Below are 71,982 nucleotides of genomic sequence, written 5' to 3'. Positions count from 1 at the left end.
GTTCTATGATACTTGCTGTAAAAGGTGGTTAAAGGGTGGTTAAAGGTAATACTCTCTGAGTAACAGAAAAACTAACCGAAATAGTCTGGCATTCAAAGAGCTGTCTGAAAAAGGCTCCATCTTGGCTATTTTAATGAGATGTTTGAAGCTGCTTTCACTTGTATTAGCGTATCTGAGCTTGAGTGAATATGTAATCCTAGTAGTACTATTTCTGTGGGACAGTACTTCAGGAAGTGTTTTTTTACAGAAAGACATTGCTATTTGCTTTTTTTAGTCCATCTTCACTCAGACTTACTGTTTTATTAAATATAGAAACAAACAGAAATATCTGCCATAGTGACTAGATAATAATAATAAATGGGCTATTAATAATAATAAATGGGCTATTGCAGTTCAGTTTAGGAATTGACATTTACCTGAATAAAACAGCACAACATACATGCATAGGAAATAATTCTGGCTAATTTCTGTTGAAAAGGTGACAGAAGTATTTACAAGGGATTAAGAGATCATGGAGTTTAATCCGTTTATAATCACAGAGTATGCTGTCGATTAGAAATGTCAGTTGATAGGTTTTTAAGCACTGCTAATTAAAGAAGGGTAAATTAAGTGCAGCTGTTGATGAACCAGCTTCCAATTCTTGGAAGTTATTACTTTTGCTACATCTTAATGCTACCGCAACAAATGCAAAAGCTGTTTCATCTCTTCTTTTTTATCATTTATCATTTCTTTGCATTAATAGTTATACTGAGACAGGACTACAAGTAAAATTTTATGCTACAGCTATATGTAAATATTCTAAATCTTGTTCTCATTGAAATCAATCACACTATTAGATTCACAAATCTGATTCTAGGTATGCATATTTGTTTGCCTAATGCAAAAGCTTGTATACATACAGATCACCTTTTCTTTCTAAAAGAAGACAGTATATCAAAAGCACCCTAAAAATAAATTTTCTAGAATGTTTCAAGTCATATTTCTTTTTATTATTAGTGAATATAACATCAGTATAAACCATTTAAGAACCTTCTAACAAATAAAAATCCATAAAGAAAACATCTTAAGCGTAGTCATGTAAATTAATAAGTTCTAATTCCTCTGTAAAATAGAAGACAAGAGCATATTCCTAAAATCTGAAGGTGGTATTAGTAATTCTTTTTCTTTCCAAAATACATGCACTGATGATTCCACAAAGACTTTTGTAGGAGGGTAGAATTTCTTCTATAGTTTAAGGTACTCAAGAGAGCTGTGTATAGTCCACTTTAAAAATAAATAAATAAATAAAGTGTTTTTTATATGATTGGGTACTTAGAGTATTTTTAAATAAAATAATTATCTTGACAAACTATATTAAAACAACGTTAAGGTTGCACAGACAGGAATTCACAATGCAGACAATGTCAGCTTAAATGTTGCCCTTACAACCTTAATTTGATATTTTGTTCATGTTGTACACTGTGCAGTGCCATGTCTTGTTGACTGCACATTGTTCAAATACTCTCTGAAGGGAGAATTGAAGTTTATTCAGGTGTTCTTCTTTATTACCGTAGTACTGGAGTGCTTCACACAAGAAAGCAGCTAATTCACCATGGCACCTTTTGAGCGAGGACAAGGATTATATTAATTCAGTTCAAGAGATGCAGGTACTAAGGCATAGAAACTGCATCTGTATGTGTACAGCAGAAGCTGTCTGAAGCTTGTCTCAAAGCCAGATCTAACTACCTGCTAACCTGCTGGAGAATTCTAGGGGCTGACCTGTATAGGCAACTCTGAATTCTCAGAGAAAAAGTTTCAGATGCAGCTCATGCATTAAAAGTCAAATGTTCTACAGCATTTGAAGACCAGAAGATAGGACTATCAATGATACTTTATGCCTGGTCTGATTACTTATATGTCTTTCTTTCCCACCATATGTGATGTCATGTAAATTTTTCAAAGGAGCCCAGCGTTGCTTGCTGCAATGGTAAAAGGAGATTTTGCAGGGGGAACATATAAGCAAAAGGTGACTGCATGGAATTGGGCCACAGTGAGGCTTATGAACATATGTAAAAACAATTCTTGAAAACATACATGTTTCAATCTCATTGAGCCTTACAGCAGTATGTTCCTGGTTTCAGCTAGGACAGAGTTAATTTTCCTCCTAGTAGTCATCTGGGTTAAACCACAACAACTACCTTGTATGTCTTACTTTTCCAAAAATAATCTGCCAAACTGATGTTATGCAGAAATCTTGTGACAGAAGCAAAGGTAGGATCCAGCTCCCCAGACAAAGTTTGCATGAGCCCATCTTTTGTATTGCTGCTTTCTAATTTTTATTTCCTTCTTTTCTTTGTTCTCTCTTTCTTTCTTCCCCAAAATGGAAAATTTCCTTCCATCAAAATCATGTCAAAAAGAAGACTGACAAGTTTTGGTAATGAACAAAACCATGTATCCTTAAGTTTTATCCCTGGTTCCCTTCACATGAGTAGCTCTACTATTTTTGCTGAAAGACTCAGAAAGCACATTTTTAAGACACACAGCAGTTAAAAATTGTCTGAGTTTATTACAGGAGACCAAACTTTCAAATATCTATACATTAGAAGAAGTGTGTAATTATTGCAGTAAATGGCTGTGATAGAAATATCTTGGAAATTACTCAATGCATGGATAATTACTATTTAATTCAGTCTTTTTTGAAAGATTCTGACAACAGCTTTCCAATGACTTCTGAAGTTATGACAGCAATTAACCTGCTTTATATAGCAGTAATTTTATAGAAATAGCTGCTCTAAATAAACAGGATTACCACCTATAATTTATTCGAATGATACGTGGTATATTACCTTTCTATACTTTTAAGACAGCCGCCTTTCACTCCTTTCTATTTATTTATTTATTTATTTATTTATTTATTTCTCACCTGCTAGACATTTCCACATGCTCACAGCACCAAAGTAGGATAGAGACAATTGATACACACGACAATAAGTGATAGGGTGCAAGATGCCACTATTTATGTCTAGGAATGATGTTTTGTTATGTCAGCCCCTGTGATTTCATACTGGTCGGTATGCAAAATGGCTGTTTTTTGATGCCACCATAGCCAGGTGTTCTCAAGCAACCTTGTGCCTGAATTCCTGCTGCCTTTGTCCCAGCATGTGCTCAGATACAAAAATACTTATATGTACATTGAATTTGTACACACTACATATATATATGTAAATTATATATGCATATGAATATTTGTAAATATATAATTTAGACACTGATACAGTGTTTTATATTTATACATTCCAGTATATGTACATATTTATACATATAAATACTGTTATGAAGTAAATGTACTTATCCATAAAAGCATTGGTATAAAATAGATAAAACATTCTTTAATAAGAGCCAATTGAATGAATAGTTAAAGTTTAAACATGAATATAAGGTAATGAAACAGAAGTCAAGGGTCAGTGTGGGGCCTGCAAATTTACCAGGCCCAGAAGCCCTGACATGCCTGGGTGGGAGAGCTTCAAAAGGTCAAAGGGGCCCCAAAAGGGTGACAAACTGGGACATGCCTGAGGGCTACAGACCCCTCTGAGGAGGCCACCAAGGGGTGCCTGGTGCAAAATCTGTCCCATGCAGGGAAAATCCCACAAGCAGCATCAAGAGACCCCTGCACCCAGGCCTGGCCCAGTGCCATAGTGGCACAGGGGGACTGGGGTATGCCTGGGCCTTTGCAAGGTGCTGCAGCATACAGGCAATGCTGACACTTCTTGCATTCAAAACATAGATATTTCCTTAAATGAGCTGTTCAAAATGATTGAAAGATGAAAACACTACCTTAGCACTTATCCCATAATATTTTACCATACTTAAACTATAATATTTCCAACATCAGTGCATACTTCCTCCATTTTGTCCATTTAAGGCAATGAATTCATTTATTTCATTAAAATCTATTTAACTATAATTAAAACAACATAATGATTGGTAGCATGCTTAAATTCTGAGTCACGTAGATTCTGTTTCCATTGGTAGCAATTCTTCAGGTTAAATAGTGACTTAAAGTCCTTGATTACAGCAGAACACTTGATTACAATAGAACACAAGGAACCAATTCTACCTACAAATCAAGATATACAAGAGTTTTCTGCTGGAGAATTCATCAGTATGATAGGTGAGGCTAAATATGAGTTGCTCACAAAATTTGGCTTTAAATCAGGTATGTGTTACCATTCCACAAAAGCTGAAGACTATGACTGAAATTAGGCAAGAAAGGACAGTCATCATGCAGGGTAATAAATTTGGTTGAACAAACCAATCAACCTTATTGTTACTGATGATGCGTATCATTGTGCATATAAAAGAAATTACATGAATGCCTAATTTCAGCTGAGATGTGGTGTCTAATAAGAAAATAAAATTCACAATAGTACATAATTCAGTGGAAATCATTTTAAGGAGAGAATTTTCTGGTCCTAAAGTTTGTCATGGCCTCCTAGCTTCATGCTCTAATCAGTTGGCTAGAGAAAGCCAGATGTTTCTTGTTTTAACTTTCTGCAATTATTCCAGTTTTCATATATTAAATAACAATTGGGTACGAGAGGAGAAAGGGGGATTGACTAAGTCAACTTAGTTATCAGGATACTCGTGGGTGAATGTCATGCAAGTGCCTACTATAATTCAGATGTATCTAATTATGTTGGAACATTCTCAATAGGAAAAATGGAGCAAAATCAAACTTAGATTACGTGTGTCCCAAATAACAAAGGAAAATGATTTGACTCCTTGTTCACATATCTAGAGGAAGTATATTTGTCTTAATCACTGATGGTGGTGGTGATGGCTCTTGTATTGCATTGTAAGGTGTAAGATCCTTGCCCAGAAGGTGTAGAACTAGGTTTTGATTAACTACTTTGTGATAAGTCTCAAATCTATACCCCATATATCAAGAAAATGCCTTGAGAGGAAATACTAAATTATGAAAATGAGAATGAACAGTTGTTCATTTTCCAAGACAGATCTCAGGTCTTCATTTATTTATTTACAATTGGTTCTTGTTTGAGAATGTCCTACTTTCTGCTTAAATGGCTTTGTGTGTGCGTGCGTGTGTGTGTGTGTGTATGTATCAAACAGCCAACAAATTACAATCCTGGATTATCCTAGGATTATCGAACATAATAAGCAATATAGTATCCTCTCCTTGATAACATAGGTGCCTGGCAAAATTTTCCACCTGACTGCACTGAAATAAATCCATTTATTTCACTGATACAACACCCACATAGCCTAACAAAGAATTTACCACAATATCTTTACCTATGGGTCCTGTTTGAACCTGTTTGTGATTTGTTTGAACCAGCAACTTCTACACATGCTTCATGGTGCCTGTTTATTTGTATGCATACATAATATCAATTCTAATAAAATATATGCCATTCTTCTTGGAATTTTCTAAAAAGAAAAAGTTCTGCTTTTAAGCAGTGAAGTAAAATGAAGTGCATACTTCACAGTCCTAGTTACTTTTAAGTTCAGTTTAAAATAGGTGAATGAACTTAATGTGTATGTTATTGCTTTACATCATAATTCATATTTTGCAGCCTCTTGGCAGATGCTTTGGATTTCTCTGGAAATAAGGAGAGCTATGTCTGAAAAGGAAAACTTCATAGAGTGGTGCTGTTGCTATTCACCCAAACACATACTGTCTCTGTCAGAAGTGGTTCTCCCCGCAACGGGCACATTAGCATAATGTTTATGGCCAGTGAGATTGTTTAAGAGCACTAAAAACATGAAGTACTGTATGTGCTCTTTAATTAGGAATGTAATATCCTCCATCTGGAGTGACTCATTTTTGCAGTCTTCTGGGGAAGACTGAATTTCCCACTTTCCCCTGCAATAAAGAGAACTGAAGCTTTTGTAGTAACTTCTCTTAGTTAGATACCAGTTAGCTGAGTAGTTTGTAGAGTTTGTTCACAGATCCTAAGCTGAGTTTCCTCAAGGAACAACTCGAGGTTTTCATTTCCTAAGTCATAACGGAAAGATTACTAGCACTAATAGGAATCTGTGGGTTTAATTCTCTCTGTGTTGACACGGGGGCATTTTGACATGTACCTTGTAAGTCAGTACATGTGGCAGTATATGCATTCAACTCATTTGTATTTTAGAAGGTAAACAGGGATGTCTGAGACTTTAGTTCTGAATATAAGATGTCTTTATTTAAGTTTTGGAAAACAAGTAAATCTACAATTCTCTTTCAGAGGAGATATGTGTAAGTAACTGAAATGAACTGTATTTATTAAAGGAATAACCTATCTTTGCTTCTGGGTATTACAAGGGATGCAGAGTGAATGAATTTACTGCCTTATCCTTTATTCTAAATCACCATCAAAGTCCCTATCTCTGCATGTAATGAAATGCCTACTTGACATGCAGTTCAACAGTACATGCCAAAGAGCAGAATATATCAGAAAAATGTCTGGTTGATTTTGTGGAAAGTATGGACTTTTATTAAAAGAGGGAGTCACAAGATCACTCATAAGTAATGAAGCTTTCTTAAAAATTACCAGCATTTCTGATTGCCTTTAACAGTTAGCATGAAATAAATAAATAAAAAGTGGTCTTACTGCTCCTGGATGGCTGTGCAGAGCAAAGCATATTTGGAACTTGACCAACAGTCCAACTGTATACATATATAAGTAGTAGATATACATATAGAAGTAATATAATATATATACAATCAATATAAGTAAATGTGTATTATATAAGATAAGTGGCAATTTTCTTTTATCAATGTATTTGACAGATTCAGGCTTTTTTTCTTTTCATGAACTCCATTTGGTCAATTTTAATAAAAAGGTTTTCTGTATTTGATAATCTTATTTTTTTTTCCCTGTTGGTTTTTATATTGTTTTTCAAAAAATATAAATTACTTTGTAAACTTTTTTCCAAAGTATTTGCATCTTGGGCCTAATCCAGTCTCATTAAAATCAATTTGACTCTTAAATTGGTTAGTGTATAGTTTCTTTAAAATCTGAGTTATCTTGGTAGCATGTAAAGAAATGTATATTTACATTGCCTAACTTGAAGCACTTCACTGAGGGAGCTCAGCCTTCAGCTGTAACACTAATGAAAAAGAGATGGCTCTACAAAGACAGACCAGAGAGGAATGTGTATTTCCCATTATCAGTACTGATGCCAGGGGACAATTTTGTAGTTACAGCACTGCAAGGTGGATGACTGCAAAGAAAGATATTCCATACTATCTTTGAAAACAAGTAGTAAATTTTGTTCACTGACAAAACTTTGGATAAGTCCAAAAGGGGCTTTTCTATCGATTTTTAATAATTCCTTTTACTTATACCCCAAATCTATTCTGATACAAGCTGGAACATGTATTTGAGGCCTTAGAAACACCTCAAGAGAAGACAAACAGGTGAAGTACCATCATTTTATATCTCCTTATTCTAGAACACATGTGCAGTATGGCACACAAGCAGTTAAAAGCCTCTGGATTTTCACTGTAGTGGCAATGATCAATTGACACACATCTACCCCTTTCCTTGCATTAGTTCCAGATGAAGATCAAGTACAGAGAGAAAGTCCTGTTGTTCATACTGCCTCACCTTTACTAGCTACTTCTTTAATAACCCTCTCTGCTCCAAAAAATAGCAGGCCACATCTGCATTTTGTCATAAAAAATTTCATACAATCTGTAAGATTTTTGCAAGATTCTACTTTCTGATACTATCTGCTGACTCTTGCAATATTTGATTATAAAACATGAATGGACCCTGCTGGTGATCATGTCAGTTTTGACATTCTTCACCTACTGAAAAAGATTGATGTTCCTATACAGAGAGAGAATAAAGATTGGGAGACAAGTTGTCGTCATGTATAACCTATCCTGTATATACCATTAAATTATACCAGTATATTTTTATGGAACTAAGTTAATTTTCATCCTACATAAGAACCTGGTTCAAAGTGTGCATATATGCATATATTTCTTTTTGATTTTGTCTGAATTGAATTCGATATGATTCTACTTTCTAGTACCAACTTTCTCTTCACATTTGAATATTTTAAGCAGCTGAAGAAAATGGCAGCAGGAGGGAGGAGAAGGGAATAGCATGAGAGTATTTCAGTCCTCTAGTTCTGCCTGTACTGGATTGCAGTTTGGAAATCAAGGAATCTAGAAGTTCACAGGAGAGTTCACTGACATGAATTATGGATTAGATTGCCCTTCTCAGTTCAGAAGATTTTGAGAATGCCTCAGGAATGAGAAAGCTTTCCATCAGCTTCAGGTGACAGCCAAAACCAGTTGCTGATTACTTGGATAGGGATGAAGTGATGTGTCAGAGGTTGATAGCGTTCTTCCAGTTTGCAAGTAAATGATCACAAACAGACATAACCTTTCCCTCTCCCTTCAAGGGAGAAATTATATGAAAATGTTCATTGGAGAGGCAGGAAGAGCAAGGAGAAAGGAGTGAAATTAAAAGGTCAAATAATCCCTTGTCCACAATCCAGACAAACAGTGTGGAGATAAAAACCTTTCAGAACTATAAGGAAAATAACAAAACATATAGGTTGGTATTATCAGTGTAAAGCTAGACCTGGTTGTCATTTTTAAGTCTTGGTGTCAGTGCACTCTTCTGCAGGAAAAAACAAGAGTCTCTAAGACTGAAAGGTGCAGTGCAGGTGCACAGAACATTATTGCAATGGCCCTGAAGTGAAACTCACCTGCGTAGAGAAGGTCAGGAAGGCAGGTCTCATCATCATTGCTGTCCTTTTGCTGACCCTTTGCACAGCAGGGATTTCATACTTAACGAAATGGATTTTGCTGTGTTTCTATGTCTGTTTATATATAAAGTGTATATATATATATAACTATATATATATATAACTATATATATATAAAGTATACAGCTTCTGTTGAACAGTATTCATGTGTTTCTGCAGCTTTTAGTTTTTAATGCTGGTTTTTTTTTTTTTGGTTTTTTTTTTTTTTTTTTTTGTTGTTGCTTTTGTTTGTTTGTTTGTTTTGTTTTTTTAATGATCTTTTAATATTGTGAGATCTCCAAAACAGGATTTCAGGTCACAGAATAAAGCAGTAATAGCAGGACACACATGATAAAGATGGGGCAATGATTGTTCAATTAGCAGATCAATGTCACCTCTTGCACAAATGCTTGTCAATGATAAATGCCCAAAGGTTGGTTAAATTGCATTTCTAAATGCTTCAATGTAAAAATCAATGTCCAAAACACAGAGTGTTGAGCAGATAAAACAACCTCTCAAATCTGTACTGTGACAATGATATGAACCCAGAAATCATAAAAATATATCTTGATCCTATTTGTAGCTCTTATGTGTTGCTGTGGGCCATTCCTGTTTATCCATCCACATGAACTACAGAACATTGACTATACTGAATAAACAGCAACGATCTGGATGAAAAAACAAAACGGTCTTTCAAATTCCTGATTTTCTTTTATGCTGCCAGTGCAGTGACTGCTGAAAAGGCAAAGGAAATTAGGTTGAGTGTTCAGTCAGGAGTGAGCAAGACCCACAGTTGTGTCATTTAAATGCAAAGGGCGTTGGTGGGAGCTTAGCATGAATTCAGTAAGGAAGGAGAGGCTGCAGAGCACCTCCTGTCACTGCAGTCAGTCTAAAAATGTGCTTATACAAGGGGTGGGAAAGGTTTGGTTGCCAACTTGTTCTGCTTCTGTTAACACCACAATGAAGGTGATTTCATTGTGGTGAATAATCAACCATGGGTGATTATTCTTTCCAGATATTATTTTACATTTAATACATATGTATACAAGCACACTGTGAAAGTTTTGCCTCTATATTTTATTGTCAGGTGAACATATCTATGACAGTCATCTTTTCAAATTTATGTAGCATTCCAAAGACACCTTCTCCCTCTATCCCCATAAATTTGAGGATAGGATAGCTTAATTAAATTTACATTTATATATTTCGTCTCTTTTATTACTTTGGAATCATGCTTTATAGATGTCCTGGTTTCAGTTAGGACAGAGTTAATTTTCCTCCTAGTAGCTGGTAGAATGCTATGTTTTGGCTTAGGATGAGAAGAGTGTTGATAACACCCCAATGTTTTAATTGTTGCAGAGCAGTGCTTACACCAAGCCAAGGACGTCTCAGTTTCTTGCTCTGTCCTGCCAACGGGCAGGCTGGGGGTGCAGCAAGAGCTGGGAGGGGACAGACCCAGGACAGCTGACCCAAACTAGCCAAAGGGGTATTCCATACCATCTGACGTCATGCTAAACAATATATAGGGGTGGCTAGCTGGGGGTGGGGGGCCGGACTGCTCGGGGTTAGGCTGGGCGTCAGTCAGCGGGTGGTGAGCAATTGCATTATGCATCACTTGTTTGTACACATTATTACTAGTAGTACTATTATCATCATTATTGTTATTATTGTTATTATTATTATTATTATTATTATTTTCCTGTCTTTATCTCAACTCACGGGCTTCAATTTCCCATTTCTCTCCCCCATCCCAGAGAGGGAGGGGGTAGGGTGAGAGAACGGCTGTGTGGTGTTTAGCTGCTGGCTGGGTTAAACCACAACAGTCCAGACAGCTGGGATCACTTGCTAGAGACGCAGGCATTGACAAAGCAATTGCAGATGGAGCACAGTCTCACAGCCTCTGGAGGAGTCTCCTCTCAGCTCTGAGGGAAAGGTATCCCTTTCTTCAAGGAAGAACTTGTATGTCTACCAGGCAAGTGGACCACTATGGAGAAGGGAATCCAGTATCTGAGGGAATTAGCCATACGGGAAGTGATTTATGAGGACCCAGACCTCAGACAAACATCCACAGATCCAGATGAGGTCAAATGTACATGACCCATACAGCGGAAGTTTTTTACAGAGTGCACTATCATCATATGTCAGCTCATTGGCAATAATGGCCTGGAAAGATGATGGGGAACCCACAGTGGATGAAGTGGCTAAACAACTCCGGCAGTACGAAGAAAGTCTCTCCTCTTCCTTACAGGCCTGTGTCTCAGCTGTGGAGAAACTTTCCGAAGAGTTCCACCAACTCAAAGAGAATCTATCTTCCTCCCCACCTGAACAAAACAGTGTCCACCAACTAAAAGAGAACACTTGGGAGAAGCCCACTGGAACCCTTTTGGGTCCTTGAAATATCCTCTTCTAAGATAGTCTATGCCAAGGATACACAAAGCATCCGGGCCAGTCACAATATGGTGATTAAGGATACTTATTAAGAATAGTGGCCATTCTGTCTTCAAGACCACACTAAAAGGATCTGCTCTGCAACTCATCTGTCCAGGTACTACAATGAAGGGATACAGATGGAAGAATGGAAGCCATCCAGTCCAGTTTGTCTAAGAAGACAGTCTCTACTGTCATTTCTACTGTTTGTATTTTTTGACTAAATTTAGTCTTTACTTTCTGCTCTGGTGTTGAAGTGTTCCAAAATGGTCCAGAGCACTTCAGTATTGTTTTCTAATGTGAGTAATGAACTTGCATAGGATTCATAAGTACGTGGACTGAGACCTCAAAAGTCTCTGAGAGCTGAAACAGGGAAAATGTTGTCAGAGAAAAACAAACACAGATTACATTAAAGATTCCACTCAATAAATAAATAAATAAATAAATAAATAAGCAAACAATGCTCACCAAGATGTAATCAGGACTGTGAATAATAGGTATCAGGTCATTTCACATTGTGATTATCACTGTCTTGGATATGAATTATTTAATAAGATCGCAGCTTGTATACTTTGCAATCAGGGGGAAGAAATCCAAGTTCACTTCATTCCTTCACCAGTCTCCTTTGATGTGGTATAACATGAATTTCTTTTTGATCTTCAGAAAAGGGGGGAAAAAAGGCTTTATGTAACAAACTTAAGAAACAGGGCGCTTAAAAGAACATACTAAAGCCATTTGCCATTCTAATATATGCAGCAGTCTCTCATTAATGTTATACTGTAACTAGAAAAAGAAGAGGGAAACATTAAAAACAAAGTATTAAAAAGGGTATGAATTTATACAGCCTTGTGTTGCAAAAGTCATTAATCTATCCATTTTATTGGTAAAATGGAGTAGATGAAGTGTTTGGTTTTTTTTAACACGATAGCAGCCCAAACCATTGATATACATAAAAGTTATCTTTTTATTGAATTAAAAATTTTACTAATGCCTATCAAAAATGCTTCTCCCTTTGTCAGTAGTGGTGTGCCAAATGGCTCTACAAATAAGTTGCTACACAGGATTCTTCATCCCAATGGCAGATTCATGTAGTTGATCCAGAGGAAGGCTCTTTTTACTGATTGTCAGTTCCTCCTTCTGTGGGAACATAGCAACATTTTCCAATTTTAGGAATCCTACACTCACATCAAAGTTCAAATCAAAGTTTAGGATATGAACTTGAGATATCATTAATTGAGAGCATACCCTAAAGTTACTGAACTACATTTAATTAAGCCGTAAAAAAATATTATTTGTCTATAATTTTAAAGGTTACTCTAATAAAAAATAGCAGAAATCAGAGAAATGTTACTGTTGAAATAAACTATGTATATGGTTTATTTATTAGTTTATTAAGGAAATGTACATTTCCTTAAATACACATGGTAATTTGCATTAAAATATACTATTATTTTGTGATGTCATTCATGCATAAAGAATTTTGCTCAGCGTGCCCAGCAAAATGTTAAGCATGAAGAATCATGAACTGAACTAGAGCAAAAGATCCTATTTAAAACAAGGGGATCCATTAAAGGTTTATCTTTCTGGCATATGCTGCTGTAGAACCACAGAGGGAACTGAAAATAAAGTACGCAGTGGGGGGAAAACCTTAAAGTGAAGAAATTGACTCTGCGTACTCCTAAATCTCCCTGATTGAGAACAATATCTTTTAGGGAAAGACACCTAGGAGTTTTCTTAAAGTAAGGTGAATACTGGGAAAGTTCTAGTACTAGTAATTATGTGTTGATTCTAATAATAACCTTAGTACTAAATTGGTTGTGAATGAAATTAAGAATAAAGTTGAAGCATACTCTTGAATTTGCTTGAAGTAGAAACATAACAAGTATTTTGAAGTGTTTCATTCACAGCTGTTCTCCTCTTCCACTCTCATAAATGACTTCCAACCAGCTACTATGAACGGTCTGTTATTTTGAGTCTGGATGTAGGCAGGACAAGACAGAAGTAATGGCAAAAGCGTGAGCAGAGCTGATAAAACTCTAGACTTATTAGCTTTTTAGTCCTACCAATGATATTGATTCTTGTAACAGGTACAGTAACCTTCTCTGCATTGAGAGAATATTTCCTAAAACTTACACTGTCACCTGGACATGAGAGAAACTACAAAGGACTTTGTCAGAATGAGCTATTAGCAATTGTACTTAAATACACTGATCTTCCAGATTGTGAGGTAAGATAACTGTTTTCCAACCTCTGTTGTTAGGAAATTATAGGTTGTAACCATGATTGCTTTCAAATAGAAGGCCCCAATGAAATCAACTTATTCAACTTCTCTTACATATTTTAGCCCCTAGAACAAATTAAGAAGTAGGATTAGGTTCTTTATTGTTTGGATAGCTTAAAAAATATAATAATTTAAGCTGTCATTGAAGGTGAATTATAAAGAGTTGATCAGTGTTTCTTATACAGTTTCTCTCTGACACTTTTATTTGACAAAAAATACATTATGTCCAACTATTTTTTTTCTCTCTCTGGCAGAAGTGTTGTATTTCAGAACATATATCATTTATCCTGGCATTGCTGCTGAGTTGAAACAATGTTCCATCATTGAGACCAGAGTAGAGATTCTATCTTGCAAAACAGTGGGTTTTATTTTGTTTGTTTGTTTTCTTTTCAGTTTGAAAATTATACAAATGTCTTGAGTATTTACTTGAGTAAATTACTCAGAAATTTCAAGAGTAGTCAGCTTCTGATGTGAATAACTAAAAATGCAGTATTTACAAGTTCTGCTAAAGATTATATTTCTTCATGGTTAATGTTTCTCAAAATTAATAGTAATACCCACTGTAATTCATAGAACAAAAGTATAAGTGTGAGTCCCAACAGAATATTTTTTTTCTCTAAATTTAATCTGACCATTTAAATATTTGTTGAATCACATAGATTTCCTTGAAGTGACTTCTTATTCACTAATTAAGTTTAACTTTTATTTTTTTTTTTTCTGAAAGTGATTCTCACTGAGCAAATAAGGCTTTTGGTATATTTCTGAAAACTTTTAAATTGTCTAAAGGGTACAAAAACTGACACCCCAGATTTCAGGCTACTGAAGAGGATGCTCTAAATTACTGCAGTTTTGTCCCAGCTATTACAGGGTGTCTTTGAAACCAGGGCAGCCAAATTTAGGAGAGCTGACTAACCTTCACTTCTAGCACAAAGCTTTCCATTTTTCTGCGATATTGTGGAGCTCCAGACCCAGTCAGTGGAGTTCATAGCACAGGGAGTAGGTTTCTGTGATTTACAACAAATATTTCATTGTGTTGGGACATCACATAGACTATTAGCAAAGTAAATATCAGGTAAGTTTATGCTGGGCCATCATCCTACTCCACTCCATTCATCACTCCCATTGTATGCCAGTTATATATAGAAGGGAAATAAACATTCAGCTAGGTGGTTGTTGTACAGTCTTAGCTGATTACAGAAAAAAAAAAAAAAAAAAAAAAAGGAAAAATACCTATCTAGGCTACGGCACCTACAGAAGAGAGGAGCTTCCTTTGTAGTTTTCAACATTTATTTATATTGTGGTATATCAGCTTCAGCGTTGTCTCATAAAGTCTGGGATGTTTCAATTACTTCATTAAATCTGAAATATTCTTGCTGATGTCACCTGGCCTGTTGGTATATCCTGCTAAATGCATAGGGAAAACAGTTGTCAGCAAGGTGGTATAACCATAGTCAGCATCTTGGCAGTGTTCACCTTTTCCTCCTGGTTGATTCTGAGGAATATTTGTATTTCTTATGTACCTGCTGAGAAAAAAACTCAAGTGGAGGAAGAAAAAAGATGTTTCAAATGCTCAGTAGGCAAGCAGGAATTTGACTGATGGTAAATAGGTATCCCTTGCAAGTAAAAGTTTATAAAAAATTTGGAAAATGTTTTTAATAGCAACTTTTTCCCCAACCTTATTATTTTTAGACTCCTAAAATAAGATAAGTAGATTGAAAACTTAAAACACAGATGAGGGTTACAGTAGCTATTGTGAAACCATGTACTAGTTTCTGTGCTGAATTCAGAAAAAACAACACAAAGTACACCTATCTGGAGAGCTGAACTTCTTTGATGTCCTGTTTAAATAAAAGAAATGGAACTGCAGCCAAATTTTTAAACCTGGTATCTATATATATAAGGTAAAACTGGTGTGTATAAGAAAATTTTAAACAGAAAGGCAACTAGATTCATCAGCATTTTAACTTTGTGTTTTCTATATTCATCAGCAGTTTAGCTTTGTGTTTTCTAGGAGTGCTTTTGTGATCCTATTATACAGAAAATGTATAACCTCTATGAGCTTTTTCCCTCTCAGATTGATATGTCAAATGTACAAAGTTACAAGACAGTGAAATTCTGCATATGTTTATTGTTAACTATGAGAATAAACTCTTAATTGGATCAAAGCCGCTATACATAATTTTCCTCCTACAACATTTAGCCTTAGTGACCCAGCAGGAACTCTAGGAATCAAGCTGACTTCTTTCCATCTTGTTTATCTTCACTGTTACTAGAAGCCAAATTAGAGCATCATTGACAGCTGTGCAACAAACCCTTTGTTATCCAGCCATGCCCTGACAACAGATGTAAGTGATTAGGTGCAGAAAAAAAAACACTTGAAGATGTGCAGAAGGAATGAAATCTAGTTCAGTCTCCTAGCTGTGATGCTGTTGCATGGCAAATGGGAACACAAAGCATCAAACAGCTATTTTTATTTCCAGACTCAGCATGTTCAAAATATGCATAGAGATAGGATTTTTCTTTATGTATATATATATATATATTTATTATTATTATTTTTTTTTAACTGAAGTATCTTTTCAGAATAGAAAATTTCTTTAAAATTTCCTCTTAGATCATTTTAAGAAATTTCTGCCCTTTCTGCTTGCATTTGGAGTTACTGACAAACACGTCCAAGTTGCTGCATCATCACATGTAGCCATTTCAGAGCTGTCAGCCCTAGAGTCTGTCTTTGGCTAAATGGCCCATCCTATATCCCTGGCTGTCAATCAGGTTGGAAAGAAACCAACCCTACTGGGTTGGAGACTGGGGAGATGTGCATTACAGTGACTGCAATGCCAATGCACAATTCTCATAGATGTCAGTCAAGCTGGGCTGTCCGAGTCTCTTCATTTGATCAGGAGGTGTCTGAAGGTCATGGGGGTGTCTTGGCATAGTGAGGGCCAGCTGCTACCTGAGGAGCAGAGTGCAGTGGGGGCATGAGAGAGCAGAGGGGACATGGAGAATCTGGGGGCAGCCCCAGCCAAGGGCATTAGGCATAGTGGAGAGGTAAGTCTGAGGTCAAGCTGGGAAGTCAGTCCACTGGTCAGAGTCAGATACAGCCTGCTCATCAACAGACAGGTTCATAGGGGTAAATATCAAGCTAGGACATCAGTTGGCAGAGCTGGAGATCAGCATCCTACAGTGTCATTGAGGATAACTATATTCTGTAGACTTTGGGCATGTATAAATGGGTATCATTTATGTTGCTGAAATGATTCCTGAAGAGAAGCCGTTAGTGACTGCAATGTAGTCTGTATTCAACATTGACAAGGAGCAATATATTTGGATACTGGCTGAAAATTATAGCTGATTTATTTATTTATTTACTTATCTGCCTATTAATAGCAATCACATGATACACAAAGACTAATCCATTTCTCTTAGGTCATATCTGTTAAATAAAAATTATTTAGAACTCAGTAGTAATAATAATAGTAGTTTCATGTATTCAGTTAGTGCAATGATTATACTACATGTATAGGGAAAGCAACAAAGAACAATCTAAAAATTGTTTCAGAATTGCAGACATAAAATTAAGACTTTGCATGAAAAAAACTTACATCTAGCTAGACTTTTTCATGTAATCAATTATTCTTATTCTTTTCCATTTGTTTGCTTTTGTGGTCCTGTTTACTTCTGAAGTACTGTTCATATCCATACACCTGATGAATACCATGTACATGAATGCATCTTAATGGAGATAGAATCATACACTGTTTTATCTCTCTGTGTTTTGCCCATCCTTAGACTCAGCAGATGGAGATCAAACACAAATTGTAGTGGAGCCATGTGGACTTTTTTTTTTTCTAAAGAGAATGTAATGCCTAAACCCATTTCAAATTATGCTTATGTGGCCTGTATATTTAGCATTACAGTTTCTGAAATCCAAGACTTTTTTTTTTTTTTTTTTGAGCTGTAAATACGTTTCAAGATGTCCCTAGTTTCATTTTTGCCCTTTTTTTTTTCAGAATTTGCATTTTTTCATCATGAATTAATATGTAGTCACATAGATATGATGGCACTAAAAACTTGTTGTGTTTCGATTTATTTATCCTTTAAAAAAATAATAAATATATTTCTGTTAAGAACGTTTGCCCATATTTTGAAACATCTATTTTAACATATTGGAGGAAAGTAAGCTTCTGCCATGCATACATCTTAACCTGTGGGGAAAAAGGGTGAACTAAAAACAGGTGACAACTTGCTCCACAACAAGGAGCAGAGGCACTCTGTAAGAAGATTGGATAGAATGTGATCAGCCCTTCAGCATTTTGTGCAGTCTCTGCAGTGTTCTTATTTATCTATTCCTACATTCAAAGAGTCAGAAGTAGTTATGCTTCTTGAGTTGTATTGAAAAAGCTGTTGGGTCAAAGTTTTTGTGTGATGCCATTTTCACATTTAGAATTGGAAAACAAGGGTTCTTTGGATGAGTCTTAAAAGCACAAACTAAACCTTGAAAGCAATAATTAGAATGACTAATGCTTCAACAAAATTAAAGTTTTATATTTTTTAAGGAGTTAATATATATGCTGCTGTCACTATGATAGATGTCACAGACTCTTTTTTGCACAGGTGACAGAAAAAAATCTTTTAATAGTGGTCTAGATGAAAAATGTGCTTTACAAGACTCTATACACCAGTGAATTGGATAGAGGATGAAATAATTGGGTGAGAGATAGCAAGATGAAGGATATATGACAGACACTTTTGATGCATAATTGCTAAGTAGTTATTTTCCCTGACCTACATTACCAGCTTCTGAAAACAAAATGTTTTTTTCCCAACTCCACTGGCAGGCCACTTTTTGCAGATCCATGTTGCAGCACATCTGCCCTAGATTATCAGTTTTATGCTGGGAAAAAAAAAAAAAAGAAAGAAAAAAGAAAAAAAAAAGACAAACTACATTAGAGATGAAGGGTATTTTATTACTGGTACCTGACAATTTGATGTTATTCCTGCAGCTGTGGCATAACTTCCCTAGAGACTTTCCTGAGGAATGAAAGCAAGGTATCCAGTAAAGCAAGTAGTCAGAGCTCCCCAACAAAATGGGGATGTAAATACTGAAACAGTGATTTCTGCCTTGAAATTAAGAACATATGACTAATGTGTTTTGAGATTGTTTGCTAATTGCTTTTATCAGTGAGCTCGATTAACTCCTGCTAAGCATTAATGTACATTCTCTTTAGTTGGTAATTTTATAATCAAGAATAGAATATATGCTCTCAACAATTATCTGAACAGGATCAGGCCTTTTTTTTTTTTTTTTTTTTTTTCCTAAGTTGTATCCTGAAAGACTCTTCTTATTGAAAAGCTGAGAAAATGATGAGGTTTGGGTTCTTTTTGTGGTAAATACTTCTTTCAAGAATAAAAGTATGCCTTGTGCCATATTTTGTTTGCAATAGCAGATGTTGCTGGTTGTGTTTATCTTTAATTTCTGTCTATTTGGAATGGTAAGCCTCTAACATGAAATTTCATGAGACTGAGGAGGGAGTTCCATGTTTTCAAGAATTCTTTGAGATTAATTTTCAAATATAGCACCAGGGGAATTCATGAAGGTTAATGACAATACTGGCATAAAATGGTATGTTTCCAAAGAGGCAGTAGCGGATGTTCTCACTGTCCCTGTTTTTTATTTGGATCATTGGAGAAGACTGCTAAGCAGTTCTGTTGCCTGTAATCATTTTTATAGGTTGAACATTTTCAGTTTATCTGGCTGTCTTATACCTGTTTTGTAACATTCACAGTGTTCTATTTCTTTGCAGAGAAATAAATTATATATTTAAAAATGTTACCTTTCAAAACATAAATTTAATAACATTTTGGCTTTCTTTTCAGTTGTATATATAAGACCCCGTGTACTGTCTGGCACATCATATAATAAGTCCTGCCCATGGCAGTGTAACATAAGTGGAAAAGGAAACTGTTTTGTACTGAAAAAGGAAATTAACTTTTAGGTTCAAAGTGGTTTAGGAATGCCCATTTTTTTCTTTGCATGAGGAAAATAGTTGGTGAGAAATAATGCAAAACATATTCGGATACAAATGACTTCTGATTTGACTAAGAGCTTGAATTCATTTTGCTGTCAATGGGCCTTAGAGTACCTGCATGAACAGCAAATTTCTCATGATCTTCTTAAGTGTTTTGGTTATGAACTGTGCACTCTATTCATGTGCTGGCTGTGTACTGAACTTAATGTAGAATTGTTAAGCATTCTGAATGTCTTCCAGTCAGTCACAATGATTTTATGGTTGATTTAGGAAAGCAGTCTTGTTTAAAAGGACATCATTAAAAGAGAGCTATAAAAAGATCATCCAGCTCTTCTGGGTGTCTACCCAGAAGTCTCCTGAGCTTTCTGGCTCAGGAACGTGCCCAAGGCTGAGAAATAAGAGATCCTGAAATCTTCTCTGACTGGAAGTAATAATCATAACTTACCTTGGGTGGTGACTATAGCACTGTCAGACCACTTAGGAAGCCTCACAGGGAAATAGGATAAATGATCTTATCAATTAAGGTGTCAAATACATAGAAAGGTGATATGTTTATACCAGAAGTTTATAATCAAAAGTCAAGGAAAAAAAATCCACCAACACTTAAGAATCCCAGGCAACTTCCCCATAATATATTCCTCCTTAAACGAATTAATTTGACAAACAACAGTTTTTGAGGGAAGAAGTAGCACAGTATAACTCATTCTGGGAAGCTTTGCAGTCTGATGGATGCCCCAGAAATTCAGACTTCTAGATATCTGGATTTCCATCTTGTTGATGCTTGCTTGCTGTGCAACTTTGTTTTCATTATGCCTTGGTAGCCACTTTTCAGCAAGATGTCCAGAACGCACTATGATAATATCTGCATTATAAAGAATGCTGACCTGAGGGTACAGCTTCCAGTCTCTCTTTCTCCATTCTCAAATTGTTCTTCAGGTAGGTTGTTGTGTTATCATATGGTATTTTGTTTTCTCTAATCCTTTCTACTCTTTCCTCACATTCCATACAGCGATGAGTTATTTGTTTCCCTTTAATACAATAATTTCTTGTCAAATGAGGTAAAAACAAACACTCAAATGTGGAAATAAAAACACACACAAAACACACTAATGCTTAATGGTGCACCCTGAATCAGGTATTTGTGCTACTCCACTGACCATGAATGAACAAGCATCTGAGAGTAGACAATTTCATTTCCTTATAAAGTGGCAATTTGGTGTGTAAATTTAAAACACAGAATGAGATCTTGTAGTAGGTGGACAATAGGATCTGGTTAGTATATCCATCCATCTCTCCTGCACTGGAAGACTGCACTGTGGAGCCAGTCAAAAAGGAGGTAAACTGTTCATTTTCACATGGGAAATTCATTTTTGAATGTATTGCTCTTGTCCTGTGGTGATGTGCTTTTTGGACTAACTTAATTTTCCACTGAAATTTCTGTCAACTTCAACTTCATTCCACTCCTGTACTTTAAACATCTGTTCCTGCTCTGTTCCTTTATTCCAGTTTCTTCCTTTCCTTCCTTTTAGTTCTTTTTCCCTAACAACCTTCTACTCCCAAACAATGCACCTGACATTAATCACTAGCCATGGATGATCTTCCATCCCTTCTTTTTAAGTGAGATGCACTTAGAGAGTAAGATCGCTAACTTTCAGCATGTGTGTGAATTAGGTGTCTAAATTCTTAATTACAATGTCATGCTTATTTTGCACTCAGCCAGTGCATGATTGCAAATGTAACATTTGCAGATTAGAATAAGTAAGCAACAAGATTTGATAAACCCAAAGAACTTTCCCTTTTGAAAGATTAGGATGTTTACAATTGTATTGCAGCCACATTGCCATATAGGAAGAGTAGTACATGTAGAAACATGTTTAAACTCATACTGAATTGGGCAGCTTCCCAAAATTACTTCAGTCATCCAACATCCAGTTCTGTGTTCTCTTCATCTCATAATCACATCTCCTCAAACACTTTCAATTTCAATACCTATTCCTTAGATTTTATTAACCCCTTAGTAATAAAACTAACAAACAATTAAAATTAAGATGTTGCCATAATATTTTAAAAAATAATATATTACAAATCAACAAAACTACATACTAAACAGGCCAATTAGTGACAGAATACAAACACACCATGAAAGTAGAGCTATATTTATTCACTTAAAGTCCCTGCCATCACATCACATTATATTGACAAGCAGCTCATAAAACACAGTTAATTTTTATTGTTACATCTTATTAAAGTATTCTGACCTCTCAGTCTACTAAGTACAATACCAGTGTAAGGAAAGTAACAATTCATAAGCAGTGTTTCAGCCTGGTAGCCCGTTCATAGATCCACAGCTCTTGAACAATTTTAGATATATTGAACTCTCTGTCAAATAGAAGTATTTCTGAATTCTATTTTAGTATTCTAGTTTAGCCAAAAATAATGCAAATTTGGAACAACATATATATATATATATATATTTTGGTCATGGAATTAAATGGGTGATTTTCTCCACCTGATGTCTTTAAATAAAGAATTTTAAAGTTACAGGGAAATAGAATGGTAAATAGATTTCATGGAATAAAATACCAACTTCACTAAGCAATAATTAGGCTGCAATCATACAGTTCAAAAGAGCACAGGTACAGAGTTTCTGCTGATATATATTTACCATTAAATAATAATTAGTACGGGTAAGAAGATGAAATATTTTGTCATCATGAACAGCTCCAAGTGTTATCAATATGCTCAGAGATCATTGGATAACCCATTCAGTTGGGTAATAGTATTGTCCTGGTTATATGGTAAATAAAAGAATCTCTAGAGCACTGTAATTTTTATTTTACTGTAACAGTAAAAGACAAAATGCAAATGGAGAGGAATTATTATGCTGTGAACTACCTTACCCTAAATTAAACATTGATCTCTGAACATCAGCTAAATCTGGATTAATGCAAGGGGAATCATTCTGGTGGCAGAAAGCTAACAAGCAATCTCCTGTACCACACATCTTTTTACCATCAGCCTTATCCTGCTACCACTGAAAAATATGACTCTCTCTCTTTCTCTATATATATAGTGATGCTATGATGGTCTCTATTGATGGTTTCTGCTTCTTGATGCATTTAAAAGGCAACATACATAGGAGGACCTCATATTTATATTTCCTGGACATTCAGATTTGATCAATACCTTAAATTGATCCTCTATTCCATACGTATTAGAGCTGAAAGAACAATTCATTTCCTTGCCTTGAAATTCTTCAAAGATAATTTTCTTTCTGTGGAATTGCACAAGTGCACATAAATTTTGTCACAGAAAGAAGATAAAAGCTCTCTGGAGCCAAATTTTTTTCCCACAATGCATACTAAGATGGTATATTTCTACTACTAGGTCTATAACCCTATTTTTGTTATATCTAGTAGGTTCGAGTAGCTATACCTTAAATTAATTTAATTCAATATTATCAAAACATTGACTTTCCATTCTCTTACTGTAATTGAACTTTGCAAATAGATTGCAAGGTAAGTTTCCTGAAGATCTGTTTACAGCTTTATAATCAACTCTTTTATTCATATTTATTTATTTATTAGAAAAAAATAAATGTCTTGGCCATAAGATTATCTCATTTATATTATTTTGGATGTATTTTTAAGTAGCTAGTTTATGTGTTGATACCAATTCAGCTGGCAGCTTAGTTTTTCTTTTCAGATTTCAATTTTGTCACCAGATTTATTATTTCTTAATTAATTTGTTGTTTTCCTCTGTGATTTTAAGAAACTTATTCTCTTCAGGTGGTATAAGGTACTCATCTTGGGCTTGTATCCATAGATTTTAAATATCTTACCTATGAACTAAGTGGGAGATGGAAGTGTCATATATGGCCATCTTTTGGACTAGGTACATAGTTAACTTTAGCTTTGCAAAATTTCGTATGGATGGTTAAGAAAAGTAATTTTAATATTGTAAAATGTAATTCCATATTTGGACTCTAAAAATCATAAGAAAATTTGGATTGTGAGGACCATCCAGAGGATATCTAGTTCAATCTCCTCCTTAAAGTCTAATCAGATCCATTTTGCTTTGCCAGTCAAGTCCTGAATACCTCCAAAGGTGGAGACCCCACAGCCTCTCTTCTTGGCAACCTGTTCCAGTGCTGACCATCCTCAAGGAGAAAATTGTTGTGTTTTTCTTTTTTTTTTCTTTTTTTTTTTTCTTTTTTTTTTCTTTTTTTTTTTTTTTTTTTTTTTTCCCTAAATATATAGCAAGAATTTCCCACGTTTGTGTCCATTGCAGCTTGTGCTATTTGGTCTCATCAGATTACCTCAATAGAGTATCAAAACAAATTGTGTTGATAGCTTCCAAAGACATTTTTTCTTCCTGTTAAAAATTGGATCCTTTTAATGTCTTATTGCAACCACAAATGTTTTTTTTAGTTTACTTGGGTTTCACAATATTCATTATCACATGTTCTCAGTAAAAAAATTATTATGAATTTAAATTTGTTTGAGATGTTGCTATAATATAGTTCCATGGGCTGCAGCGTGGAACCCTGCTCCACCGTGGTAATCCATGGGCTGCAGGGGGACATCCTGCTTCACCATGGTCCTCACCACAGACTGCAGGGGACTTCTGCTCCGGCGCCTGGAGCACCTCTCCCCCTCCTTCTTCACGGACCTTGGCACCTGCAAGGCTGTTCCTCACTCCTCTCACTCTCCCAGCTGCTGTGTGGCACGGTGTTTTTTTCCCTGTCTTAAATATGCTCTCACAGAGGCACAAAACAACATCGCTTATTGGCTCGACTCTGGTCAGTAGTGGGGCCCTTACCAAACATGGGACAGCTTCTAGATCCTTCTCACAGAAGCCATCCCTATGGCCCCCTGCTACCAAAACCTTGCCACATAAACCCACTACAATCATTTGCTACTTGCAGAATTTCTTATGCTGATCAAGGCTTAAAAGTGCAAAGATTACTGTGTTAGTGAAGGACATACTTTAATGAATATATGTTTTATTTTAACCAAAACTTCAGCAATTTAGAAAAAAATCTGAAGAATGCATTTGTTAAAGAAAAAATAGTAACAACAAGAACAACACCAAGCCCCTCTATTCATCAAGCTGCAGCTGTACCCGCTTTCAATCTGGTTACCTAGTAACATCCAGGTAAAATAGTTATGTGGCAATAGGAAAAACAAACAAACAAACAAAACAACAGTATTTTGCAAAATACTGTTTTACTTTATATGTTGAATATGCTATATATAACAATATATGATAGCTTTAGGGTTGTGTAGTTTGCCCACAGAGACATGTCATTGAGATGCTTTCTACTTCTTAAGTGTTCTTCACTGTCATGCAGACCTTACAGGCAAATGGTATTGCAAAGAAAATCTGATTATCCCTGTGGCAAAACAGATGATCTGCACTTTCTGTAAACTCCTTTGGTGTTGACCAATTTTCTTTTTAAATTAGATATTTAATCTAGGTAAATATCACTGCAGGCCATAAGTGGGGCCAGAACAGCTGTACTAGAAGGCAACCCAACCTTATGGTACTTAAATAGGTCCAATTCTGACAAGACAGTATTACACAGCATTGTGTTGCCAGAAGATCCATGTATGGATGGATCCATAAAGGACTGCACACACCTACAACTGTCGACAGAGATAAAGTAGCAGGGACTGCTGAGACAAGCATTATGACTGTACTCAAATAAGCAGGTCCTTCCAGTTAAAGCCCATCAGGATTCTTCTCTTTCCTCAGCTGTCTGACACATAGGAAGTGTTGAGACTCTTAGCCATATGCAGATTTTGGTGGCTGCAGAAAAGATAGCTGCTTACAGGATTGTCAATTAGAGAAATGCTGTTCCAATACAGTATGTATAGTAATAATGGCAGCTGTAGTCTAACCACTTTGTTGTATCCCGAACTAATTGATTTTGCTTGTTGTATTGGGTCTCCCTTTCTTTCATCATCTCCATAAAGAAGACTGCAGCGTGGAGTTGACAGAAGCTTGCTAGCTTTGGTCCAGACAAAACAGCAGACAAAACACAGATGAACAAATGCAGCTCAAGATCACTTCATCTGTTTCTTGGAAGTTTAACATTTACTTGGATAACTTTACACTATAATGGAAGCTATGCTGTGAACCTACCCTAAAGGAAGTCTAAGAAAATGCATTGTTTGCATATGGTCTGCAATGGAGATAGAATTTCTGTTCTAAATAAACAACTTCAGACCATTAGGATGTCAAAAGCATTAAATAATTCTGTTGGATGCATACTGAAGAGATGGGACCTATAGCAGGTTAGATGAAGTTCTCATGAAGTCAGTCAAACAAAACAGTGCAAAATAATAGCTACATATTTGGTGTTAGCTACACATTCAGTATTATTTGCAGTGATTTAACTTTAAAAAAAGGATCACAGGAGCTCAGGTTCTTGACAGGTAATCGATTGTTTGTTTCATGTTTATAGCTAATTAATACAACATAATCCTTGTTAAGAATGAGATCCTTCATTTTGCATACTTAACTAAGATTGATTTGATGATGACGCAGAAAAATGCCAGCATATGTGGTTCCATCTGGGTATTTCACTCAGAGTTTTGTATGTGGGTATGTGGCAACTATATTTACTTTTTGCGTGATGCAAGTGGTAAATTTTGCTGTTGAAAAGATTGCGTCCATGGACAGAATGTTTATTGTCTCCTGTGATCTCGGTAGGTCAGAAAAAAATGTTCTGTTCCTGTCAGTGTTTGAAAAATAGATATACTGCATGTAACTGATAAAAATAAATAAAACAGTGCATGGTTTAGGGCACTAGAGGTAGCAGAAAGATAAAAGCTGAAGAAAGCAACAAAAAGTAGACTACTGCCTGTTTGTTGGCTTGGTCAGAAAAACAAGATACCTTTCAGCTGTAGGTCTATTTAACAGCTTAAGAAATAAAATTGCAGAACACAGAAATTAGAGAAGAGCTCAACAGTTCAGCTAAATTATTCAGCACTTAGAAGGCAAAAATAAGTATCTCTGTCTGTAAGTATCTGTGTCCCAGTAGCTACGGAGGTTTTCATTACTGCCTAAAATTCTGGCAAAGGACTGGTCTTTACTGTTAGTTCTCGCTAATCTTACCAAGCTGAGAAGACTTTGGATGGCAGTTGTCATCCTCAGTGCATATAATTCCCAGCTGGTGAAATTAGAACATCAGCAGAGGCAGCAGAGAAGGCATTGCTATTCAATGCAGTTTTACTGCCTTACACTAAAAACGAGTGGCTGTGCCCAAAAGTCCTTTCATCAGTTTTGAAATTCATTAATTTATTTCATTAACTTTATTACTTCAGAAGTGCCTTTATCACTCTGATCCTTTCTTTCCTCACCTGGTATTTCTTAGTCAGGAAACACAGCAAAGGAAATGACAAAGGAAAGGTTTCCTTTATGACAAAGGAAACAACGCAAATTGTTGCAGCACTTACAAGCATCTAGCCCTTGTCAGTGCACAAAACCTTATCTAGTTCTATATATGTTTGCTGAGAAAACAGCACTGTATCAGAAGAATTAAGTTCATTCAGAATGTTTTCATCTCTAAGAGTAATTAGTACTAGGTTCTGCTTTCAAAAAAGGTGAGTCTTGAGTGAGATGGACATAGTTAGTAGACCATCTCCTCCTGACAACTAACCAGTTTCTAGTTATTCTCATCAGGTGACTAAATTTATGAAATTTGCCCATTATTCTTATGGCAAAGACCCAGAAGAACAACAGAATGTCACTCTGCTTATTTTCAGTAGTGATTCTTCCTGATTCATGCTGAAAGGTGACTCTCTTGACATTCATGAGTTATACTGTAAGGAACATGTACATATTTTACTTGTCTTTGGCAGGAGACAGATGAAAGCAAGATTTTCAGTCTCAAGTTGCTAGACATTTCCCCCCCACAACATCCAAACTACTGTAATGTTCTTGAATGTTAATACTTGCATTTTGACCTCTGTGCAAACACAAGCTGTGGATCTTTCCATTCTGTGACTCTTATCTGAAAAAAATGATATGTTCCTCATGATGAAGGAATAGCCTTTAGCTTGAACCAATATTGACAGAATCTGTGTTAGGATCCCAGAATCTGAAATAGGGCACTGGAGATCTAGAAGCAGCATTATTTATCACTTGTTCTAATGAAATAACTAGGTTGGTAATTCAGCTGTTAAACAGCAACATAGACGAGAAGGAAGATCAATAAAAAACATAAAAATCACCAAACCTTTCCAAAAATATAGTATCTATCACAGCTGACCTGACCAATGCAGAATGCTGCCTTCTTATTAAGATCAATACTCCTGTTATCTTCTAAATGTAATTTAACATTATTAAAACAGAGAACACCCTTTGGGCATGAACTTCTGCAGAGCACTAATAGCTTAGAAAAAAAGTCTGTATAATATCTGCCTAAAATAATAGCTGAGGAACAAAGTCTTAGTGGTGGCTTTCGTAAAGGCAAGATAATACATTAACTCAGAACTGAATCCCATGTCTTACATCTTCTCACATTGAGCACCAGTGAAGTTCAGGCATACTTAACACAAATCCAAAAACAAACAAACAAACAAGAAAAACAACAACAATACAAAACCAAAAATAAAACTGTCATAACTGGAGAAAACACAGAGGTTACATTTCTAAATATTAGTGCAATTCTTTAACAAGAGCTATGATTTCAAAGTTTAATCTCCTTTTTACAAATATGCCCCATGTAAACAAAGATGAGAGATCTGATCCAACGAAAGAACTTTTTCTTTTGCCCTCTGCAGTGGTACAATTAACAAAGTCTTACAGTGAAGGTGGTGAGGAGTTACCTTTCATCTCTTAAATAGTTCAAGCTGGTTAATGAAGCCAAACCAATATTCAGACTGCATAGAAACAGTATTGCTTGTCATAGAGCATGACTGGTTGACATAAAAAAATAACATTCTGAAGAATTAAATATATTTTTACCTTTTCTAATCAATATTAGTACTTGTCTGTACAATTCTTAGAAACTAATTTAAATATCAATATAATTATTTTTATTATATGATTTTCAGTGATATTTAAAAATAATTATGAACAGCTACTAATTCCTACTACAAACAGAATTAGGTGCTAGTGTGGCTTATTTCCCTTGTTATATGGCACTGGCTATAGGTATAAGTACTGGTAAAACTGTTTAAGTATTAAGGGAACTGTTGGAATACATGTATGCATATTTGTATACATTCAATTAAATTGAAGTGTATATAAGTTCAATAAGTGTATAAGTTCAATTGAAGTGTAGCAGCACACCTGAATCTTCTTTCTTTCCTTACCAAACCACATTTAAGACAATGATCTTCTTCCTAAGATTGGTAATCTGCAGAATTTTCCCTTTGAATATGAAGGTTCTTCCTTTCTTTGACTGGAGGCACTAGTGTTTGTGACTGCTTGAGTTGGCCTGTTCATTATAGCCATTTGTTAAGCACTAAGTATGTTGAGAAATGCACAAAAAGCACAATTGTGTACAGCATTCCTGCTGGTAAGTTAGTACCTTGTAAGAACACCAGAGAAGGCAATCTTGGAAAATGACCCTCTAAAAATCCACCCATCAGAAATGTGTCTATATTTAAAGATTAACAACTAATTAATATATATATTTATATATTAATATATATATATATTAATATATTAATATATATTAATATATTAATATATATTAATATTAATATATATTTCCTGATATATATATATCAGGAAAGTGACAGAGAAGAAAAACAAAACAAAACAAAACAGGGGATGGAAATGGGCTCAGTAGTGTAGGAGGATATGGAGAGTTGTGAAATTATTTTGAGGAGGAAACTTAAAATATGTAGTGCAATATGCAGCAATGGCTTGGGCACATGAAGGATTGGAGAGGCAAGAATAGCAATTTAAATGGCAAATTATGCTGAAACAGCTAAGGCAGTAACTGATGATGACATTCTGGCAGCTAAGTTCATGATTAAATTGCTTGACACATTGTTAAGGATTCTCAGTTGTCAGTATTTGGTGTTATTTTTTCAGTCTTACCTACCTGTGGCCTTTCCACATGATCATTTCAGTCCTTTCCACAGTCCCTTTCTTCCTTTTTTTTTTTTTTTTTTTTTTTTTTTTTTTTTTTTTTTTTTTTTTTCCACAGAGAATGAGGAAGGACACGTGGTGCTGAATAATAGAGGACTTCAACTCTGAATTCAGTATTGAGGGAATTATGTGGTCTTTTTTGAGGAAGCTGATGTGAAGGGACCACAGGAGGAAGTACCCATAAAGGGTAGGTGTACTAGATAGTTTCCTGATCACTTATCTCAACACAACAGTGACATCCTTAGGGTGGGGACACTGCCATTCTTCTAGAAGCCCTGATTTATCAGGAGGAAAGCTCAGCTATTTGCAGAAAGGCCCAAGACCTTTCTTCCCTTTGCTCTGTGCCTCAGACATTCAAAAGGCTTTCCTTTCTTCATAACTGCTTCATCAAAGCTTCTTTCAGAGATAAAATATCTCTAAATTTTGAAGCAAAGCAAAAACACTCCCCCCTCTTTCTTTTCCAATAAAAACATAAATTGTGAAAGTAAAATAACTGTGGGAATGGATTTATTTATTAAAAGTAAATGTAATTACATCGTGAGTTAGAAAAATGTGTAAGGCATATGCAGTTCTGCATTATATATTATTAGTATTAGGTATAACACAGAAAGGCTTACTTATATTTATGAAATAAGTACAGATCCTTTTCTTTTCAGTAATGAAAAAAATAGTTGCTATTAGAGATGGAGATATTCTGCATATGAGATATGAATTCATATTCATATACATATGAATATGTATTAAACAATGGCATTTCTTAACGTAAAGAGAAAATGAGATAGCTGGAAATGTAATGCCTGAATTGTCGACTTATTAATAAAAGGATTTTTTTTTGTAGTCTCAGAATTAAAATGTAAATAGGCACCCAACAATTCAAGTTCAGAATTTAAGATGTTAGTAAGATGGAAAATGAACAAGATATGTATTGGCATAGTGAATTAGAGAACTGAATTGTAATTTGGTGAAATTAATACAGGGACTGTAACTTACTACAAGTGTAAATTTATGAAATAAAGCAATTTTATTTTCTGTCCTCCTTACTTACAGAAAAGATGTTAAAAGACTAAACAGCAGCACTTATAGATCTATTATTAACATGTTCTAAGTTTTTTTTTTCATTTTTCTTTTTGAAGCATACATATGAATTAAAGCAAAAATTCTTTTAAAAAAGGATAAATTTTCACATTTCATAATGATTGTATTGGCTGATAGCAGAAAACCACTGTAGAAGCAGGTGGAGGTGTTTTAGGCATAGCCTTTTAAAGAACTGACAGACTGAGTAAGGAACCCTTACAAGGGATTTGGCAGTCGATGGGTCATCACGGTGTGCATGGAGAATTGGTGTGACACAGTCTGTTCCGCTTGCTGGTGGAAAGGGGGAGTCTGCAGCAATACATCTCGAAGAGGACAGACTGTGAACCACAGTATCTTGGTCCACAGCCAGAAGGAACAGAGAGCAGCGTGTTTCTTGGTCAGATGGAAGTAACAACCCTTCAGTTTCATGGAATTGCCTATTTGGCTGATGTTTATTGACACAATTCTTCTTTAATATTTTAAGCCAAAAACTATGAAAGGTAATACTGAGACTCCGGACAACTCAGGAAAACAGAGGGTTGGCCATCAGACTTTGCTGTTCTCTGGAAGTACAGCTTCTCCCAGTGCCAGGAGCGGGCACAGGGCTTGCAGAAATTCTGCCAGGGGCAACTGCAGTAGAAAACCCTGCCACTGCTAAGTTACATGCGCTGTCTGCAGTACATTTGGGCTTCATATATAGTGGGGTGCAGGAGTCTGTCAGTCTGAAACAGAGAAAGCATACTCGAATGTTTAGTGAAGGTCTAGGATGGACTATTTGGGTGGTGGGAAATGAATGTTTTCTTCCTGTTTTGCACCCTTGGTTTGCTGTTCTCCCCCTCAGCCCATACTCACCACAGATCTGGTGAAGTTACAGCTGGAGGGGGATGCACTTTCCCAGGATCTCTGGAGAAGAAGGGCTGAGAGCCATACTGCTGGCAGCATGATGTGCTTCCACAGTGAAGGCTGCCAAAGTATTGCTGCTTTTCACCTAGGGAAAGACATTTCTGGTTTTCCTCTTGCAGTTGCTGTCTCTACTTCAACTTAACATGATTTTAAACATAATTCTTATCAGAAGATAAGCTTATAACTGCTTATAGCTTCTGTGTCTGTTACCCATTCAAAAATATTTTCAGGTTTTGATTGTGACCTTTTAAAATCATTTCCATTGTATATATATGTTCATGGAAAAAATGTGAAAAAAATCATTCACAAATATAAGCTCTATCTCTTGTGTTCAGAGAAATAAAATTCAGCAATGTCAGGAGCATGCTGAGAAAATACAGTTTTTAATAGCTCTGTGGATGACTGCATTGTAATACAATTCACTTTCATCCCTATAAACAAACATTAAATTTGTGCTTATGACACAATGAAATGACAGAATAAAGTCAAACTCTATAAGTGAGAAATGTGTCTCAGCTACAGGCAAAACTGAAAGAAAACTTTAATCAATATAATCACAAGGAATTTGACAGAGGATAATTATAAAGAAGTAGAAAGATGTAAGAGCTCATCCTTATATTTTTATTGCTTCAGATTAGGCATGAAGCAGAAGACTGCACAATAAAATGAAATGATTTTAGGGGTTGTCCCTAATACAGTGTATTTATATTGTAGTATTAGATATCATTTAGTTCCTAATGCTTATGAACTCCAATGAACCCCCCTCTTTCACTAACAGTATTTAGATGTACTAGTCATAATCACTGTGAACTAAAGCCATAGCTGGGCATCAGAGTGCCTGCTTTTGAGACATACTAAATATTCTTAAATTCCATTTAAAAAGGAGTGAAGATCAGTTAACAAATATGAAATTAGTCATTTATATTTGGTGTTTAATCATGGATTATACGGTACCAAGTCACCTAGGGCTAAATTTTATGACCCTTTTCTGCCCTCACTGAAGTAGAATTGTGCTAAATCAATAGAGTCATACTAGGGTAAGTAAGGTCAGGGTTAGGATTGATTCAGACTTCAGAACTATAGGGAAAATTACTGTCATGTTTAATAATCAATTTGGGACAGGGTCAAATTTATGCTTTGGTTGGTGCCAGGTTTTACTGCATCTGCTTTGCATATCCTAAGGCTCTGGATTGCATAATGGGACCTTCTGCAGTGCTTCCCTGAAGTAGCAGCAAAAACTGGACATAGATATGAGGCCTGGCAACAGCTGCTATACCAGGCAATTACGTAGTCAGTTTTTTTTTTTTTTCCCCATCCTGTGTCTCTTGGTGTTCATCACTGCAGTAGCTGAACATAGTATGTCACATGGAAAATTAGCTTTCATATGCAAGGCAAGAAAAGAATAACTCAAACTCGGGAACTGAGCCACTGAAGGACTGCCAGAAGGACCATGGCAGAGGAGCTACCAGAAGGGATGTTTCCTACTCTGGGCTGTGCACAGCTTGACAGTACCTCCCGCCTTTCAGCAAGGTCATTACCCTTTCCAGAGTGAAAGATTACTGGCAGAACTTCTCACATTTAATTGCTGTCAGTGTCAAGCATGTTGCTGAAAGACTGTGTGATTTTGTAACTCAGGAGAGGCCTGAGAAGAGGAAATGCTCAGAAATTAATGCAGCTGGTTGCAGTGAGGTGTCACAAATCTCAGCAAGAGTGACAAGATTTGCTCCTTGAAGATAGCCCAAGAGTAATTCAACCCAATTTCGGGAAAGTGTGTGTAGGAGTTGTGTGGGAGAACATAAAATGTTTTGGTGAAGTGTGGTCATTTCTAGCTTGGGATCTAGTTGATCTTGGAAAAAGGATATTTAAAGGTAAATGAATGCTGATAGTTTGGTTGAGTAATTGGATGGATATTGCTGTAGTGAGCCCAATGTTAGACATTACAGATTTTTTTTTTTAATTTAATTTTATTTGATTAATAATGCCTTCTAAATTATCTCAAGTCTATTTGAATTTTCTCTTAGCTTCTCTAAAAAGTCTAGCTTCTCTAGTATACAATTAAGCCATGGGAAAGTCTTACAGACACAAAACAGAAGCCTTATATTTATTTTGGTCTCAAAATCCTTCCAGTCAACTACCAATTACCCCTGAACACATGTTCTCCATAGATACCTCCATTTATGATGTGTTCTTAAAGTCTGCTTCCCTGGACATCCAAAGCATCTCAGTTTTGATGTGATTTTGAATCTTTCCCTTGTCTTCCTCACAGTGCAGAAAAGGAGACAGGATTCATGGGCTGAGAGAGACCCAGCAGTCAGCAACATGGCAGGCTGCGGGTTTCTTCTGGCTCTTGCATACAGACTTTACTCTGCAAAGCTATTTTAGAATATAGGAATTAACAGTGACTGTATGAAATAAATGACCAAGCACATTTACTGGAGCCCATTTCTCCTCTCAAATGAATACCCTGCCAGCAGCATGACACACTTTTCCTGCCCAAAGCAACCTGAAGTTTTTGGAGTGTAGAGTTTCAAAAGGTGAGGAAAACAATGCCCCTGAAGCAGCCTTTGGTCAAGAGGTAATAGCACTTTCCAAGAGCACAAATGTGGATTTAGACCCTCTTAGGGCAGCTGAACCTGGATGTCCTCTTTATGTGTTTACAGCTGTGCTCTGGCTACTGAGCTCTATTTTATAAAACAGTTGTTTGCTTCTCCATTGTGCATTAGAAGAAAGAAAGAACTATCTCTTGCTCTAACTTTTTTATTTTATGTTATTTTTTAATAAAAGATATTCTTTATTCAGAATTTTGAGTCATAACTTTCATGTCTTGGGAATAACACTGGGGGTGACACTCAGCAAAGGGCTTAAGACCAAGAAAGAGCTGGGGTTTATTAAACACATTTCATTGCTTCCCTTGTTAATAGAGCACTGGCATCAGTGGATTCTTTTCTCACGCACCTAATTTATCATGTATCCAGAGTTCATAATTTCTTTTCTGACAGCTCAGAGACTCAGAAATAATAATACAGACTGGAGTTAACCGTGGTGCATTTACACAGCCTATAACTACCATGATCTATATGTAAACCAGACATCAATTTACCAAATATTTCAAGGATTCATTTAGAAGTGAAAAATCATCATCATCATCATCAAAAAAAAAAAAAAAAAAAAAAGAGTAAAATCAAAGTTTTCAGAAAGAATGATTTTTCTGTTTTAAGTATTAAAGAAGCTAAGTGATGTCTCAGAAAATTCTGATGAATCCTTTCATGTCTCCATCTGTCAGTGTTGAACATTTTGTTACTTTACGTTTACTAGTGGTTTCTGAACTTAATTGAAATAATTTACAGGAAAGGACTGAAGTCACTACTTTTACAGCTATTTATTCTAAATTTTCTCTTTGCTAGTTTCAGCAAGTGCTTTTATGCCTTCCATTAAAAGCTAAATATTGCATTTCCTTCCAGAAGCAAAGCTACATAGTTTTTGCTGAAAACCCATCTCTTTCTTTCTCAGAATAGTTTTCAATTTGCAATATTTCTTCTAAAGCTCTCTTTCTTGTTTTGGATAACTTACTTTAGCAGAAAAAAAAATACATTCATTTAAATATTTTTTACTGAGAGATGAAATAAAAATTGTATCTTTTTTACGTTAAGACTCTGGATCACATAACATACTCCAAGTTAGCTATATCATATTCATATAACTCTGCGGATCACTTTGTGTTGACTTTTTGCAGTTTGGTGTGATTGTTTCAACAGAAATATCATAGTCCCCTGCTGAGCAGACAATTAAAACTCTTACCTTTCACTGGTCAGTGAATGGGAAACTTAAGTCTTGCACTGAAGGTGTTAGTAAGGACTCCAGTGAAATGTTGTGGATCCAGCGGTTTGTCAAATGAAAATATATGGGATTCCTTAGGACAGACGTGTTCTGTGTAAACAACTGTGTAAAAGCAGATGGAGCGGTTTGCAGTGTAGCTGTGAAGTGCATACAGTGCTCAAAGATACGTATATCCCTCTGTTACTGACCTGCTCTTCCAGAAAATGGAAAAAAATACTTAGTGATGTTAGTTTATATTGATTATACACTTAATCTGGGTTTGGAGATCAAAAATGTTTGTGTCTACTACAGAACCCAAGGTTATAGCCTCCCTTAACGTTAGAAAGAGAATTTCTCAAAAGCACTCGGTTTGGCTGGATTGTCCTTCCCATGGTAGCACCCTGGGGAGAGCAAAGCTCAGTAAATATCAAAGTCCAAATCTTCAAAGGCTATCTAAATTCCTAATAACACTCCAGAAACATAATCTCCCATGAGGGATGTAATTTTTAATACTTCCAAATTTCAGTCTATGAAAAGGTTGACAGATTTACCTTTTCCTTGAAAAATAACGAAAAGCAACATAATCAAAAGCACTAGAAGATGAACTAGTAATAAGTGTCACAATGTGGTACTTTAGGAACTTTTTTTGTTCAGATTACATGCTTTCCTTAATATGTATATATATATAAATGAGTTATTGTCTCAGGCAGAATGATTATTCTGCAAACACAGAAAACAAAATGCCTGCAGCTAATCTGGCTCCACTATACAAAAGGGTGTTAAGGTACCTGAAAACATGTAGAGGAGGGCAACCAAGCAGGTGAAAGGGCTGGAGGGCATGTCCTGTGGGGAGAGGCTGAGGGCACTTGGGTTGTCTCACCTGGAGAGCAGGAGGCTGAGAGGCGGCCTACCTGTGCTCTGCAGCTCCCTGAGGAGGGAAGCACAGAGGCAAGTGCTGGTCTCCAAGGACAAGACACAGGAATGTGACAAAGCTGCACTAGGGGAGGTTCAAACTGGACATTAGGAAACATTTCTTTACAGTGAGGGTGGCCAAACAGTGCAGCAGATTTCCTAGATGGGTGGATGATGCCCCGTGCCTGTCAGTTTTGAGAGTTGTTTGGACAATGCTCTCGGTAATATGCTTTAACTTTTTTTTAGCACTGAAGTGGTCAGGCTAGATGATCTTTGGAGACCCCTTCCAACTGAACTCTTCTATTCTATTCTAAAATGTCTGCAAAGAATAAAAACTGACTGCATACTTAGAAAAGCCTGGTGACAGAATATCTTAAAAAGAGGCAGAGTGGGGCATAATATCACAATTAGCTCAAGAGATATTGGCACAAATTCATTTTAATTTGTACTACCTTCTGGCTTGTCAGCTTGCATAGGCTCATTGGCCTTGCACTGAACCAAGGCTTTATATGATCCATTTTAATTCAGGACACCACAGGCAAGATCACATATATGTTGAAAGATTGTCACAGCTGGCAGACAGTGATAAATATGAAATGCAAAAAGCTTACTAATTTTGCAGACAGTCTTGCATTGTGCTTATTTGGCTTGCATTACTGTGCTGCCGTACAAGTAGCAGCACAATTAATCATGAGCATCACAGGGTAATTTGTTATGACAGAGAGCCATGTGTGCTCATTAAAGACAGCTTCTCTTTTATCCCTTTATATTATGTGCCTCCCTTTGTGATTCTCATCAAGGAAATGGATTATACAACAGTGTGAAATATTTCCAGGACTACTTGAAGATAAGGGTTCATGGGTGGTGGTTCAAGGTACTCTCAAGTGCAGGTGGAGTTTTAGACCATCTATCCTGCTTAGTGTGCAGGTGATGGGGGACCCACAGAAGCCATACACAGTCATGCAAAATGAGGATTAAGGAACTCCAAACAGGTACGGTAATCAAATCTGTGTTGTTTGTCAGTGCCTGCTGACACTAAGCAGGCATCCTGTGGTCTTTCAAGATCAAGAGAGAGCAGACCACCTCCCCTTCCCTGCCCACCCCACCTGCCAGAGAGGAGGTTTATTAGCAGAGGATGTGTGGGATTTGGGCACTGAATATGTAATTTCACAAATCATTACCGTACTGATCAATCACTGCATTTATCAGATGGCTTTTCTGTCCTCTATGATCAAGTTTTGTGGCAGTCTTTACTTGCTGGCACTGCATCACTGCTATTTAAGGCTGATGCTAAGATTCTAGCTTTTCCTTTTTTCCTTATAACATTTATGGCATAGCTGGGCTCATGCAGTGACCCCCTTTAGCTATCTAATTGATGACCTCATTTGCTAATTAGGCTAAATACATGTTAGGCATAAACTGTAGCAATCTAACCACTCACCTCAAGCATCAAAGTACTAATGAACAAAAGACATATTTATGGCTCTTCACCCAGCTACATAAATACATTTTTGCAAGCTTTATCAACATCAACTTTTGAATGCCTAAGATACAAGTGTTTATACCAATGACAAAGAATAGGTTTGTGATGCAGATTCAATAGCATAGGCCATTTGTAGTAATTTATTTTCTGAGTTCAACAAAATACAAAGGTGTCTAATTGATGCACCAATTAGTTCATTTGTTTGTATTCAGTAGCAACAGAAAAGAATAGCCTAAATTTGTAAATGAGACAGTATTATTATTAATTTTTTAATGTTGTGAAGGACTAAACTGAGGTAGAGATGATAAATAATGCTGCCCGACATCCATTTTATGTCAATGAGTTATAGAGAACATGGGAGTTTGACTTCTGATTCCATACTTGAAATTTCTGGATAAATACTAGAGTATTGTTAAAATATCTCTCAATTCATATTCACTCTCTGAGAAATTCTGACATTTACATATGAATAAACATGTGTAAGGGAAAGCTTGAAAAAATGTACTTATAGTGGAGCCACTTAAAATATGTACTGTTCTGTAAGAATTCATTTTTAAACAATATTCTTACTATTGGAAAAATCCACCAGAAATAGAAGGATATTTCAAAACAGCAGACTATTCAAAGTCATTTTTGCACTTTATTATCATGTGCTTTGTGTGATAAGTGACAGTTATGTCTAACTGTCTTTCTTGTGCACATATTCTTACTATTTACTCTCACTGCTAACCCACCTCCTCACAGTTCATTTTAGCATTCAAAATGTCTGAAAGAGGAGCTTCAAACACAGAAAATAAGCAAACAAAAAAAAAATCACATCAAGCTCACAGACCCCTCCCAGTCCCCCCAAAATGTCCCCTGATTATTAATTTGCCCTTTCAAAAATATTGCTTCCACTAGTCTGAGACCTACAGTGAGTAACACTAAGCCCTGCTGCAGTAATAGGATTAGCAGAGCAGGGTATAATACATCATGTTCTGCTGGGCTACCTGGGCAAACCTCACCCTAGCAGACCACCCACCTCTTGCCTGCCTAGCCTTTGGATATTGAAATCTGTGAGATTTTGACAGGCTCTGAAGCAAAATGCATTTGCAGGCAATTTAGAGAGCTCAAAGCATTATTAGTTGAAATTTTCTGTAGCTAAATGGTATCATTATTGCCTAGAGGGAACATTGTTAGGTTTTAACTCTTTTAAATCCCACATGAATACTGAAGGTGAGAAAAAATGGGGTATATATTTGAATATCAATGAGAACAGTTCAGACTCATTTGCTTTAAAAGCTTGGTCAGACATCTTTTTTTTTTTTTTTTTTTTTTTTTTTTTTTTTTTTTTTCCTTTTAGTGATAGTTTTGCCACCTCACAGAATTGTCTGTTTCTGTTCTTTGGCTAGCCTTTGACATCAATGCTGCTATGCTCTTGGAAGAGATAGAGAAACAGGAAAATGCTCAGATGCTCTTGAATTTCTCAGAGTGGATTTATGTATATATATATTGAAATGAACAGGTAGATTCCTGAAGTCAGAGGCACCTCTTATGCTGGGAACAGTGAGATCAATCTCCTCTGGAACTTTACAAACAGTACAGACCTTTGCAGTTATTGTAATACAACAAAAGTAATGACAAACTCTTTACAGAGTTATTACAGCATGCAGTAAGTAGCAACATCTAGCAATTTCTTACAGCCAAAAAACAACAACAACAACAACTCATCTTCCCTCCAGGCACTGAAACACTGCAGTCACCAGACATTCATGTGCACTTTCTTGAGGGATTTCACTGACCATGCTCATAAAGACTGGCACATGACAAATCAGACTAAACATGAAAAGAATTTGACCACAACAAGAAGGCATAAAGTCTTTTACCGATTAATGACTTTTTTTTTTTTTTTCTGTTGTCTAGCATATCACAACTAAATGTTACTTCCTTTTAGTATTACAGTAATAATAAGTAAATTACACTGGTTTTGTTTTGTAAGATGTTATTCCATTAAACCTTCATCACATTGTATATTTGTACATGCTGATAAACATTAGAACCACCACTGTCAGCAGTGGCATAAGATTCTACGTCTTACTGCATCAAAGAATCTATTATTCAAAGGAGAAATCAGAAAATTAATGTTTTCAGTGTTTTGAATCAATCTTACATCCACTTTATTTTTCTGCTTGATAACCTTATATGAAATGGGTTATCTTAGGCTCTCTCTTTAATCTGAATATTCCTGCCATAAATTACATGTGATTGAAGGTAGTTTCATTATATTTTTATGAGAGAATCTCATGGTTCAAAACAATCATCTTATATTTTTGCCCAACAACATCAGCATATTAATGCATTCTATCATACAAGTAGCAGAAACATAAGTGTACAAACTTAGTCACATATCTTTTCCATTTCTCATATCAAGCTATAATTCTCCAGGAAAATACAAGCTAGGTAATATAAAAGCTGCCAGTCCTACACTGATCCTGCAAAGGAGGAGGTTAAGGTAATAGTCCAATCCTGATCTAATTAAATGAATGGGGATTTTATGATTCAAATGCAGGTATACACTTTCAGTGTAAACCACAGTTCAACAGAAAGATAGCAAGTAATCTGTAAGAAGTTGTAGCTACTAAATCTTACCAGAATAGGAACCTATTAAAAAACAAACAAACAAACAACAAAAAATCCTTACTTAAAATTAACAAAACATTGTCACAATAGTAATGAGAAGGGTTCTGATCAGCCAAGAGAAACTGTTATCTGAAAAGAGTTATTTAGGTCCAAAAAACTAAATTTATCTCTTTTCCACTACACTTTTGTTTGTGTGGCACAAGACCTGAATACGTTTGCTGATTAATGGTCATAGAATGAAAGTGTCATCTTACAGTCATAACTATTGTCATCAGGGTAACTAATGTACATGTCTGTTCAAGTGTTTCTCCTGATTATCTTCTCAAATCTGTCCTTGCATCCTTCTGAGTGTTTTGACAACCAGACTTCTGCTTGAACAAGGTTTAGTTCATTTTTACAACAGATGAAAAAGAAAAAAAAAAAAAAAAAAAAAAGAAAGAAAGGAAGAAAGAAAAAAGAATATCTAATAATCTAAAAACAAAAATTAAACAAAGAGTGTATTGGCAATGAACAGCATATCTATGCATACAGATGTGTTTGTGGAAGAGAGAGAAACACAATCTCCCTGGCATCTTTCCATCGCTTCTGGTGTAGCTCTCCGGCATGTTATTGACTAGCCACAGAACTGATGAGTAATGGGATAGGAGGGAGGTATTTGGCTATGATGATTATAAAAGAAGGAAATGCCAGTAAATATAGAGACAAACCAATGGCCTTTGATCTGTGATGGATAGAAAATATAGTCATAATTAAAATGAATAAATAAATAAAATTGAGTCTTTCATATATTAGTTTTCATTTTATTACTGAACAGAAATGAAATATTTTAATTCTTTGTGTGTGAAAAAAAAAAAAAAAAAAAAAAAAGAGACATTACCATTTAATACCAGTTCTGCCTGTTTGCTTAGCCATAGCAACATGTGCCAGACTTCAGGGGACCTGGACCAGATCCTTCACAGTTGTGTGCTACATCCCCAGCAAATATTTTAACAGCTGGCCACTGCTACCCTGCACTTGAAACATTTCCCTATTAAAGCTGTACATCTTTGCAAAATAGTTTGCCTTTGAAAAGTTCCAGTGTGTTTGGTGCAGGAGGACTAGGTGAAGGAACATCAAATTGTTTGACAGCATATTAAAAGCCAGTGTCAAACAGACAGCTGGCAATTAAGAAAAATGACTCTGACAGAAGAATTGCCAATATTTAAGTGCTGCCTGGTACATATAACCTATTATATGTCACAGATGGTTTTAGATTAGCAACTATACTTCACTTTCTAAAGGTGTCAAAGTGAAGAGACAAAAAGACATATTGGCATCACCTATCCTGAAACTACAAAGAATGTGATAACACCGACCAAAATTATCACTCCTTTTCTGCTTTTTGCTTTTTCAATAGCTTCCAGCAGGTTTTCTGCCAAACAGCAGTTCCAAACTCATTAATATACTAAGGGCTATTGTCCATGACTCTTTGAAGAAAAAGCTCATTAGCCCAATACTATCATCACCAACACTTCTTTACTTCTGGGAATTTAAACCTGGCACTAGCAGGGAATTAAAAATTGTTTTAGCTTGGGAAAATAGTTTTCGCCCTTTGTGATAACTTAGGTATGCATTGCCAAGTATCTTTTTCTCCTTTGCATACTGTTTTCTCATGACATTTTTGAAGATTGAGGTTATGGCTTTGGAATACTCAATTAGTTTTTGTGTACATAAAAATAGAGCTATCCTGCTGAAGGCAACATTCAAAATGCAGTGTATTGAGAACTAACACTCATATAGTGAAATTGTGCTGTTGGGACAATGCACAAGCTAGGACAACCTGTCCTTTGAAGGATGATTTGATATCCCTGAACAGGTTGAACCAAACTTCCTTTTAATGGTCTATGACTGATTAGTGGAGAAGACCTTTAAAATCTTTTTTTTTTTTTTTTTTTTTTTTTTTGGGGGGGGGGGAGGGGGGGGAGAGGAGTGACAGTGGTTGATCAATGCTTTGTTGTAACTCTGTTGACCCTGCACTGTTTGTAATTACAGTAGAGGGCACTCAATCAAGTAAGCTAACTACTGGCTTGACTACTGTAACTGTCTAAGAATAACTTATACTCCTTAGCAAAAAAAAAAGATGACTTGCATCCACAGGATGCGGGCTCTAGGTTGAATCTCCAAACATAAAAAGGATCCAGAGCATTCCTGTAGACTTCGAATTCCTAACTTTTCAACCTGTGGATTTGAAATTGTTCATAAAGGCCCTTATCCTGCCAGATGCTCTGTGAAACCCCTGATAGAGTGCTGGTAATTAATAACTTGATAAAAAACAATGTTCACCTCTAATAAATGAGAGGTTCCTTTTGTTTGATTATGACCACTTTGTAGCCAAAAGTGTGTCTACTTCACGGTGGTCTCAGCTGCCTTTAGAGATGACAATGATCTGAATTCAGACATATAAAGAGGCATGCCTTTGAGGAACCAAGAAAAGAAAGCCTTGTTTTCTTAGGGACATTGCTGTCTGGCAAACAATTTAGCTTTTTCTACATGAAGACTATAAAAAGAAAAAGCAGGTCTGAGGATGGGAAGTTGGCAATAATCATAGCCATCACGAGCCCACCTACAGGGCTACCAGAGACTTCAGGGATGCAGCCACTGTTAGAGCTGGCAGCTGAGATAAAGGAATGGCTGTAAAATGCTTTCTGGCCTAATATCAAGGATCTTGTTCCTTCCTCTTTTGTTGTCAAGTCAACCATTTAATATGGCATTCATGCAAATGCAACCCATCTCCCCCTCAGATTCAATGAACAATTAAAAAATCTTTCCAGGCTAAAATGGAGATAGAAAAAAAATTGAACTTAGAATTTTGATATTGAGGATTTTGCTGTGGAAAAAAACTGGAGGCTCATGATTATCAGTCTGCCAATATGGTGTGTATTTGTTTCCATCTCAGTTTCTAACCTCTAGTCAGTGTATAGTGGACTGTTATAACAGTGGACTGTTATATATTGGAGTTGAAGATATATGGTTAATGAAGTTCTCCATCATTCTTCAAGATTGATGAAGCTGTATAATGTTATGTCCTTTATTGCTTACCAGGCTTTCTTCAATGGCTATAGCTATAGGTAACAAAACATTATAGAGGAAATTGGAATTCATTTGTTTTGCATAACTACTCAGTACACAGTTTTTCTGCATGAATATGCTGTGCTTCAGTTCTTAGTTCAATCTATATTTAAATGAAACCTTTAGCAGGAAACTTACATGACTTATTGATATAAATTGTTCATGGCAATTTTATATTTAAGTTGGTAGGCTGCTTTACAAGCCCTGAACTTGACTGAGAGGGCTATAGAGCAGTTAGGATTTCCTAACAGGTTCCTGGCTGTGCATAACCTTCCTTGATTTCTTTAGCTATTAAAGATTTTCGTTTTTATGAGGTAAGATTAAAGACTGCTTGTGAAAAGGAGATAGATGTTTAAAAATATATCTGTTTTTATTAGCTGCTGTTCAGAAACCATACAGAATTGATTAGTCTGTGGCATTTTCATGTCTTCCTTTTGGAGGAAGTAAAGGTTTGTAGAGCTGTTCCAACTTTTAAAATATTTCAGTTACACATTTCATCTATTGATTCAACTCTGAAGGTTGCAACTGCTGTGGAAGTTGGTTTTATAGTTCTCTTTATGCAGGAAAATACCAATTTATTTAAATGCCAATTTCCATTCCTATTTGTGACATCAAAATGATTTTGAAGTTTGAAAGAGGAATTTGGCATTTTCAGAGACAATATCATTGATGAAGTGATGCAATAATAACCCAAGTTTTCTGTTTCACATGGATGCATTGGCATGAGGGGATGGGATTTTCAGACTGATCCCAACCACAGTGTGCTACATCCACCCAGTGCAGCAACAGGGGTTCTCTGCTCTCAAAAATGACAGTTTTTAAATAGTGAAGCCTGACAGAAGGATGCTCAAAAAGGTCGAGTGCAATGCACACCTGGCATAAAACTAATTTTTAGATTTTACACAGGAGGATAAACTGAATGGAGGCTTGGGAGTGGATTATTTGTACATAGGCTGACTTGACTTCTTACCAAAATGCCAGGCTATCTCACTTTGTGAGACTTTGACTATGTGTATAACAAGAAACTCCCAGTCAGTATTTTAAAAGTCTCTTTAGAAATGTATTCATCAATACATTCATGCATTTACTAAATGCTTCTGAAAGTCAGGCTTTCTGCTCCCACAACAGTAAGGTAGCACAGTAGCAGAATTTAAACATGAACATAAACATCACGCACTCTAATGGCTTTCTGGAGGATTATCATACTGATGATCTGGACCTGCCTGGACAGTAAAGCATCCAGAGCACTTTCTGTAAAAGAATATAACCTTGCCCATGATATTTCTTTTGTCTGTATATCATGTATTTTGTGCAAGCTGTCTTTTCTTTCAGCTCATGACACAGGCGTAACAATATTTTTATAAACTAACTGCAAATTGGTGGCATATAGAGCTAGAAATACAAGCACATAATGATGATTTTTACCATGAAAAAATATTGGAGGTGTATAGGTGGAAAATTATCAAAATCCTTTAGAATGAATGGAAAGATCTACTTTTTCTACTGACAAAATATATATATATAAACTAAAACTTTTTTTCAGTAAATTAGAGCTTTTTCCTAGCTGAACCTTAGAGGGAAAAAATAGTGTTCATATAAAATAAAGCTAACAAGATCTATTGAGCTCTGCTATGTTTTTTGGGTCTGTGGTATATCCAAACACTTCCAACACACACACAAATCAACCAACCAACCAAAAAAGGTGGATAATTACATTTGAAAAGGTAATTTTGTGTGTGTTAATTCTTGGAATGTTAGATTTTTTTCTTCTCTTGTATACACAGACAGAACTTCATTGAAGCAGTCATTGATTTCCAGTCTTGCATCAAGATCTGCCAGCTCTGAGGCACACACAAGTGAATCCTGCAACAGTATTGGAAACACTGTCAATTTTAATGTGGTATTTTTAATGATCTGAATAAGTGTGGACATCTTATTAATAACGCTATAATACTCATCAGTGATTTTTACAGATACAAATCAAATGCTCAGTGAACTATCTATTATATAGGCCATCTAAGCAACTGAATAGTGAATGCTTCATTTCCCTGGTAACTGTATGCCCTACTTGCTGTCACTGATTCTTCCAGAGGAACCATATTATGCTGTTGCATCAGCCAAATATAATGTAAAAGCACTTGAGAACACATGAGGCCCATTGGTTAAAACAAAAGAGAAAGGCATCATTTGGGGCTATTTAAAAAGCGAATAGAGAACTTAAATTTAGAAATGTCTTAAAGCCACAGGTGCATCTAATAACTATAGATAACGGATATCAGCATCTCTAAGCAATGTATAGCTCATTGTGAATGATGATTCATTCAAATAAATGACTAGCCCATTTATACCAACAGGATTAATACAGGCATATCTGAAGACAGCTCAGAGCTGAATTGTTAATAGCAGTTGAAGCAGTTGTGGAAAATAACATGACCATGACAGTGGTCCACCCTACATCCACAGACAGAAGACATGAGTTCTGCCCTTCCCACAAGCCTGTTGACTTGGGCTTCCATTTACAGCACAACATGACCTGCCCTTACTTGTCCCTAGACAGATTAACAGGACAAATGAGCAACACCACAACGTTGAAACTGGTTATAAAACCAACATGCTGAACAAGATATATAAATTCATCACTTGGAAAATGGAAATCAGCCTGCTAAACTAGCTTTACTTCTAAATGATTTTTTTTTTTTCTGTGACACAAGTTACTGAGTAATTTTTAATTTATTATAAGAGCAACTGAAAGCAAACAATCACAGAGAGAGACATTTTCAGTTCTTCTTCAAACTGTGTATCAGTGTGCATTTAAGTTAGCGGAAAAAGTTGTTTTTAGTGAAACTAGAACTGAGTCTTAAATTGTCTAAATTCTATGAAATTCAATACATTTGTACATCCTTGAGGGATCCTAGGAAAGAAACTAGTTTACAAAACTGGGTAAATACAGCTGAGTGATTGATAGAATTCATATAAAACTCATTAATTTCAGTGGAGGTTGGACCAAGGTATATTCTTTGAAGCATGGGAGATTACAATTGTAACAAATGTTTTATTTTCTATATAAAATATAGTGGCTTCATGGCATTTGTTGTCTTTTTATATATCTTTTATTACTCCAATCATTTAGCCTTAAAACAATAAATCCTACAGTGTATTTTTTACTGGAATTTGTATATAGAGTCATCTTAGGTTTTTCTGAATAATCATTCAAGTCCCTTGTGGTTTAACTTGATGCAACATGTGAAAGCAAATACCGTTGTCATGGCACCTCAATAATCACTAAAGCTAGATGAAAAAAATTGATAAAAAATAAACAATTAAAAAAGCCTATTATAAGCACTCTGCTAGATATTTAGTTCTCTAATACTGAAAAAAAGAAAAGTAAAGTAAAGTAAGAAGTTAAAAAATTCCATTGTTAAGAAATTGGGGATTACTTTGTAGAATGGTTTTGCCTCCAGTATTCTTAAAAGACAACACTAAACATTTAGGTAGAAAAAAATTTCTAAAAATAGCTGGGAGTATTCCTATATTGACATTTGTCTACAGCACTCAAAAGCATATTCCTTATAATTTAGACAGAATAGCATCTTGCCCATTTTTGAATAAAATGATAAAGTTAAGAAGGTTCTATCATCTAAGTGGGAGAAGAGATTAGATTTCAAATTCTAATCTGTATGAATTCATAATTTGAATACTTTAAGAAAGCATGAGTCTGTAGATTATAATTGTACAAGTATGATCAATATACTTAAATGTTTATTTAATGGCACAGTGAATTATCACTCAAAATAATAATAAAAAAGGGTGATCTTAGTTTCTAGGCTGAAGTTATTAGAAGTATCAACATTACCAACAAGTAACATTAAGAGCTAGAATCACTTACAAATCTAGTCCTATATATCCTCTGTTCTGCCACTGAAATTGTACTGTTGTGTAGGGAGAATAACTACAACTCACTGGGCAGAAAAGCCAGAATAGAACAGCAGTGATGCCCTTGCTAATGGCATAATCACTCTCCTGTCAGAAAGGTGGGCAGGAATACAATATTGTTTTGAGAAAAGGATGAGTAGTAGAGGTAAAGCTGAACATCGACATAAGAAAGCGAAACTGAGTGTTGCAGGACTATGTGCATTTATTTCTAAATTGTGATGCTAATGCATCACAAATGCATCACAAATGATGGTAAGGACCATCATTTCTACAGCATGAAGAAAGTCTGGGTAAGCTGAGCCAGAATGGTTGCAGACCCAACAATATAGCCATACCTTGAAGTCTGAATGTGCTTACACTCCTGACTGCAACATCTCAGTGTTAACACAGCCCTGTGTCCTGCTTTTCTTATAAGGTGGCTCTAGGCAGCCCACTCCTTCATTTACTCTATAGAAAGCCTACTTTCCTACCACTGTGTTCCAGGTATCCTGAATCCTGAGTACTTTTGTGTACAACTCCATTGTAGGATGGAATAAGTACACATTTTTTTTTTCCCCTCAACATTTCATAGTTGCCTTTGTATTGAAAAAAAAAAATAAGGTTTATTCTTTTTACTCAGAATTCTGTTCTGCCATTTCAAGAGTCAAGTATCAGTAACACCAAAAAAAACCCCACTCATAATTGTATTTAAAAGCAGGCAATGAAACACCTGTTCAGTGGGTGTCTGTGAGCAACCTTGGTTGACCTGAAACCTCATTATGATGATCTCATTTCTTCTAAGTAGGGGACAATGAGTATTACTAAATGGGCTTCATGTTGCCTCCACAGAAAGGGCCAGTACAGCCTCAGAGTCTGTTTATTTTTTTCAAGATTACTGGGGGAAACTTTCTGTGCTGGTAGAGAAGCAACAAAAAATTGAAGGCACTTATATGGCTTGGACCACAGCATGTGTATTCATGAACATATGGGAATTCTTCAGCCTTTGCCTTGGAAAACTAATGTACTATTTTTGACTGGGTTATTCAGATTAAACCACAAGGAAAGGAGAAAAATAAACAACCCAACAACTCATCAACGCTCAAACCAACTCCTTTGCTTGGAAGCAAAGGAGTGGATCCTCTGCAAGGACAGCCTTGGCTTTCTACACCTCCCAGGACCTACTCTGGGAACCAGTCATATAGTTTGATTAAGGCAGACAGTGTCAGGTTCTGACTGCGCAGGAAGAAACCCTAAGGAAAATAATTATTGGAAAATATTTTTCTTGGAATCTGTAGAAAATTGAATTTATAGGGCAGTGATAAAATGGCTGCAGTGTCACCTTGTTTTTAAAGGAAAGGTGTTTACTATATCAGATTATCTAAAGCACTTAGAAAAATCTAAGGGGGATTAAAATGAGAGAACAATCTGTAAAAAAGACTCAGTACTTGGAAAAAGGTATTATGTACCTTCATTTGTTATTGTTCGGAGTTTAAGTAGGCACTTGGGCTTTCACACGTTCTTGGATTTCTCTCATTATCCCTTTCCTTTTACATACATAAGAGAAAGAGAGAAAGTTAAGTTTCTTTAGTCTCAAACCCTCTTACAAATTATTCAACTATGTCCAATGTTGTAATTAAAATGTGCATGGCATCTTTTTCAGCACTGCAATTTATTTTCTAGTAGCAGCAATTAATTTCTAATAATCTCTACAAAGGAGGATAGCAAAATCTGCTAAATGATACTTTAAGCAATCTCACACACCAAGAGTAAATCCCTCTTTTTTCAGATTTACTCTGAATTTTTATTTTTCACTTTTTCATTTGCATTTTCAAGAAAGCCTAAAAGTAACAATCTTATAATTCATTGTAAATCATCTGAGACATTCATCAAACCATCATCCAAACACAAAGCATGCAGATCTGAGAAACATGCTGCAGCTAGAGTAGAGGACAGGTACAAGAGAAGTACGAAGATAAATGAAACCTGAAGAGAAACACACAGATGTCAAGGCGAAGCCAACTGTGTTGCCGCAATATAAACAAATTTTCTTCCAACAAACACTTACACAAAACTTTGTTTGCAAAGTATTTTTAGCAGAGACTGAGGAACAGAATTTACACACAAAAACTGCCTGCTCAACTCAAAAACTCCTCTAGGTTTGCAATCAGAGAATTACATGGAGATAAAACTACCAGTTATACCACTTTTATACTAAATTTCATATATGCCAAGTAAAGGCAGTTGAAGCAAACTGGAATGGCAAAGCTTTAGATCAAAACATTTTTATAAACCATAGACTGATTTAAAATTATGTACACTGATGATAAATTGTCTCAAAATAATCTATAAACAGAAAAAAAAAAGTGAGTAAATATGTCAGTAACATTGTTTAGTGGAAATAATACAACCAGCACTAGACAATACTCCTTTGATCTACATCACTTTTAAAAATGCATCAGTGAGTGAGAGGAGAATATCTCCCATAAAGTAATCCATGTCTGGATCTGTGGGAATCATTTTGGTCATTAAGACGCATATTCAGTGCACTTGGACCTCAAAGTGCACTGAGTCATTCTTCAGCTGAAGGAGATACAAACATGAAGTAATTCTACAGTAAGAATAATGTGGACTTCCTTGGGATTGTGAAGAAAATGAAGAGTTAGGACTGCATCTATAAAGAATTGTAACTATTCCTTTAAAGATTTTTCTTGACTAGAAAGAGGGATTTCCAGTCAAACCTAATCTAAACACAATCTTCTTCCTAAAGTAAGCAAGTAAATCTGTCCACTCAAAGCTGATTTTGCTTCCTCTCTTGAAACATGTTCAGTTGTAATCAAACAAAAGATGTTATACTGAATTTCCACTTGGATAAGGATTCAATTTAGACAGTGTGTCTTAGATAGACTGTCCTAAAGATAACCTGACTAGTTATTTTCAATAAAGCAAGAAGCCCTAGTATTTTATCAGATATGATACAGCCCAAAAGAAATTTTGTGAAGCTTTTAACTTTTTATGAGATGTCAGTGCAAGTTCAAGCAAAATTTGCAGGCAATCACTGAACTTTAAGACCTATATCTATCTGCTGCCTAACTTTTTACTTTTCCAAGAGTCCTTTTTATTACGTTTGCTTGGTTTCCATGCATATAACAACAAACAGAAGTCAATTCAGAACAGTGACAACTTTGGTCTTCCATCGATAGTGATTTGGCATGTGCTGTTTATGTTCCACTTCCTGAATGTAAAGACATTGAAAGACTGAAATCCTGATTTTCTTGAATTATGTTATTTTTTCCTCACTAATTAAAATATTACCATGTATTTAGCAATCTAGGTTGATTTTAAAGATATATAAATTAATACATTTAAAAAATCTTCCTTTACTAGGACTAGCTGGAAGATCATACCTTGATTAACATTCAACTGGCATTTGAAAACACATGAAAGAACAAGTGATTTCATATAGGGCTTTCTGCAGCATACACAACACTGAACCACAGTTAACTCCCTGCTTAAAATGGCCAGTCTGAGATCACCTAAAAATGTAAAAAAATAAATAAATAAATAAAAAAGAATCTGTTTCAGGACGGGAGACACACCTCCCCATGGGTGGTGATAGCTGAAATCTCTCTGGGTTCTGGTGACAAAAAGGGTCAGTGTATGCTTTCCACTGTTTTGCAGTTAACTTTAAAACTGTTTTTCACATGCTACCATCTGAACTCTCTTTGGGATGTATTTGGTATTGAATTTTTCCTCTGTTGAAACAAAATGATAGAAAAGCCCTCTGAACTCTCACCTCAGCACCTTCTCAGCAGTCCAGCTTAGAAAGCAAGCCTTTATCTCTTTGCTGCATGCAGCCTCTCCACTGCAGCTCAAAGGCCAGGTGGAAATTAAGTGCAGTCTTTTGGATACTGGTAGCAGAATACCTTCCCTCCACATCCTGAGTCACACACCATATGCTTCATGCTTATTCACTGATTTGAATGGATATGAACCTATAGACTTGTAGGTTGTACAACTGTCTGTTGGTAAAAGTAACGAGCAGTAATTATTTGAAATTTTCTACTGCAGTACTGTCACTGCTGTGATTCCCTGTTTTTGTTCATGTCCATCAGAAACACTTTCCTGAGGATAATCCAACCCCATCTCTGCTTTAAATTTCTGGTTTCTTACTTGATGTAACTTGTTTTAGAAAGAAAATGTTGAAACACACACTTCACAGTGTACACCATGCTCTGCTCAGCTGAGGGCAGGCCGCAGTTCTCAAGAGCTCTCCGTAGAAGGACTCAACTGAGCAGTATTTATACAGCAAAGTTTTCCTTTGCTCATCTCCTTGTGTTCCTGAGTTCCACTTTCCCCATCAAAATTTTATATTTTCAGAGAAAATTCATTTTGGAGAAAGAGAATTGCCAGGTGCAGAGCTTCAGAGCTCTCCACAAAGACCATCTCTGTCAGTAGCCATACTGCAGGCATCCCCTTTCACATCTCCTGCTGTGTATCTGATCTCTGAGCTAGATAAAGCATGTCTAAGTTGGAGGAGATGGGAAAAGCTGGTTAAATTTTCATGCAAATTTACTCTTTTAACTTGAAATGTTGTCAAATATGACTGCTAAATGCTATGCACATCTGTTCTCTAGAAACTGGGAAGCATGACACTCTCTGCTAACTGCTAACACCACAAATGACTTGTTTATTGTAGTGGATTTCTGTCTAATTCATGTCTGTAATCTGAAGGATAAAATTTTAAGTAATCAGTGCTCTCATATTCTTTGTATCTATTATGTACTTTATGTATATACTGTACACAGATAAATATGTCTGCGCTGATTTTTCTCTAGTGATTGGAAGAACTATTCCTTAAAACTGTTGGCTTAAGAGCAAAGAAAATACTGCAGCGGAAGCTACTCTGCAACATTATCTCTTTAGTATTGACCTAAGGAAACATGTGACTGAGGCATCCCTGAAAGAGGAGTTAATGTAGTCAAACTAATTAGTTTGGTTGCTTGTGAAGAATAGGGCTTTGTTTTCAAAAGCAATGAGAAACTTTCAAGTTTCATGACAGCAAACATATCTTTTAAAATATGTTTCTCAAATTTTGCGCTTTGGGAAGTCTTCCTAAGTGAAAACCATTTTGCACAGCAGCTAATAAAGGGAAACAATATGAAATGCCTCATCTAGTAGTATTAGCAAGGAAAATAAAGTAGGAGAAAAAAATAGTTCAAATATTTCTGATTCATATGTAGTATGAAAAGCATTCTTACAAAATATGCATGGCAGATGTGGTGGTACAGTAATAAAGAATGATTAGCCACATTTCTCATTAGTTTGTGTTTTGTTTTTTTTTTTTTTTTCCTCCCATAATGGAAGCAAAAATTTATCATATCAATTAAATTGTAATTGTAAATTAAATTGTAAAATTAATTAAAATTAATTGTAAAATTAATTGTAAGTTAAATTGTAATTGTAAATTAAATTTCAATGGTAACCCAAAAATTATGTTTATTTTTTGCACTAAAACATTCGTTTTTGACAATATAGATAAGAAATTAACCTGAAAATCAGTAACATGAATGAGAAGGTATGAACGCAAAGGTAAATTTAAAAGTTATTATTTAAGACACTCACTAGACAAAAGTGATAGTTTGTTCACAAGAAACAGTATATCACTGTACTTTTGCTTCTGTTCAAAGAGTGCTACATCAAGATTTCTTTCCACCTTTCAATAGGTCAATCCTATGTTTATCTTGTCACTCCCATGGAAAAAAAAATAGACTTTAGTGAATGGGAAGAAGCACTGCTCTAGCTGTTTGGGATTTTGGCCCATCACCAGGGCCTGTCAATCCTCTGCTTGCTACACCCTTCCACCTGTTCCACCATTTTTTCTTGAGATCTTTCATCCTTGGGTAGTTGCCCACATGGTGTGGTATTCCTGGTATGCACTGTATTTATCTGCAGATTCTAGAGGACCCAAAGGTCCTCTTTGACTAAGTTTACTCATTTTCTGCCTCTACAACTGGCAGAAGTGCAGCACTCTCATGGGAAAGCAGACAGAACTTGTTTTGTTGTTGCCTATTCTTCCTACGAGAATGTGTCGCTGGTGCTGTATTGTACTTATCTCTTTTTGCCTGGCCTCCTTGAGCCTGAAAATTCTTCAACTCTGCTGGTGTGTGATGGGGAAACAACTGTTTGTGTTTTAGCTTTAGTTATCTACGTTACTTCAGTCAAGACAATGTGGATTTACCCTGTGACATACCTTGTTTACAAGCACAGAGAGACCTTGCCTTTCAGATCAGGTTACAGTCATGCCATTTTGGTCTTCTTTCTCCTGGAGAGCCTTTAAGATTGAGGTCGTCTGGAGTATTCATTGCTGGGTGAATAGGTTCAGCAAGCACAGCTGTGACAGGTATATGAAAAAAATTTATTTCTAAGTAAAAATGTCCACAAGCCATGAAAAACCATTTTACAATCCCGCTAGCCATATGTTACTGTGAATGTTACATACCCATGTAGTGTATACATTACTTGAGAAAGTTTGTGTTTTAGCCTCAAATGAAAAGTCTTTCGTCCAATTTCATCTAGGCTAATCAATTACATTTAGAACAATAAACATAAATATATATTTACAACTATATATTTATGCTATTCCCAGAATGTGCATCAACACAAATCCTAAGTCACAACTTAACTTGGCTTCTCTGGGAAATCAACTTTACTTATTAAGTATAAATCATTTACTACATAAATATTTTCCTGTTAGGAATAAAATATAGTATATATCTCTTTTATGGTGGCAATATTTCTCATATCAATCTGCATGCACAGAGAAAGATGTAAATTCAATATAATCATGTTTCATTAAAGAGTTTGGAACTTCCTGTTAGTCTCTTCAGTCTACTTTTCAACTAAACACAGCTAAAACTGCATTGATTTAAAACATAAGTCTTCCATGTCTATAATTTCTATATGTAATAAATAATTTTATATTCAAAGCAGAATATGCTTCCTTAAATATGCAAACAAGATGAGTCAAGTAAGAAAGAAGCATCATAAAATAAACGATGTGACTGGCCTGAAGCATTTGAGATTGCAATTGAAAGATGACATTTTTAGGTAGAATCTTATAGCATCTGCAGTTTATAAAAAGAATAAGATGTAACCTTGCAATGATAGCTCTTAAAAGAATCCCATATCCATTTAAAATTACAAAATTGTCTTGACAGTTAAATGTTTACCTTATGCGAGCTGACATTATCTAAAATGTTCAGAGAACATTGTTGTTCTTACTGATGCTTTTTTAAAACCTAATCCTGCATGTGAACAAAAAGCTTTGTCCTTAGCTTCGGAGAACACAAAACTAAGCCATTACATGACATTGTGTATTATTTCCAGAGTCTCTTTTACTTTCAATCCTGTGATACACAAGCTAAATACTGTATGTAAACAGCCACAGGATTTTTTATTTTATTTTATTTTTTTTTATTTTAAGATTTAGTACAGTCTATTCTAAGCATGTACTTCAAGTATCTCTGTGTCTAAACATCTAAACATTCAAGCCTATATTCTTGTAGAACTTGTAAGACATCAGTCTAGCAATGTTTTACTGGAAATTATATAAATCCATAAAATGAAAAAGAAAAAGATTTGCAGCTAAAGAAGTTTTAGATTTTATGCTTGCACCCAACACATGAGAGAATAAGCCATCTGAAGCACACCAAAATATTCATGGTACCTTGCCAAACTCCTAACTACCATCCTACTTCTTCCATTACTGTTAAGTACTTAAGTGCAAGTTCATCGTCTTTCATCTTTCGTCTTTTTGTCTTTCATACGTTTTCATACCCCTCTACCTGAGCTCACTGCCATTAGGGTTCTTTCAGAGATGAGCTGACCAACATGTACCTACTTAGCCTGCAAGTCATTGGCATGTATTTAGCTCTGAAGTCTGTTGCTACTGTCTCAGACATGGAGAAGTATTCGCATGAATGACAATGTGTCTTTATTTTTATTTTTTATTTATATATATATATATATATTATTTTTTTTACTTTTACCACACCTTTTTACTTCAAAGACACTTTTATTTGGTAGTTACTAATTAGTTTTGTTTAATACAATCAGTAGTGGTTTTATTTAGCCTTGGAGATACTTTTGGCTTTGTGGATTATGGAAAGGGGAAGACTGGTGACAGCTATGAGACCGACCTCATGCAGGCATCATTACTAGACATTTCCAAGAACCAAAAGGAAAAGTAATATAAGAGCTGTTCACATGGCTAAAATGCTTCATCAGCATCCATCAGCTAAAATGCAGAGAGAGAAAGCTTTTATTTTGTAAAGACTGGCCACCTTCCAAACAAATGATTCCACCTCCAATCTAATGAGAGCTGTTGCCCAAAACATATTTCATTGATCCAAATTAATGAAAAGCATATTATATTTCCCATATAGATGAACACTATATGGAAAAAACACCAAGCTACTCTAAAAATCAATTTTTGTCCTAAGCCAAAACTTATGAGATTTTTGTATTTTAAAGCCTCCAGCAGCTGCTGTGACACTTATGCAGTATTTTTGGGCTGAGTTCTTTGGAGCATGGCTTTGCTTTGGAGTAGTTTTCACATGGCATGGTAGAGACGGGAACTAGCAAGCCTTGATAAACATGTGGCAGAGTCTGAATTATTGACATGTTAGGTGTTTCACTCATCTCACATTTAGGCACCTATTGCCTCCTGGAATCCAAAGTCTCCTGGTAAACACCTTTTCTTCATATATAATGCATAGATCAAGTAAGAATAAGATATACAAGACTATCAGAAAGCTATGCCATTAGCAAATGTTAAAAAAGAACAAAACTAAGAAGTATCTTGAACTTCTCTCCTTTGGGGCTTAAAAGATGACTTTACGTATCTTCTGTATCCAGCTGGATTATGATTTCTACTCCAGCAGACAAGGCTACACAGTTTACAGAGCTCCTTCACTACACTTCTGAATTACTGTCTGGTTGAGTCAGAGAACTGCAGAATTTTAACATGAATCTCACTAGACAACTGGTTGTTTCCTACATTTTCTGCTACACCCACACTAACTTAGAAGTAGTGGAGAAATGGTCTGCTTTTGGGTGGGATGGTATTTGTCACCTTTACAGAAGTATTCTTTTTAAAGAGTAGTTGAAAGACATGATCTGTGCAACTTTCTTAACATTTCTTAAGAATTACCATTCTGCATTGAAGTCTGATGAATTTGAAGAGCTTTGCCCCTATGGCACACACAGCAGAGTATGTGCCCAATATTGCTTAAAAAATATATGCTTCCATGTTTTTCAGTACAAAGCACTGTGCACCAAAGTTTATTTTCATGACTCATTTGAAGCAGAACACCTCTTATGCAGTGTAGAGAGCTGAACTGTGCATACCTATCCTTTCAAATACCAGAAATCCTACACAAAATTACTCTTAGAATCCCATTATCATGTTGAAAATATAATCACCAGTAGATTGCTACTTTAGCACAAAGTGGAAGTTTTATAACTTAACCTTACAATAATATAAATGGATTATCCTGAAAAATATATGCAAGCAAAACATGATGAAAGACGTTTTAGGGCCTTTATGAAATGGAAGTGGAGTCGGTCTCTACTCGCTGGTAACCAAAGACAGAATCATAGAATCATAGAATCATAGAATATCCTGAGTTGGAAGGGACCCTTAAGGATCATCAAGTCCAACTCTTGACACCGCACAGGTCTACCCAAAAGTTCAGACCATGTGCCTGAAGGCAGTGTAGTTAGCATCTGCTCTAGAGTTGCACCCCTTAAAACTTTTGTCTGCTGTGAGACAAAGCTTGATTTGTAGACAGTCTGATTAATTCAGTAGAATATTGCTTTGCTGAAGGATAGTTAATATTGTAAAAAGTATTTAGTTAGCTTTTTTTTTCCTGGCAACTACCTAAAACATAGAGGTATGACAGTATTACATCAATCTAGGAAGTATCACTGTCTTTATAGAGTAATAAATTTTCCTAATGCCTGATACAGGGAGAAAATTATTATTACATTTTCTAAAACTACACAAAACTTTGCTTTGTTACATTACTGATCAATGCAACACCTACAGAAGTAGTAACAGCTGCAAAATCTGTGGAGAGGAAGATAGGCTGCAGTTGGTAAAATTATTGCTGTGCTCATCTTAAACAGTTTTATGGAACTACTCCAGCAGTTTGAAAGTTTCTGAGGATTTCTTTCATGCGTTTTTTAGGACTGAAGATTCTGCAAGTTGCTACTCTATCATCATATTAGGTCACCATATAAGCTGCCTACAAAATCAGAGTGATGTACTTCAAAATTAGCCTTGCTATTAAAAATATATATATATATTTATTTTTAATTTAGGAAGAAACTAAAGAGTCAAACAGATTCTGTAGATTCTGTACTAGTACTGCTTCAAAATAGTGGGTTCAAAAGCCTCCATGGAAAAATTCAGAGTATATTCCCTGCCTCCTGTAAAGTACCTGCAGGGTGTGTACAAGAGGGCTTCTGTGCCAGGGCACAGCACAAGCAGGTTTTCTCCACAGGGCTGGGAGCAGCAGAATCACAAACTAAGGGCAAACCCAGCAGAGAATGTGCTCTCACTGACTGGCAGCATCCAAGTTGTGTGCTGAAAACAAGGTCCATTGACGGCCCAAGGCACTGCAAGTTGATGACTGATGTCCAGGGTCCAGCCAGGAGCAACACAGGAGGCAAAACTACATGCTGGGTCCCAGGCTCAGCTAAGCAGAACTAGAAGCAAGTATGCTTACACCATGAGCCAGGAAAGAAAACAACAGAAGACTTGAGCTTAAATAGTGTCCCAGACCTATAGGCAGAGAGTGTGTGGGTGAGGGTCCCAGGTGACTGCTCAGGGCAATCAGGGCCTCTTGGTAACCTCTGGGCATTACCAATGCTGGTGGTTGTCCTGGACCTTCTTCCTGCAGCCAAGCCTGTTGCCTCACCTTGAGTCTTCCTTCCATCTCCAGAAATTAAATGGAGCATTTGCCCAAAATGCCTTTTAGAATGTAAAGTAACAAGCATCAAAACACAAACTTTTAAGCAGATACTTTTTTTTTTTTTTTTTTTTTCCAGATGCCTACCTGAATAAATCACCTTCTCCAGCTGTCAGTCACCTTCCACCACAGCAGGATGTCTGTGGCAGGGAAGAGACATGAACCTGGAACCCCCCAGGGTGGTAGCTCAAGCTCCTCAGACATAAGCCAGCTCCTTATTATATTGGGACATTTCATTATTTATTGCTGTGAGATAAAGCCGCTGTAAGTAAGTCTGAATCATTATATATCACCTGATGCTTTATTGAAGCTACAGCATTTTAGCTTTGACTGAGTCTGATCTGGGACAATTATGACAGGGTTTTTTACCTTTCTATCTAGGGAGATTACTAGGTACACTTCAAAAATGAAGAGCAATGAATTCATGTGGCTGAAGTTCAGATGTGAATATTTCTTTTCCACATCCTTTACTGAAAGGTCATCTTGATTACTGCTCTAAATTCCAAAGTTAGCCTTTTAATGAAGGATGATTACTAAAACATATTAAAGTATACCACTAGAAAACAAAATTATCCTCTTCCCATCATCTTTGGAGAAGATGGATAACACTCCACTGCCTGGATATTTTTTGATTTATGCTGCAAGAAAATTCAAGCTTGCATGTTTTATCTGTGTCTTCCCCATCATCACAACCAATGAACTGTGGACAAAACAAAAAGAGACTGGAATTTCTTTTCTGTCACTACATTCTTACAGTCCAGTTTCAAGGAAAAACAATCCCCATTGCTAGTGCAAGACCAATTTATCCAGGCTGATTTTGGAGATGCAGATGTATGTATGCAACTATAGAATATGTCAGTAAAAACATTGCTCTGCTGAAGGGTATTAGCTTGCAACAGGTTTGTAACCTGTTTGGCTGGCATAGTGTTTGTTTCATAGATCTAAGTTACTGTCAGCAAACATGGAGATGCATTTTGTGGTCATAACATTCATGCTCAAAATTTGGGGTGTAGAGGGGAATGGTGTGATTTTCTGTATCATCTTATGGGATCATCTGTCCTCCTCTAATAGGTTTTGAATATATTAGCCAGTTTCAGATAAATGTGACCAAGGGGTAGAAGTCCCAGTGGAATTCTATTCCTGATCTACTGAGAGACATGGAAAAAAGATAGTAATTTTCATTCAGATATCAATCTGCTGATTAAAAGCTGCATGCCTATCCACCACGCATATCTCTAACCCAACCTTAGCACAGGTGTGGCAAAGATAAATAAGAAACAGGAGAAGAGGCAGAGGATTCTGAGGGAAGTTTAGAGAAGGTGGCAACAGACATCAGAAGGTGAAGAGAGTTTTTTGTTTTTGTTTTAATGGGAGGAAAGTGACGAGTCACAAATCTTCTGGTAACCCAGATATGTTAGTTACCCCACTCACAAAACAGCTTGTTTTCCATGAAATGATTGATAAACCATTCTCATCACAATTAACAATTAAATTTCAATTAAGTATAGAAAAATTGTTCTTTCCTAAAAGTAGTGACATGAAGATAATTTTATTGAGACTGATTAGCCTGTGGTGGAAATTCAAGGGAATTTGATAGTGCTGTTCATTTGTGCAGCTGTTCTAATGTATGCAATTTTTGTACATTCATGATAACCCATCTTTATATTAGTTTCTACTTCTATGAAGATGGATGGCAAGAGTCAGAATGACAAATCCTGATTCTCTGACTCATTGCAAATGAGAATTGTGTTCAGGTATCTGCTGTAACCTTGTTGTGGCAGAGATCGTCACTCTCAGAGTTACACAGATCCTTCCGGATACAGTGCTTCAGACAGAAATAAATAAGGAGAGTCTCAAAGGCTTTTATTTGAGCCTGTTTTATCAGTTCTCTAGCCTTAAGGCTGAAGACATTTTCTACTATACTGTTTCCTTGCTTTTGATAATATTAAGAATGTGGAAACAGAATAAGCAGACAATTTAATCAGAGTTTAATTTTAATACTAGTAATGCAGATGTTTTCCAAAACAGAAGCAGAAACTAAACATAAAAGACTGAAAGACTTCATAATTTCCCATAAATTATTAACAAGTTATTATATTTAGCTGGTAGGACATTGAAGTTTGCAATTTTCTCAGAGAAGTTTGACATTTAAAAAACAGTTTAAAAAGGAAGGAGGGAAGGAAGGAAGGGAGGGAGGAAGGAAGGGAGGGAGGGAGGGAGGGAGGGAGGAAGGAAGGAAGGAAGGAAGGAAGGAAGGAAGGAAGGAAGGAAGGAAGGAAGGAAGGAAGGAAGGAAGGAAGGAAGGAAGGAAGGAAGGAAGGAAGGAAGGAAGGAAGGAAGGAAGGAAGGAAGGAAGGAAAAAGATAGACCTGCTTTATATAATTAGCTTATATTTGGAATTACCCCATGATGCCTGGCTGGAACAGTACATATCTGTATAATTTCTGTACAGAAAACAAAAACCAAATATATCCACAGAATTTGTTTTTCTTTTCTTTTTTCTTTCTTTTTTTTTTTTCTTTAATATCTTTTTCAATGTCTTTTTTCATATCTTTCACTTCATTGTTTTCTCTGTGATTGTGTAGACTGTATAGAGGCCTCATAAGAGTAAGAAGAAATCTAATTTTCAGGCATAGTTCTTTATTTCCTTTCATCTTCTGTAGACATAAGTAGCAAAGTGATTTAAAGGAAGCTAAAAACCTGCCTGATTTAGAAGTACCTCATTTTGCCAACTTTCTTCAAGTTCTAGTGATAAGCTGGTCCAGCGCTCTAGTGTACTGCTAAGTTGTTTCCAACTTTAGATGTAATTTAATATCTTGATATTTGGAGATTTATCTTTCTACTTTCATGTAGTTTCTCTCTTGCTCTCCTTCTCTCTTTCTTTCTCACTTTGTTTTTGTATCTGGATACTTGCATTTTTCTGCATCCAATTTCACAGAGGAGGTTACCTGTAAATCACAGTCAGTTTTAGCTCTCTTGTGGTCAGTGAGTCAGCAGCCAAGCAACCAAAATTTTTTCTAGCAATGCTCAGATAGCCTAAATTGTTTAACATCCTCCTCATTTGCAGACATTTGTGAGGAATAATCTTTATCCTATTTACCTATGTCTTTGGTTGGCACAGGAAGACATTTCATTACTTCACTTCTCATACCTGATAGGACAGGATTCAAAGCACTAGCCAGGATCCAAAGTTTTGTAGGCTTAATTTTGCCTGGTATTCTTGAATTCTTCTCATTCTCTTCCACATAGTCTGAAGCTTCTCCACAGTTCCATGGTATGTATTTCTCTCTTGAAGAACAGCATCAATAATATTTTATGTAAAATAAAAACTCAAAGCTCTTTCACAGAGGTAATCAGGCATCATTATTCCTCTTTTATGTATTAGAAAGCTAATAGATGATAAAGACTTGCCTTCGACCATAAAAAATTCAGAGGCTAACTAGAAAAAACGTGCAACTCCTTATTTCCAAAAGTCTGCCCTTGGTGATGAGCAGTTATCTACACAAATTCAGCTTTGCAGGTCTTTTTTGCTGCTAACCTGACCAGATACATGAATATGATACAATGGTAAATTCTGTGTATCAGGAAAAGAAAATAATTACAGTAAATTTTATTCTTGCACATGGAAATAGTTCTTAATTCAGGTTCAGCCAGGTTCTATTTTGCATGGATTGCAAAATAGGTTCATTCTGAGTGATATTTAATTGAACTGTTGTACATTTAATGTAGCTTTGGGAAGTCTGATTAGCAATTACAACAGATTCCATGGGAATTTTGAGACAGAAAGAGAACAGGAAGAACAGATACTGCATGTAGCTTCAGAAAGATATTGAAATCAAATATGATTTTCACTATGCAACAATAGTAAGAGTCATGACGGATTTTTATTTTTTTTTCCTGGTTAACAGATAATATACATAAGTCCCAAATATGCACATTAGTACAGAAGATTATTGGATATGCCGTTAGATATCTGAACCATACATTCTCCACAGTGCTCTATTTCAATGAAATGAGTATTTTTAAGTCAACAGCAGGAGAACTAAAAATATAATATTATGCTTTTTTTCTCAGTTTTATAATTTAGGCATTATATCTAAAAATATATATATAAATAAAACTTCTGATATATCTACAGTTAGTTCTTCCTCATTTCATTTCTTGGTGCTGAAAGCATCTGTCTTCTGCAAGACATGTTTGATCTTTTGTTTCTGATTTAAGCATCCAAAAAAATTGTAGCATAAGACCAGAAAATGTCAAGTCCTAAGTCATGGGGACCATATTGAACAGCACGACAATTTGCTTTTATTTCTGTTTCAGAAATATGCCTGAACTTCAATAGGAATCTCATAATCTGATAGTAAGGACCATTAAGTTTTGTGGGGACCAACGGACTGCTTGCTTTTTCTAGGTTTCACCTTAAAACATCTCTCTTCTTCTAGCAGAAAAACATGCAGGCTGCTAACAATGACACAAGCTCTAGCTCTAGACTACCTCTAGTCTGCTAGTCAAATAAGAGCACCAAAACTTTGAACTTTCAGATTATGAACATTTGCTCCTTAAGCAGATGATCAAAACCAAAACAAACAACCAAAAATAAAATAAAATAAAACAAAATGAGAGACCACGGAAAATAGTTGATGTTCAAGGAAAGCCTTTATCTTCTCTGAGATCTTTTTTAAACAGCAGACTATATGCGTGACATTTTTTTTTTCCATTTTGTTTGTTTAAGAGAAATAAGAAATAGCTTTCAAACACATTTCTAAGTTCATAAATTTAATTTGGTGCACTGGCAATAGTTTAAAATGAGTCTTTATGACTTGCTGCTGTGTGGAAAACTAAATTGTTACTGGAACCGAATAAACACCACATGAATCTTTAAATACAGTTTCAAACATACTGTGGTGAGGTAAATAAACTTCATAATTACTGTGATAGATTAACCATAAAATCTTGTTAGGATACTGTTTTATACCCTTACAGGAAGCAACACAGCCAAGTACAGTTATCAGGGATTTTTTGGGAAATCCTAGTTTTGCATAATACATGTAATTTGAATTCTGTGCAATGGTTGGAAAATAGATGAAAATAATTTTACATGGGATATTCTTGTCCGCATTAGGACAATTTCATGAGGTGGTCTTCAAGGGCCAAGTCAGTACAAATGCTTCCTGAGTTACAAATTACACCGGGATGTAGGCACCCATTCAGACCTCTCCATGGTAAGTAAATAGCTAACCCAGCAAAACAAGAATTAAGAATTATGCATTGTCATATACTTCAATGTTTGCTTCACTGTGGTGGCCCCTGAGTGATGCCTTGAATGCTGCAACATTTTTCTGAGAGCAAATGCAAAAACCTTGCTAAGATTAGAAGTTAATATGAGACAAGTGCAAAAGTCAAAGCTGAATACTGAGCTCCACTGACTGTAAATGAATTTAATCCTTTAAACCTGACCCGTTTTTCAGTGTGTGGAGCCATATAATCCAAATAGTTTGCATCATCGGGTTCCTGGGGGTGCTGATCTTCTCCCCATGACAGGAAGAAAATTGGCTGGTAGCTTGACATCTCAAATCCCATGGACCCATCAGATTGATGTAAGGCAGTCCAGCTGCTTTAGGTCTTAAGACAGATGTGGTTCACCAGAAGGGCTCTCTGTGATTCTCATGTGCAGTCTGATCCTTGCCCCTATTAGAAGTCACCTCACAGATTAGTTACGTAGGTCTTACAGTAGATGCAGCCCCTCAGTGGCCTCCAGTACTTTGACTCTGAACACCTACAGATATTCTGGCAACAGTTTAAATTCCTCAGAAGAGCATAAAACAAGTCAACAGAGACATAAACAAACTTTTAACCAGTGTTTCAAGTGCAGAGTCACTCTTTCTTCAAAAGGTATGTCAGCAAACAGATTTTAAAAATGGAAAATATCTCACACTAGTTCATCCTTCCCATTGCAGTCTTGGGAGGATGATTTGGGAAGACAGACATCCTCGACATTCCCTCTTCGCCTTGAACAAATACAGCAGAATCATATGGCTGCTGTTTTTCATGGTTTTCAGAGCTCGTCAGTGATCTCCAGTTTATTATCAAAAGCAGTTAAGTGATTAATCTCCCTGTCAGAGGAAGAAACTGGACCTACATTGGCTGCTTCAGAGGCACTTGTACAACTGAAGATATGCAAAAATGAGCACCACTGATTTTTGAAGGGGCAAACGGTTCCCCGTTGAGATGAAGGCTGAGCAGAACTGCAGCCAGATGAAAGCTCATGATAGAGAAGATGAACAGTATGAGGATGTGGATGAGAATGACCACCAACTCCATGACTTCTGCAGAGCAATGCATCATCTACTGGGGTCCCTGCATCTAGTGATTTTATTTGAATTATGGAGAAGGTTCAATGCTGTGCAGAGAACATGCAAGGAGTCAGTGGGAGGCAGGGATAAGAGAAGTGATGACTAAACCCCCTGGTAAATCTGTGCCTAATAATTAAATAAGAAAAAAAAAAGGGGGGGGGGGAGGCTGGAAGAGAGGGGGAAAGAGAGAAAGAGAAGGAGAAAGAGAAGGAGAAAGAGAAAGAGAAAGAGAAAGAGAAAGAGAAAGAGAAAGAGAAAGAGAAAGAGAAAGAGAAAGAGAAAGAGAAGGAGAAGGAGAAGGAGAAGGAGAAGGAGAAGGAGAAGGAGAAGGAGAAGGAGAAGGAGAAAGAGAAAGAGAAAGAGAAAGAGAAAGAGAAAGAGAAAGAGAAAGAGAAAGAGAAAGAGAAAGAGAAAGAGAAAGAGAAAGAGAAAGAGAAAGAGAAAGAGAAAGAGAAAGAGAAAGAGAAAGAGAAAGAGAAAGAGAAAGAGAAAGAGAAAGAAAGAATGAAGGAAGAAGGAAAGAAAGGAAGGTTTACAATTCTTGGTGCTTATGAAGAGTGGGTATAGGTTTTCACTTAGGCTTTGGAATAATAAAAAATAAAAATATAATAATAATAATAATAATAAAACCGATTAATTTCAGAATGTTTTTTTGCCAAACTTTTCTTGCAGGTAGCTCATGTATGCAGGTTTTGGCATTTTCCTTTGAGGCACGTAATTCCTACACAGGCTTAATAGTGGCTTAAGCGTCCCCATGTCTGAAATATGGCTCAGTTTTTCAGATCTGCATTGTCTCTCTAAGGTCCCAGCAGTCTGTGCCCTACTTCCAAATTAAGGAATAAGCTCTGGCATCCCTTTGCATCTGCTTGTAAATTAGTTGTAAGTACAATTTCTTCTAAAATGTGTTATAAATGTCAAGTGCTGCTATGGCATTTGTATATCAGTAAGAATTATATGAATCATTATATTCTGTAAAGTAAAATTACTAAAACATTTTATTGAATATCTCAGTTAAATCTCTGTATTCTGTTTACTTTATTATCATTTTAATTTTACTACTTTCAAGACCATTAAGTAATAACAATTATAGATTAGGTAAGGTAATGTTGTTATGACTCATTGACCCAACTTGCAGAGGAGCATATAGCTGGCTCTAAAGTTCTATGAATCTGAAGACTAAGCTATTAAACACCAAGACAGATCCTGAGAGGTCCTTGCAATATATCTTGAAAACAAAAATATGAAAGCTAAGCAAAGACTCTTGAACTTTTTAGACAGTGTGCACTCAGATGTCCTGAAAATAGTCATCCTCAACAGACTGAAGAGGCACATGTGATGTGACCACAATGGAGATGCATATGTTTATACAGTGACAAAAAAAGTAAGAAAATTTTCATGCAAAAATTACTTCTGGCTTCACCTTGTACTTACATTGTAGGCAAAGTTGTAACAGAGTAGGACAAAGAGGGTCCTCTACTGACAGCATGAAAAAGGGGCAAAGATGCTCAGGTTTCCAAAGATGCTGCTGATTGGAAGAGAGGCCACAGATCCCCAGAGGCAGCTGGAAGGTGTCCAAGTCAAAGTGAATGGAGAAGTGACTGTGAGACAGCAAAGAAGTTTCTTCAGGTGCCAAAGTACCAGTCAGTAGAAACAAATATTCTTGTAGTTACCACTCTTTCTGAGTGACACAAAGACTTGGCATTACAATACACATGAAACAGGAAACATTTCTCTGGAGCATTTTCATAACGTCCCCCCCACCCTCACACCACACACACACTCACACGTGCTGTCCTTACCACACACACAAATGCTGTCTTTCCCTTTTTGTTTCAGCCCCTCAAGTTCCCATTACCATGCTGTTATACAGAGTTCAACATAAGACAAGGCCTACTGTTTAACTGGAGGAGAAAATCGCAGCCAGCTGCAGCCCGAAAATTCATTGAAGGGTTCTCTCTCTTGCAATTGTTCCCCTTAGACCACTTTATTCTTTTTATCCCCATAGAACTACAAAAAAGGAACAGTATTGTCATTTCTCCTAAGATAATCCCATTGCAAATACCACTGAAAAGTGATGCAGTATAAAGACTATTCCCTTTACAATAATTACAAAAATATTAACAGAAAATATTGCCTCCTAGTTTTGCAATGATGCTAAATAACAATGCTTTTGCTGTGGGGACCACAAAGACAGAGGGAAAGTGTGATAACTGTATTCAGATATCTAAAGGACAGCTGAAAGGAAGAAAGGAGTAATTAATCCATTCTCTACCATTCTCATCACTGAGGGTAGGAGAAGAAATAATGGGTTTAAACTGTGGCAAGGGAGATTTAGATTAGACATTTAGGAAAAACTCCAAAGGAAAATATAGAATAACATGAGAACAGAGTGCCTGGGGATGTTGTAGAGTTGATGTCACTTAGGGTTTTAAGAGTAAGAGACAAACATCTGTCAGGCACGACACAGACTACAGCTGCTTTTGCTTTGGGGTATGTGGGATGGACCAGAGGGCTTCCTGAAACTCCTGTCAAGATACAGTATTCCATGATGCTTAAATGGAAGACAAAAAATGTGATGGGTTTAAAATCTGTTTCAAGGTATTTGAACATAGGTTGAATGAAGTCTGGATTTGTTATTTTAGTATGGACAGTAAATGGCCTTAAATCATAAAACAAAGCATGCAGGTAAATATAGTATCTCCTGTCATCCACAGCCAGGCTTTATCATGTTAAATTCAGTACATCTTATACAGAATTGTGATTTTAATACAGGTTTCCTATATCTGAAAGAATAAAATAAAACTTTATAGTGTTAAATGCATGTGCTCTACTAAGTGACTTTCTAATGTTAAAAGCATTTTTTGCAGTCACAAGGGATGAAAAGTGGCATTTTCTTTGCTTTATGTTCATACAATGCACTAGGGAGAGTGGACAGTTCAATAGTTTTTAAACGTGTTTCACCTGTAGACTGCTGACCTAGTAGTTAATGTAGGTGGTTTACTGACTCTTTTGAAATTGCTTGACCATCTTATTCCTCCAATGTGCACATGAAAGTGTTTCGTTAACACCTGAATTGTTCCTTACTGATGCATTAATCCAAGCAATTTCAAATAATGGTTTCAGCTACCCTTTCAGCAAGCTGGATATTTACAGAAATTGTATAAATGCAAGTTTTTCTACAGAATTGTTTGGCATTCTCTAACAGCAATAATGTAAAAGACAATATGGTCTATTCTTATTGCATTAGATATGGAAAAAAAAATCAAAGTAATGAATCTAAGTCATCCTTAAATGAGTTGGATAACCATATACTTGGTCATATGTGGTGGTTTTACTCAGGTGGGCAGCCGAGCTCCACCACAACCGCTCTCTCACTCCCCCTCTCCTCAAAGAGGAAGGGGGAGAAAATACAACACAGAGAACTCGAGGTTTGAGATGAGAAAGGTTTAATTAAAGGGAAAGGGAATGGGGAGGAAAAACAGAGACAAAAGAAACAATCAGTCCGCGCGGAAGCACAGAAAGAGAAAAAATTATTCTCTACTTCCCATCAGCGAGCGGTGTTCGGCCATGTCCTGGGAAGCAGGGCCTCAAACGCGTAGTGGTTGTTCAGGAGGAACAGCTCCCTTCCCCACGAGAGCCCCCCCTTTTATTGCTGAGTGTGACATCAAGTGTTATGGAATATCCCTTTGGTTGGTTTAGGTCAGCTGCCCCGGCAATGTGTGGGCTGCTGCAGGGAAAAGGTGACTCTAGCTCAGACAGACCCAACACATCATAGCATAAGGTGTATCTAAATGAAACTAAGTATCTGTGATACTTATACATCCATATTGATCCTTAGTGTAGGCACAATGATCTCTGGCCTGCTTATAGTGACAGAACAAAAACTGACAGAAAAATGGGAGAAATCTGAAGATTGTATTCTGTTAGTACATCTCTCCAGCTACTTTCTGCCCAGTTACCCTCTTTTAAGCCTTGGATTTTTTATCCTTTTGCTCAGGGTTGGATGCTGGGGGTAGGAAGACAGATGTGGGATGAGCACACTGTACTTGAGCAATCTAGCTCTTTCATGTGTGATCCCACCAGCAGCCTGCATGTGACCTAGGGCAGACGCACAGTGACCATAAATTACAGTGAAGGCTGACTCAGCCTCTGGCTGCCCTTAGGGATTTCAGACTCACCTATTCTCCATGGGAGTCCTTGATTTGCATAAAGAGAACTATACCCAAAATATCAAATATCAAAATACCAGTTCAGTATGATGGCATAATTCAGCATTCAGTATAATGAATGCTGAATAATGAATGCATCCCTCTGGTCAGCCTGGGCCAGCTGTCTTGGCTGTCCCCTCCTAGCTCCCAGCCTTCCTGCTAGCAGGGCAGCATGAGAAACACAAAAGACTATGACTTAGTGTAAGCACTGCTCTGCGAAAAACTAAACCATCAGTGTGTTATTATCAGCATTGTTCTAATCCTAAACGAAAATACAGTGCTATATCAGCTACCAAGAAGAAAGTTAAAAGCTGAAACTGGACAAACATGCTATTTCCCCACCAAATTTTTCACATTTGTAGGGTCAAGACATGATAATGTTTTGGTCAGAAACAGAACCCCAGGCCCACTTTAGAGCCTTGTTGATATCTGAATTTCAGGTGTGGAGGACAGCTGCAGTGTGGCAGGCAGGACATCATCTCCTGGTGCTTCTGGAAGCTCTCGCTCATCTGCATGCAGCCCCTTGATGACCATTGAGCACCAGCTCACAGAGGGTCTTCATCTCAACACAAGCATGTAGGCAGAGGCAGCATGTGATTCTGGAGATCAACCTCCAGTTGTTTGTTAAGGTCTGAATTTTACTCTTTGTGAGCAGGGAAGACTTATGCAGAGCAGATTTTCTTCAAAATCCATGCAACAAGCTTTCTCTCTAGGAGAAAGATATTTACCTTGGTTATTTTTTTTGCCCCCTTGGTTACAAGGGAACACACCATAGCTCATTAGCAGAGCGGTTATCTCTGTTTCTTAATGCTCTGTACAGGAAAGCTCTCTTTGCCCTGTCTGGTGTTTTATGAAAATCACCACCAAATGATTTCCCCATTTTCAGGCACAGGAGAACTTTTCCATGACTGAACTGTCTTTGGGATATGGAAAGGTCACAAAACTGCTAGCAAAGGTACATGAACTGTTATAGACATTAGTGCACTGTATCTTATCTTGGGTACATGTAAAAAGACAAATATTTTTTTCATGTGTCTCTGAAAAACTATTCAGATTCTCCCTCAGTTTTTTCCTTAATATCTGAAAAGACCTTCATAAGCAGTGCCAGCCATGATATCTTAATTATAGCAGTAGTAGAACAACTCAGAGGATCTCTAACCACCAGTGATGCAGTCTTTCTTTTGCCAAGAATATAATGAGACAAATGAGGATTATTCAATTACACTAATTTCATCCAGGCCTCAGCATCTATTTTAGTCTGTGAGGAACACTGGAAAAAGAAAGAAAGAAAGGACTAACAAGAAGACGTAAAGAGGAATAAAGAAAGAAGGATAAAGAAAAAAAAATTAAAAAGTCAAAGAAATTAGAAAGACAAATAAATGGAAAGAAGGGAGGAAAGAAGGAAAGAATGGAAGGAAGCTGAGTACAAGCTTTAAGTGTGGAGTAATTGTTATATTTTGAGGAGGCATGGGAGAAAAGAAAAAAAAAAAATCTGTTGTGACTATATGCAACTAATTTCCACTCCCAATACTGCATAAGATCCTTCTCACAACAGACAGATACACCCTGGTTCAAGGACATTTCCAATTATCCTGCATCATTGCAGGAGAGAATGAGTACCAGCAAAGGGCTTCTGCAGAATAGATCAATTCTGAATATAAAACAATGAATAAACATGGCTTTAGATTCATTTTTTAAAGATTTGTTTAGGGCTGGAAGGTTATCTGTGGTATCTGGCACTTCGTGTCAGCTTTGCTAAAATTATTATTCCTACAATCCATCTCCCCTGTATCATTTGAGTCTCTCCCAAACATGTTACTGCAAGCTGATACACTACAAAGACATCTCAATTTTACTATTTTTCTAGAAGGCTACCTCATTAAATATTTGTGGTACTTAGAGTATATTGTTCTTTGGCAGGTTCTAGTATTCAGGGCAATTCCAGTATAGTAGCTGGTTAGCACACAAATCTCAGAAACAGTTCAGGCTACTTGTTAGCACTCAAATTTTATTAAATCCTGTAGCTATTTAGATATAGAAAGCACAGATGCTCATAAAATGACCACAGAACAGCTTCTGTTGTGAAAGTAATGCGTACTGCTGAAATAAGTCTTTTTCTCACCTTATATAAAGCAAAATATCATCACTATATGAAACATTCTTGCTGCATACTAACTTTGTTGTGACATGTCTGTATTTCAATGAGGGTATGCTTTCAGATGATTAATAAAAATATATTTCTTTGTACATATTTAACAGATCATTTTTTGGTGGATATATAATAGACCTCTTAATGTTTTCCCAGTCATTAATTAGTTCTAGAATGTAGCCGTGGCTTGGAAACCAGATAATATTACACTTACTGCTCACTTGAGCATTGCCAATTCTCGATGAAGCAAAACATTTCAAGAGCTATTTTCAAAGTAGCAATTGCACTACTCTAAATGTACAATTCATTATCTTTCCAGAATGATTTCAAAAATTGTTATCATACCAAAATACTAGTGCTAGCATTATGCTTTGACAGCTGAAACAGTCACTCTTTCAGGAGTCACAGAGCATAGCTTTTGCATACCAGGATGTAGATACTGTAATAATTACCACTAGTTTGGGTAATTGTATTTAAAACAAACAAAAAACAAAACAACAAATACCTGAAATTAGTAAATGACAAGCTGAGATGACAAAATGGTCTATTTAATAAATATAATCCCCTTACTGCTCTTCATGTTTTTATCTCTTATGTTTATTTCTGCAGACTGATACTTGCTCCTATTGGATAAATGTTATTTTTACCTGTTAGTTTCCTGAATAAGCCCAAAATAACATTAGGAGAAATAGTTAAAGAATTGCAGAAAATGAAGAAATGTGTTATTTTGCTATTGAAAAGAGTAACATTTATTTTAAAATGCACTTTTTTTTCCTCCTCTCATTAGCTGTAATGGGTATCTCTTAGCAAT

General features: G+C 36.2%; 1 long non-coding RNA gene across 1 annotated transcript; it reads right to left on the bottom strand.

Moving 5' to 3' along the window:
- Positions 1–30,677: 30,677 nt before the first annotated feature.
- On the bottom strand, positions 30,678–35,239 carry LOC311436655. The gene is made up of 3 exons (XR_014693003.1): positions 33,748–35,239; positions 31,528–31,663; positions 30,678–31,397 (listed from the first exon to the last, which is right to left on the bottom strand). It is a non-coding gene; the product is annotated as an uncharacterized lncRNA (long non-coding RNA).
- Between the last annotated feature and the right edge of the window lie 36,743 nt (positions 35,240–71,982).

This window comes from Aythya ferina, assembly GCF_964211825.1.
Source record: "Aythya ferina genome assembly, chromosome: 4".
Lineage (NCBI taxonomy): Eukaryota > Metazoa > Chordata > Aves > Anseriformes > Anatidae > Aythya > Aythya ferina.
The sequence above is the reverse complement of the archived record's forward strand: the minus strand, read 5'-3'. Positions and strand labels throughout refer to the sequence as shown.